This window comes from Nyctibius grandis, chromosome 5 (assembly GCF_013368605.1).
Source record: "Nyctibius grandis isolate bNycGra1 chromosome 5, bNycGra1.pri, whole genome shotgun sequence".
In the NCBI taxonomy this organism is placed as follows: domain Eukaryota; kingdom Metazoa; phylum Chordata; class Aves; order Nyctibiiformes; family Nyctibiidae; genus Nyctibius; species Nyctibius grandis.
The window spans coordinates 84,597,551-84,669,639 of NC_090662.1; the positions used below are offsets into that span (position 1 = coordinate 84,597,551).

General features: G+C 39.4%; 2 protein-coding genes across 3 annotated transcripts in view; both read right to left on the minus strand.

The window, feature by feature from the left end:
* Window positions 1-3,855: 3,855 nt before the first annotated feature.
* GYS2 (glycogen synthase 2) lies at window positions 3,856-48,377 on the minus strand. 2 transcript variants are annotated; one of them, XM_068401613.1, is made up of 16 exons: window positions 48,257-48,377; window positions 38,677-38,858; window positions 35,657-35,848; window positions 34,635-34,808; window positions 24,948-25,092; window positions 20,181-20,298; window positions 19,657-19,777; window positions 17,064-17,170; window positions 13,781-13,840; window positions 13,055-13,133; window positions 12,291-12,404; window positions 10,016-10,142; window positions 8,078-8,173; window positions 6,393-6,556; window positions 5,135-5,215; window positions 3,856-4,077 (listed from the first exon to the last, which is right to left on the minus strand). In XM_068401613.1, exons 1-16 carry the CDS (start codon window positions 48,375-48,377, stop codon window positions 3,856-3,858), a joined length of 2,103 nt encoding a protein of 700 aa, XP_068257714.1. The 2 variants fall into 2 exon arrangements, with proteins under 2 accessions (XP_068257714.1, XP_068257713.1); XM_068401612.1 differs by having other exon boundaries at window positions 34,635-34,820.
* A 12,914-nt stretch (window positions 48,378-61,291) lies between these two features.
* The window catches only part of LDHB (lactate dehydrogenase B), an 11,290-nt gene continuing 492 nt past the window's right edge, over window positions 61,292-72,089 (minus strand). Inside the window, exons 2-8 of the mRNA XM_068401005.1 lie at window positions 71,460-71,591; window positions 67,919-68,036; window positions 67,243-67,416; window positions 64,903-65,076; window positions 63,396-63,513; window positions 62,402-62,525; window positions 61,292-61,635 (exon numbers count right to left, since the gene is read on the minus strand). Of these exons, the coding sequence (XP_068257106.1) occupies window positions 61,468-61,635; window positions 62,402-62,525; window positions 63,396-63,513; window positions 64,903-65,076; window positions 67,243-67,416; window positions 67,919-68,036; window positions 71,460-71,585 (1,002 nt within the window). The 5' untranslated portion in view covers window positions 71,586-71,591 and the 3' untranslated portion in view covers window positions 61,292-61,467. The remainder of the gene's footprint in view (window positions 61,636-62,401; window positions 62,526-63,395; window positions 63,514-64,902; window positions 65,077-67,242; window positions 67,417-67,918; window positions 68,037-71,459; window positions 71,592-72,089) is intronic.

A 72,089-nucleotide genomic window follows, 5' to 3' on the forward strand; every position in this document is an offset into this window, starting at 1 on the left:
ATAGGCAACAGCACTTACATAGACCTCAGTGCTGCCCCAGTTACACGCGTGCAGAAATGTATGCTCTGAACAATCCTACTGAGCAAGTCCCACCACATAAAGACAGTATGGGGATAGGTCTTACAGGATCAGGGCCTCATTAATGACTATGGCATAAAGTCACCACTGTGGTCAGGAGGTGCAGAACCGCTGGAGCTAGTGGTGGTGTACTAGGTATACAACTAGTCTCATGCATGACAACAGGCACACAGAATATTAATTGCATTGTTATTGTACTTTTTTGTTGGCCTGGTTTTGAGTTTCAAAACTGGAATTATACATAAATCAGTTAATTATCATTCCATGCTGATAAGGATATATTTAACATTATTTATGTAGTTTTGTGGTCTAACTGGAAAGCCTGCTGTAGTTCTCATGTAATTAAAAAGTAGCCACACGTTTCTTGTGTCCAAGCAACTATGTTTTATTTTTTTAACCTTTAACCCTAGTAGTGCTCTTCATCTTTTAATGCTACTTTCCTCTGGTCTTTCTCATGACACTGCTGATTAATTTTATTAACTCGCACTAACTATAATGTTGCTTCTCCTCAACACAAAGAAATTCAGCTGAAGCAATAGAGGAATTAATTTCCATCATGGGACTACAGGCACTTTCAGTAATTGTTTATGATCTATATAATTTCATGGAGGAAAATAACTGGAGAAATCAAAATGTCCTTGTTTGTTCATTTGTAAACACTAATACATCTTGAAATAGCAGTATGTGTTGTATGACAGAATGCATTCATGATGAACTTCACCTAAAGACCAAAGGTATCCACCAGAATCTTTTCATTAATTTAATTGCTCTTTGTTTCAAGCGTACTCTGAATATCTCAGATGCATCTAAGTTATTTTTCAGCATATTTTACAGTATGATCTGTCAGTGCTCAGACAAAAGGTAGAAGGTTTATACATCCTTTGGTTTATTAGTATCATGAAATTCATATGCCTCTAAATGTCCCAGAGATACAAAAACTGTACTAATCACATTCCCAGTTGACTGATTTTTGTATATATTCCTGATATATAAGCTCACTAGCTTAAACAATTCTTTACAAATATCATTAAATAGAATAAACATTCTGCCTTGTTGGTGAGCTGTTTGTGAAACCCTAATATTTTCAACCTGGCAGTTAATCGCTTATGTAACAGATAGCTGCTACCAAGCTTGTCAGATGTCAGTAACTGTTAGAAATGTGTGGCATTTAAGTCAGGCAATCTGTCGCCTTGACTGAATGAAAAGCCGTTCCTTCTAACTCTGCAAATTCAAAAGGCAGAAATGTTTTGCTGTAGTTAAATTGCCTTGCTACTGACAGCTAGTCCTAGCATTCAAGGACAACTAAAATAAGCCTAGAGGCATGAGGCAGAGGTCACTTTGGCCACTGTGGGACCGTTTCTGAGAAGAATGGGCATAGTATTGACGTTAGTCATATCTCAAAAGTTGTGCACTTTCTGTCACTGGGCAGGTGCTCAAAGCATGTGAACGTGCTGAAACAAACACAGCTGGATTTGTGCGAGATGTCATGCCAGCTCTCTGCTCTTCCCAGGGAACTCAAACACCGTAAGCACATCTAAGAGAACCTGCAACCTGGATCATAACATGTTGCTTATTTTTCTCCTCTGCGACTTGTCTAGAAAGAGCAAGTGTAGCTGTCTTAATGCAACCCTAGCAAAACCTTTCCACTTTCCATATTGTCCATGCTGTGCCTCCATCATTTAGCAATATTTACAATATGTGTGTAGAGATCTGTGATGCAACTGGGTCTGGAATGATGATAAACAGATGTTCACCAGCCTGTGGCTACTAGAACACTTTTAGGCAACAAGAAGTGCTGGCTCATTCTCAGATGATGCTAATGCAATTTTGATGACAGGGAATTTGGAGTGAAATGCTTTTCTTCAGTACAACAGTGCATTGAAATACAAGCAATAATGTCAGATTTCTTGAAATAAATTTTTTTTAAGAGAACATTAACTTTCAATCAATGTGCCCTTTAAGTGTTCTTTTGTTGGGACTCTCAGCCATTACATTCATTGACTCTGCAAGGGAACTTTGATTATAGCACTTTGGGGAAGAATATACAGTTTTGAACTCACAAAATGCAGTTGTTCTCCACTTAGTAAACTGTATGAAGGAAAACATTTGCAGTATCTTTGCTTTCACCACTTTCATACAAAAAATAACTACTCATTGTTTTAATTACTTTTAAAATTACTAAAAAATAGTGACTCCTTTTAAATCCAATTAAGCTTTTGCCATAAAAGCCTGAACCTGTCTTCTGAGAATAGTTATTCTTTCAGGTATGCAAATCAGTGTAAGAATGAAAGTCCAATTTTAAAACTGATGTTAAGTGGCCAAAAACACAAATTGGCACCTCATTACTTTTATTCTATATGGCATATAGTAAGAAAGAATCACGTCATCAAATTTTGGTTAAGTGTTTGAAAGGTAGGTGTCTAATCAAAGTTGGACATCTAGACTCCCCCTGGGATTGACAATGAAAGTAAATACCTCCAAAGTTTACATTGTCCTACCTGGTGAAGAACAGTCTGAATGAATTCCTGGGAATGTCTTTTCTTGAACAGCATGATAAATTCTTGATGCACAAACTTCTAAAATAAAAGATGAATCTCCTTCCTAATGTCTTCATGACAAGATCTACTTCTGAAGAGCATGTTCAGGTCCTCTCTGCATCTCTAGGAATTGAAATACTTTTGAAAGCTTTCTGTAAGGCAAATGAAATGTCTAGTTCTCGTTGTGAGGTTCAATTATTCCCCAAGCACTTTGAAGTTTCAGGTGCTTTTCAAAATTATGTCTGTGGGGCAGGTGTGTTCTTGGAATATTTCCGGCATTATTTGTTATGATTAGGTCTCTTCTAGAAGAAGTGAAACAGAACGTGGACTAATGGGGCAATTGGAAGAACTAGAGTTACTCATCTTTGAATGTTGTCACGTTGCTCTATGGCACATAGGTTTGTCTGCAGTGGAAGCTGTTACTTAAGGAAATTTTGTCATTCTCTGTAGCCAAGTCACATTAATTTCCTCCCAAACTAGTTTGTTAAAAAACTTAGAATCTAAGACAAGATGAAAACAATAAAAAAAACATACCAGAGGAATCAGAAAATAAACGCTCTGCTGTTTATTGTGGGTCTAAATGACTTCAGAAAGATGACTTAATTTGACTCTAAAATTCAAATGCCCACTGCGTAAGACTATATTGTTCCACAGGAAGTATGTTTTACCGCTGGATCAAGACACTTCTGTGTGCCGTAAAAAAATGTTTTAAATGATGTAAGCTTACAATAAACAGCATAAGGAAAAAGAAAGACCATTTTCTTTTCAGTGTATCTTAATTAACCCTGCCAAGGTTTCCCCAGTGTAACACTTTTTCTCTAATTTTTTGAGCTCTGTCTTAAAGTTCGTGTTAGTTTAGGAGGGGAAAAGGGGGAACATAAATGAAGCAGGAATACATTTGGGACACCCATAATGGAGCTATCAGTATAGACTATGTTTAATATAGATGATTATGTAGACAAAGGTATGATCTGCAGTTTGTATAAGCTCCTGAGGGGATTGTCACATTCTCTAGGTTTATTAAGTTTGATAAATCTCTTCTACCTCAAAAGGGCACAGAAGAATTGTCATTTAAACTACTTTCAAGGTGAAATAATACTAGGCTTTCCAACACTGTAGCTGAAGTAACATTTAAGATTCCTCTATTTATATCACACTGTCCTTAACACAAAATTTGCCAAGCCTACAGGAAAAACTGTTGAATGGATGGAGAGACCCTGCCAGGGTGAGAGCAACCAATTCAGTTCCTGTATTCTCCATGCTGCTTCTTTTTTCGTTGTGGCAATACTCCAAGGGAAAAGGGAGACTTGATGTTTTGCCTATCCCTTTCGGCTTCCTCATCCTCATCATATCTTTCATCCTCATCTTCATCTTCGTCTTCGCTATGGTGAGGGCTGGAATGCTGAGAGACAGAAGGTGATGGTGGCACTGATGAAGGCCTGGGGTACCTGAAACCTTCCGTCTGGCAGAGAGAGAAGCAAGTTGTATATATTATCACAGTGTTCCTCAATGGTTGTATACAGCAATTTACAAATTTAAGGCTATCAACACTTCAAAGGAAACCAATGGTGGGATGTAAGCTAGATCTGCTCTGCACTCTGAAATTATGCACTCTTTAACCCAGATTCCCTCAGTCCTTCTCCACCACTAAGTACATGCTTATATGGCAGTGATCTTTAGCCTGTGCCATAAACAATATGCTGCTCTTCCAGCACTGCTTTTTGCAAAATATGACTATCTTTATTGAGCCTTAAAACCACCAACACAACATGAAATCCTTCTGTATTCTGTAGTTGGAATATGCTTATTGAAATTCAGAATTCAATCTGAAGTTTTAAAACAGTTTTCTAGTTATAATGACAATATTTACAAAACCAGAACCAAGCAAGGGGTTTTGGCCTGAGGCTCCTTTCTCTTTCTTATTTAAAAAAATAAGCTGCTTTCTGGAGGTGTTTGGAGGTTTGGTTTCAAATAACATTGTTCTTACATTGGATCTGGGCAGCCTCCCTTCTCAAATTAGTGCTAATACACACTATGCAAGAACTGTTTGAAGGTGTGCCTTTAAACCGACTCATTGCAGCTCCAGCCACAGCCTCCTCCTCACATACCATGTTTAGATGAAGGCAATACTTTGCATCACTTTCCCTAGAACATCCTTTCCCAGCTCCCCTTCCATTTGGTTTGTGTAGAACATCTCCATGGTATTTATCAGAAGCAGAATTAGAAGCTGCCACTTTTCTAATAGGAATTTCAAGGGCCATTTCCTCAGTTGGTCTTAAGTGACTGCCCACTAGTCCCATCCAGGTCACTCTAAATCACCTGAAGAACTGTTCCTGTATTGCACCTGGTACGCCTAGTGGTTGCATCTGATACCATCACAACTCCTGGCTAGAGCCTGGGTCTATAACTTGCGGGTTTTTAACTATGAGTTCCTCTTCCCTTCAGTTAAAACAAAATTTGCTAACGCTTTGTAAAGTAGCTAAAATGCAGACGAACTCATCTCCAAAAGCAGATGTTACCTTTGGTGGAGCACTTGGTTCCATCTCAAATTTATCTGGGAATGTTCTGCTGAGGGCCAAGTGTCTGGCATGCATGTAATACTGTAACATAAAAGAGAAGCCTTTACAAGTCAAGGAAGTCTTGAGTAGATTTAAGCAGGAAAAAAAGGAACATAAAATGAGTATCTTCTAAAAGATGATGCTGAACAAAGGCTAAACATGTTTTCAGCTAAGGAGAATCTAACTGATATCGCTGCTTGTAATGAACACATTGCTGTGAAGTAGCCATTCATCTTAGATTCACACTGAAGTAGACTCTGGAAGAGAAGCTGAATAAGGTTTCTGTAAGACTAAGATGTACCAAGATGGAAATCAGCACTTGTCTCAGTCAGCATAGTTTTTATTGAGTGATAGGTATTCTTTATCCCTCAAGATATAACTGGCTCTTTTTTAACCAGGAAAATCTGCATCTTTAAGTGTGTGTGTGTGTATACAAATAAACTTTGGACTCATCCTTGCACAGGAAGCATGTGTAACAGTTGCAGAGAAGTAACATTTATGAGTTTACTGACACCTGGTATTTAAGAATTTGGCAAAAATATTTATGGATTCACTATATTCACGTCTCATCACATGCACAGAAAAAATAGCTTGTTGTGTCAGGGTCTTATGCTGTGTTGGGAACCATATAAACAGAAAGGTTCTCACACAGATATCAGAGCAGGACAAGGTCCAAAATAGTTACAAAACTGATATATGTGCAGCCACTTCTTTGCCTCTGTGAACTTGAGAATACTGCTTTGCTACTGTCTTCTTAGTAGGTGGTACTGCAGTGTTTTCTATGTCAAATTAAAAACACTATTTTGCCTCTAAGGCACAGAGGTAGTTTAGGAGGGTTGAGGAGCCCCAAGGCCCAAGAGCATTTTAGGAAAACAAGTACAATTTTTGAAAGAGTCCAGTTGACTTTGTAGCACAAATCCTAGTGTTGGATTGCCAGTGTTGTCAGAGACACAAGCTTTTTCCATTGTCTTTAGCACAAGGAGTACAAAGACCTCAGTGTGACTGGCTTCTGCTCTAACCTACTCAGTTAAGTCATGTCTCTCCTTACCACTGGAGAATGGAAGCATTACACTGAAGTGTAAAGGCAGGCTTTGCCTTTAGCACCAAGGTGCTTTTCAAAACAAGGATGTCTCTTTGCATTGTAGCTTGATGCTGAAGACTGCTAGTTAGACCTATGTGCCTGGAATTTCTAATACCTCTATTACATAGTTTCACACACCCTGCCTAGGTATTTCCAGTCTAACAGATCTGAGAGCCTCTCAGTTCGGTTTCTTTGGATGATCCTCTGGCGACGGGATTGCTGACAAAATCCATACAGGAACTGAGTCAGCTGGTTGCATGATTCATCAGGTGAGCGGAACCGCCTGTCAACTATGTAGATGCCTGAAGGACACAAAAAAGATGAAGATGAGAGGAACTGAATATGGGATCTGACCTCTTACATTTCCATTCTACCTTCTGTCACATAGTCTTACCAACATTACATGTATTATATGTTCTTTTTAATGTTAGAAGGCAGCTATAACTGGAACATTTGTTACTATTCTGATGGAATGAAAAGCTGCAGAAAAAGATGTATTTTTTATTTTAGTTTTCTTTACCGTTCAGGCTGAAAATCAGCAAATTATTCAAAACTCAGGGCTTTATTGTTGTTGTGTGTGTCGAAAAGGATTCAAGAGTTTCTGGATAAAGACATATCATTTTTATCTCCCATAATTTTTGAAATACAGGCTGCTTGAAAAAAAAATCTAGTGCTTTCCTAGTTTGCAGTAGAACTTAGAAGTGTGGATGGTCAGAATCAGCCTGTAGGAGAGAGGCTGTGTTTTCTGTAGAAATACAAGTGTTTCCATAGAGATAGCTAACTCACATACAGTAGTCGATATACAATTCTGGCAGACAGAGGGCCGAGGTAAACTTTACCTCTAAGTAGTTTGTTGAGATTGATACCCTATCCTTGCCACCTTCCTTACACCAAGGTGTTGGGAAGAAGAGTGTGCTAGACCTCAGCTGTCTTAATGGACAAGACAGACACACAACTACCTTAACTGAAGTACCTGGTGTCCCCTAGAAATGTACAGTAAGTTATGCCAAAGCTCACATCTATTTTTTGGCAGAGAAGAGCAAGTGACCTATGGTCTTGGTCTGTGACCTTTCTGAAGGCTCTCAAAGACTTGTCTACCCAGGCAGGCATAGCTATATTTTGCACCTGACTCTACCCCTGCCCCTAGGTCAGGGCATAGTTGGTACTAGTGCGGAGCTGTCACTGCCTGATTGTGCAGACAAGCCAAGATACTTAGAAAGAGGCCCTAGTTTGAGTTTCATTATTGTCTTGACACACCAGGAGTTGGCTACCCTCCTCCTTGCTGCACTCCAATCGTGAACCATTTCTAAACCTTTATGAGCAGATTCTTATTTGTATGAATTTTGTTCCTTTTATTTTCACAGGTTTATTTTTTAGTGCACATGATAATCTACTCATTGTTTGGTGGGTGCAAGTTTCACTGGCCTCAAAGTCCCAGCACATCCTTCTTGGACTATTCAAAGAGAAGCAGATTTTCACTGCTTCTTTTGAAGGGCTCACAGGGTTACACTGTAACCAGAGGCATTAAAGGGAAGTGCTGGGAGACTGCAGAGTAGGTATGAGGAGTGCTGAGTTTGAAAGGATAAAGCAGGCAAAAGGTTAAAGGGAGGCAAAAGAGAGAGAACCTGGAAAGGGTTTGGATAAATATGAAAGCTTGAATGCTTTCTTCGACATAACGAGATATTCAGAGCTCTGAATATATTCCCCCAACGAACTCCATTGCACTAGTGGAAGCACAAAATTGAGGAGTAACAGCATCGTTGCTGTGCTTTTTGCTTTCCTAACTCAGAGGCGGTATTTTGATATGGTGTTAAAAATTCTACCATAAGCCGCTGGGTCAGCAACATGTTCCCGCATGAAACAGCCGAATCCAGAAAGGTTTGTGGTTACACTGGGAATGCCCATCACAGTACATTCAGCTGCCGAAAGAAACAGACAAAAAGAGTTTCAGGGCAATATGCTTTGAATGGTTTCACCTGGAGAGAAAAAAGAAAAAGAAACAGGAAGACAGAAGGTCCCATAACACTAGAGCTGCTCTTAAAAGTCAAGTGAAAACTATTATGCTTTGTTGTGGGTTTGAAGAAAAAGAAAAAAAAAGAAAGAAAAAAGAAATTGTAAAGAGAAAATTTCACACTGTTTTTGTGCACATATATTTGTGTTTCCCAGCAGCTAAACTGAAAAGTTTCTGGGAGTACAGTGTTGAAACAGAGAACCCCAATATATGGTCTGGACTGTCTAATTGGATTTTAAATTGAAGCCTGTTGTACACATATGTTCATTAGTTGTTCACAACTATTTCAAAACCAAATCTCTTAAGTGGAGGAGCATGTTAAACTTTGCATTTTGATATTCATTGTTTGTGAACTGATCCCTATAGCAAGAAACAAAACCAACAAACCGCATCATTAACTCAGGACTGCATTCAAAGTAGATGTGGATCTAGTTTTATAAAATTAGAAAATGTATGCGTCTTTTGTAGTTCTTTCTGTCACCACTGTGAGTAAGGATAACTTTACTCAGGCTTAAAGAGTTTTTGCTGATGAGCTTAAGCCTAACCTAAGACAGCATGCAGATAAAGTAAATACTCTAGTCTTTGAAATGCTGAAAGCTATCTTCACAGCCTTCATTAATATGACAATAAAACTGCTGTCTATAAAATAGAGCTATAAATCTATCTTAAAAAAACACTTTTTGTTTGTGGGAGAATTAAATGGGTATCAACGAAGATAATTACTTTTGCATGAGTAATGGAAAGAGAAACTACCCTTTTAACTAGTGCAAATCACAGCTTTCCTCAAAACTGCTAAGTACCAGTCTAACTTTGTTCTCTCCAGGTTTACTTTAATGTTCACTTCAAAATCATCCCTGGCTGTCACACTTTCTTTATACCTTAGCTGATATTAGAACAGGAAGAGAAATTGCTGGAATGCAAGACAGTTGTCTTACTTGGAATTGAATAGCTCTCTTACTTGGACAGAAATAGATCTGGAGAGTGACTAAATTTGCAAAATTTCTATTCTGATTTGTAAGCATTGGCTTACAAATGCTTTTCAGAGGGGCACCCCAACTTTCAGATGTATATCAAGACTACAGAAGGTATTTTGGAGGACATAAAAACCCAGGCACCTAGGCTTTGATCTTCATACGTATTCAAGTTCATAGTTTGCACTGATTTCATCGCGTGTTAAGTGCCTTTTGTAAATCGGGGCCAATTTTTTAAAGTCAGAAACTTACATGCTCTCTGTATCTTTAGAAATTTCCATTTCATTCTGTGAGATTCTCTACTACTGCATGTATTTGTGGTAAATATCTTAAGATACGGTGTTACATAATTCTATCAAACTTAATTTTAATCTTGAATTAAATCACTGAAGTATGTTGGCTGGTAGCATCAGATTTCTTGCCCTACTTTTTTCAATATGTACATTCCTCTAAATCTTCTTTTAAAATCCTTGAATCAAGTTAAGAATTAAGTTTAAAAAATGATTTTTTGTTCTAAAGCCCCAGAAAATCAAAAGATTACATGTTAGTATGGGAAAGGGTCCAGCGCAGGGACAAATGTGAGTAGTTGTCAGTCAGTAGGTGCCATTTTATACCACCTGGCCCCCAAATTTTGCCAGCAATAAGACCTTTGCACTGCAGAGGAAACAGAGCCAAAAGAGTTTTTTCAGCACTCCAGAAGAAACTGGCTGCAAAGCTATTCTGCATCCACAGTATGGGTATTCACCTTTCCATTTTAGTTGAGTGTACAGATTGCCTACCTGGAGTGTAACCCCAGGGTTCATAGTATGATGGAAATACACCAAGGTGGCAGCCTCTAACAAACTCCTCATAGTCCAAGGGCAGTAATGGGCTTGTCGAAGAAAGAAACTCTGGATGTAGGATCACCTGGATATTCAAAACTTACATTAGAGGTGAAAGAAAACCATCATCAATACATTTTAATTATCAAGAAGTTTAAGCAATTCCTTCCCTCTGGTCTTTTCATAAGTATCTGGACAGCACCTGCTTTGCCCATCTGTAATCTAATTCACTTCCCACACTAAAATGTATCCTGCCTGTGTGCAGTCTTGTCCTGGAAATAGTACTGATAAATGAACCCTTTTTCTGGACAGGTCTTCAGCTTTATCCTTGTTGACCAAGGAAGACCATGTGCATTGAGAATTATGCCTAAGGCTGTGGCATTTAGCAATACTAAATTGGTTCTCTTGGTCTGTTGTACCAAGCCACAGAGTATTGGCATGTCTTGTTCCAGAGGAGGCCTCAGGAGCTTCACAGCATCCAACTGAAATATAGGCATGTTTACGGTACTCAGTGGATCTCTCAAGGACTGAGAGAATTTTGAAACCCGACATATTATAGTCCCATCATCATAATCCTGTGCCTAGGCTAACTAATCTTGCTGAAAGGCAAAGCTTATTGATTTAGGCTAATATCCCGCTTTCAGGACCCAAGCTAATTTATCTGCATGACTCTGCAGAGCTTGGGGTCACTGCCCCATATTCCACTGCTAAGTAAAGAAGTGCCTTGTGTATGCTGTCCAGTCAGCTTTGGGAGGAAGAAATGTGAGGGAAGGGTTTAACCTCTTCTGGGCTTTTTTCCCCACATAAACATACTGCAGCCATTATTCCATGTCAAGGATATGCTTTTATCCTTTCTTAATAATATAGTCATGCTACTCACTTGAGTAAATCAACACATGAATGTATTCAACCAGTAAATGGGCTGTAAACTCATTATGTAAGCTTATTTGATCCCAGTTAATCAAATAAGATTTTCCATTGGCATTGCTGAGGCTATTTTTCACATGCTAACTGTGTCTGCATGGATATGTCATATATCTCTCAAAATGACTTTCCATTTGAAGTTTACACAATTTTTGTCCATGACATTCAGCTCATTAAGTATTAAGCTTGTTTATGCAGCAGGTAATTTTCCACTGGTAATGACAGTTTTGTACAAACTTGACCTATATCTAGCCAATCAAGTCTGCCGAGAAGCAGGAAGATATGTCTGCAGTGTTATATGCTACGTGCTTTGTAAGGACTTCAAGCAGTTAGTTCTGAGGAATTTTTTATTACATTTATATACAGTGCATGCTTCCACCCTACTTTTGTTACGTCTAGTATATTATTACCATGTTATGCTCTCAGAGCTCATTGGAGACACATGCTCAGCAGAGAATGTGTTAAGCCAGGAAGAAGCAACTAGGAAGTTGAGGAAAATGTTTACTCAGTTATTGTCATGAGTTTAAAAGCCAAAACACTGTGAACAAGTGATATGTCATTGTCAGAGATACTATGGATCTGACTTTAAAAAGATGGTTTGGAAGAGGAAGAATTTGCGATTTTAGGTTCTACTTTGAATAGATAGATGATGAGATAGTCATAGTTAACAGAGAGAATGCCAGAGACTGCCAGACCAAAAAAGCTTTGGCAGACTTGTGAAAGCGGGAGCTGACCATTTCTGTGGACTGGCAAGATAGACGTGGAAGTAAGGAAAGGATTTATTGACATACATTTAGCTTCAACAGTTGACGTAAACACGAGCACAGCATGAACAGGAAGTATTTCTGCTCAGGATCAAAACCCTGGTTACCTTCTACAGCAAATGCTGAGTGTCAGGGTGCTGTTCTTAAGAGATGAACCAATACTCCAGAAATGTCTGTGCTCAAACTCTGGACCTCCAGTTTTAAGCAAATGAACCTATCACAGACTTCTACATTTGAGTGCAAACGACCTGTGGCACTTTCTGGATTTCAGGAGTAGTAGCTCCTCATTCAGTGCAGGAGGCAGCAATGAAAACAATTCCCTAACATCAGATTTCTAACTTGAAACTAACTTGGTTAAACAGCAGCTGAGGATATCTGTGAAGTGACTAGTTGTTATTCCTGGAAAGGGAGGAAGAGGGAAGAAGTACTCTATTAGTATAATACTGCCTATCAAGAATTTGACTGCACTCTCCCTGCTAATGACCCAGACTGAGATGTTTAAAGAAATTCCATTTTATATCTAAAATTAAAATGATAGAATGTACCTTTACTCTGTCTGTCCGGTTATTGAAAAGACCAATGCGTCGGATGGTATTGAGGATTGGATCATTGCCGTCATCAGTCATGTTGTGGGTGGTCACTGGAGGCAGACAGTGTCGCTAAAGAGAGAAAAGGCGATCCATAAGCCAGACAAAAGGGCTGGCAAAGAGTCCTGTTACCATTTTCTAAGGTTAGTAGAAGACAGTGGGAGATTTTGTCATTGATGTGGATAGGTTTTTACCCTTTCACTTTAAGGGAAGAAAGGAAAGTTACGATCATATAATGTTGTTTTCTATATAACTAAGGCCACAAATGAGACTATAAAATCTGTCACAGGACTTGTTTCATTTACCTCAAAATAAATGTATTTGTACTAACTTTTAGAAAGGCCTAACATTTAATTTTAAAAGTTTTTAGTCAATACATTATGTCTCCTTAAGAGACTGATTTTACGCATTTAATAAAAATGGAAGAACACAGGCTTCAGGAACAATGAAAAGTTCACACTTAGTGCAGAGAAAAGAATTAGGAATTTTGGTGTCCTGCATGTGACTAGGGGAATATCTATGAATTCCTCAAAAGAATTAGTTTGGGTCATACTCTCATTAAAAACAATCACAGCTGATCTTTAAATGTTACTGAGAGAAGTATATTTCCTGAAAACTTATCTTTCAATGCATGCATATCACTGTATGTCATACACAAGCCTTGTACATAGTCATGTTTATCATTTATACTAGGTGTTTGTGTAAATAACACATTTTCTGACCTGAGTTGAAAAGATGGCTCTTTTCATAATGGTTATATCATCTCGGTCAAGAATCTTGTTCAAGTCTGGAATTTCTCCTCTGCAGAGGCAACACAGAGCCTATTTTACCAAATGACTTATCAGTTGTATAAAGAAAATGAAGAAATGGCAAACAAGGTCTGATCTGAAGTCTGCTGATGTCAACATGAATCTATCCTTTGTTTTCATGGCCCTTCTATACTCCCTACATTTTGTTCTCTCATACACTTGCTGACTTTCCAATTACCTTCCAAAAAAGCTAAAGAATTATTTTTTTCTGTGTTTTAGACACACGTCATTTTTGCTGAAGTTCCAGTCATCTCATCTGTGCTTTGGGTCATTCACTTCCAACTGTCTTTTGAAAGGATATGACTATCCACGAATACATATTACTTTGTCTCTGGTAATTTTTTAAGCTGAGGAAGCTCATTTTTGACAGTGAGTAAGTCTTTGTGTTACTTAGACATCCCCCATGTCTCTTAAGACTCTTTCCACAATGGGGTGCTTGTACCTTTAAATTTTTTCTCTGACATTTGCCTATTGAACAAGTAACCTGTATATGGAACAGAGGGTCCCATATCCTTCTCCTATGCCCTTCCTATGGCTGTCAACATTTCTTACACAAAGAGTAGAAGCACCGAAACACCACAGGTAAGTCAGCTGAATATGTGGCTCTGCAAGGCAGAGCAGAGTAATATATACACTCACTTTAGCAGGGCGTTGTAGAGTTTCTTTCCAAACTTTTCTTTCACAGACTGTGCAGTGTCCCTAGGAAAATAAATAAATATATGTATAAATGAAATTGTGCTTTTGTGTATACTGATGAAATCAAGAATGCAGCAGCAGACAGAGGTCTGGTTCTCAAAGCGTTTTTATCCAGCCAGCAGCCATACTGATGGGTTTCAACACAACTGAGGATTTGACCTGCATCCAAAGATGAATGCACTGTGAAAGCCTGGAGCAGACCTCACTAGTGACTGCTTCTAATATTTTGCTCTGATCAGTAGACCACACTTTCATCTCAGCTATGAAAAAGAAAGCATATATATGACTTTATGTAGAGAAACTTCATCATTAGCATTGGACACTAATCAAGACTTAGAGGTCTCCAATTTAACTTGACCTACTAGAAAGATGTAAGATAAAAGAGTTAAACAAATAGGGATTTTAAAGCAAGCTTCTCACTTCACTTTCTGCCCTATTTCCTAACTCAAAGACTTTTGAAAAGAAGTGTTAGACTAAAAGGTAGTTTGACATAAACTAGTTTGCAAAACAAAAGACTTCCTGGAAAGCTCAGGCCATGTTTTAAGCTAATAATAAAGCCTGTGCCAGACAAATGTTATATTTTAGCTAAGAAAAAACTTCAGTGAACAACTCTTCTAAATGCAAAGAGCCATTTATATTATCATGCCCATAGTTGAAATAACGTGAAAGTACAGCTGGAAGTGCTGTTGTCAAAATAGAAAATGCACTCTCAGTTTGAGTAAAACACCCACTTCATGGAACTCTTCCTGCCTTTCTGATTTCTAAGAATTATACTTTGGGCTAAGACAAAACTTGTTAAGTGAAGTCCTAAACTTTACCAAGCTGAGAATCCACATACCTTCTAGTTGCTCTCTCCCAGCTCACATAGACACAATAGAGGATGAGTTAATATTGGATGAGTTATAAAGCAATTAAATGTCAAACCGAACTGATCCAAATCCCAGAAATCTGATCCCCTCATGACTATATTTTCATAGACTCATGCCATGAACAATATCCAAAACTTAACCCGGGTAGGATAGACCGCTTTTTCAGAAGCAGAGGAAACAAAGGACTTTATATCCCAGCCATCCATCGTCTATTCCTTTATAAGTGCCAACCTCTTCTTCTATTTATTTTCTGTGGCATCCTTAAAATCATCTAATACTATTATGTAATACTGATATCAGGTGGTTTTATCCAGGAGCTCCAGATTATGACCATGATAATGCTGCATATGATGATGCAGAGGGTCTTTTGCTTTTCACAGAGCACAGTGGGAAGAATAGTTGGAAACAGCATTTTTGTGCATGATTGCACATCTTTAGGTTTACCTTTACTGTTACTATTGTGCCTGGATTATTGAGTACCAGAGAAATAACTATGTAGTAGAGCTACAACAGGGAAAAACTTTTGCATATTTAATTTAATTTAAACTTTCCTAATATTCATCTATTATTTATTTAATATGTACCTCTTGTATTATGTTCAAACATTACATACTTTATATCAAAGACAAAGCAGAGGCCAAAAGCGCTTGTTGCAAGTTTGTTTCTCGCTGCACTCACATTATTTTCCTACAGTTCTTGTGTACAGAGTTCTCATTAAAAACTCTGGCTATGTTACCCTGCTTTAGCCATCTGCAGTCTAAGCTAGTTGTGCAGATTCTCCTCACATTCTCAGAGGGTGACAGTCCATTTCAGAGGATGATTCCTTTCACTCATCTTAGACACTTCCTGAAGCGGTATAGAATGAAATATCATTTGGAGCAAACCATCACTCTCCACTGGCAGTGAAGGCAGCTCAGATGCATTACTTTTAGGAAGCCAGAGTTGGACATATAGTTCCAACCTCTACATTTATGGTACCTGTTTCCAGAGTGATAACCAGGTAGAATGTTTCCTGCAAGTCCCAAGAAGTTGCTGTGTGATGACTCCAGAGATAATCTAGAGAGTAGATACATTTCTCATATCTGTCTTCTTTTCCAGATATGGCAAAAGCTAAATTATTTCAATGATCCTTGTTAAACTATTTCTGTCACTGTTTTTGTGCAGGTTTAGTATCCGTTAATCAAAGACTTCAACTTGATTGCTGATATCCAGAAACTGAGCCAGAGATCATCTGCTGGAGGCAGTTAATGAGATAACAAGAAAAATAGTATCCTTCTCTTACACAGTGCCTTTGATCTACAGATCTCTAAGTTGTTTAGATTTCTATAATTTTATAAATATAGAATTGGCATCAGAAAGAGGTTAAAACCAGTGAGACACAGGCATAAAAACAGAAGCTGGGTCTTGTGGGTTTCAATCCCTTAGCTTTAAGACCAGCTTCCTTACTTCTGCAGCAGAGTTTAACCGTTCTAGACACCTGGTAAGAGCCTGATAAGGTGCACATTTCCATTTCCCTGCTTAGAAAATTAATCTGCAAATAGATTAAGTGAAATGGCATTTTTCACTTTTTTAAACAAAATTCATCCTTGATAACCCACCACTGATTTTCTTTATGAATGTGAACCTTCAGTTTTGCCATGTGACTCAGTTTAGAAGTACCTCACAACATGTGTCTTTTCCTATGTAGAATCGCATATCAGTTAAAGTGAGGTGAAGGTTAAGCCTGCTCCTGCTTTGTTTTTTTGTTCAGGAAGCTGTAAAATGAAAACTGCTAAACTGAGAAGGGCTGTGGCAATTTTCCCTTTATAACTGTAAGTCTCACTGCTTGGGTATGGCCATTGCTTATTGTAGGCTATATAGAAAATTACATACAATTGTTATCAACTGTTATTCTGCTGGATTAAACAGTACAATTTTCATATTTCTAAATAAAAGAGGACATGTATTTAATTTCTTTTTCCCACTGGTGTCAGAGAAGCTCACTCTGATAAATTAGCAGGTGGTCCTTATTTTGTGGAAGCTCAATGGCATGTCCAAAGAAGTATTAGAAAGAGTTGGAAGACATCCAGAACACCGGATTTTCTAGAACCTGTTACTTTGTCACTGCAAAACAAGTACTATTTGCTAACTTGTTACAAAGAATGGCAAGGCAAGTTTACTAAAAATAACCTAGGACAAAAAAAAAGAGAAATATTTGCCCTTATTTATCATTGCTACCTCTTTCATCTCCACAAATACATTCCAGTTACCCACAATCCTTGATTTTAGCAGAGAAAAAAAGAGCATTATTCTTGATCAGAAACTTTTGCGTGTCTCCTCAATTCACTGTACAACCCATCAGTGAGAATGGCAATTACCAGAGCTGCTTCCGGACTGCTTGTCCTTTCAGGCTTTCCACATTGAAATTGTTTGTCTTTGCTGGCATGATGAAGAACACAACAACTGTAACATCAGTCTTATGAACCTACATGGACACGAGATGGAGAGAAAAAAAAAATCTCACTACAAGGTATCACAGCCAAATTTAACAGTACAAATTAGTCACAGGAAAAGCCAATGCCCTTTGATTGGTTGTCCAGGAGGGCTCTGATCTTACACCTCTCCCTTTAGCTATGAAGTTTTTGTCAAGTCAGAGATACAGCTGAGGATAGATACAGGTAAACAGATGTCACCCAATTCCAATTCGGGAAACAGAGATCTTCCTGACTTCTCATGGTTTAGAGGCCATGGCTTAGAATGTGAACATAAACTGCAAAAAATAAAACTCCTACACACATTTTTCTCACCTGACACAAACTCTGTTGGCTCAAAGGAATCAGCAGTTAGTTTACTAGCTGGGGTGTGCCCAGGCATGGAGTGAGGGATTCCCTACACCAGCAAGCAGAACTACCTTCTATAGTAATAGTGTCCCAGAGGTATGGGCAGAAAGAGGCATGACAGCAACTACTGTCTACCCGAACCCCTGGCAAAGAACCTGCCAAACACACAAAAAGCTGCAAGTAACTTCTTGCTCATCTCTCACATCCAGCTGCTGCAAAGGCAAAAAGCATTTGCTGTAAAATCTGACCCTTTACTTGTAGATAGTTTTACTTGTTGCTTTCTCCTGTGTACTAAGATTCAGAATACTGGGTCCCTGAGGGATTCCTCACATGGAGCAGAACGAGGTTGTACTCCTGTCAGCAACTATTTAAAGAAAAGCTAAGGGTGAACTCTTCTCAGAGCTGTAAAAATTAAATTCTTTTGTATTGCCTCTGTTCTAAACTTTAGACACACAAACATGCTATTAGCATGCCTTCTCTCAGATTGAGGTATAGGGAAATGTATAGTATAAAATAACCTAAGGGAGTCTATTATTTTACGGTTCTTCCCTTCCTTCTCTTCAAGCCAGGTTCAAAGACCATCATGCTATGATCTCAGTGTGTATTAACAATCTGTCCCAACATTCATATTTTATTTCCAAAACGTTAGTAAGGTTTTCAAGTAGCAAAGGAAAAGGACTCTATAAAATAAAATAATTCCATCCCATGCTATGTATTTTTTTAGGTTCAGGCACACCACTGGGACTTGTTTAAGAAGCACCACCATTTCCCAGATTCACAAGTAGTACAAGTATTCTGCTGTTCCGAATAGAATTACCTCTTGAAATAAATACAGAGCAAGTGTTCTTTGAACAGCAATGCAACAAAGCCAGGCTCAGCTTATGGGAGAAGCAAGTCCCAGTACACTGTTCTAAAGAGCTTTGGAAAACTAGCCTCAGCTTCCTTTGACTTTCCATCAGCCTAGCTTGTCACTGATGTCATATAAATCATTGGATACAATAAGTGATTGCTGCAATCATTGCTGAAGCAATTCTTTCCCTCTTACCTCTAAGACCTTCCACATCATCACCATTTATAGTTAATAGCTACATAAATGCCATTAACAGGCAGCTGATGTTGCATAGCATTGCCAAACAACAAAAGTCAGTTGTTTGGCAAAGTTGTAGAAGACATACTTAAGTTACATGAGGTGACCTGTTGTGTGAGTGAATGGGTTAAGTATTTCCAGAAAGTCCACAGGCTCTAATGGTGTATTAATAGAAGGTGGCAGCAGAACAAGTGTACTTAGGGCTTTGAAAATTAATTTTTTTTCAGCCCTGCTGACAATATAGTATAAAGATTTTTATCAAGATTTTCCATATCATTTAAATGATAAGAGTACAAAAGAGAGAGCCTGGGACAACAGCCAATTGATCCTTGCTAGATGACTGAAAACTGATTAGCTTTTTTTTTTTATTTTTTATTTTAAATGTGTCAGTCTTTGGGACACATATGGAGACATTTTCAATGACCTCATTTGTAGGTGGTAAGTGCTCTGCTCTTTGACCATTACAAGGCCTAGGTCTTATCTTCATTAAAGTACTCCATAAAGGCATTTAGAACATTGCACTCATTTTTTACCTGAGGAAACAGAAGCATGGAGAAGTGAATGGCTTCCCCATGTGTATTCATCAGGCCACTGCCACACTGTGAATTTTAATGCAAGATTCCCATCCAGTGTGATAATAATACTCAAAGATTTAAAAGATCATGGTCAGGTCCTAATGAATTAAGCAGTTTGCTTAAAAAGATATTTTAAAATCACATCATTAAAGGATTATCTTTATTTGCCTTCTAATACGTAAACCTTCAGAGTAAATTCTTAAATCATATTTTTAGTATTTTTCTCTAAAAATAAGGGAGATAACCATGGATTAACTTCTTGAACTATGTAATCAATTATTTTTCAGCAGCCTAAGATCACTATATACTCTTATGATTCAAGGAGAGAGCTTTATGAAAACTCTGAATATCCCATAATTATTTTCCTATAAACGAGAGTATGGCATGGAAATTCTTGCAGGTGACTTCCATAGTATGGTAAATTTCAGCATAAACTCTATGTTATCTACATTTACAGAAGCTTTCTTACCCTCAGCAAAAAGTTTAATCTTGATAAGGCTTCTAGAAACATATCAGCTCCTTTGTTGGAAAACTCGTATCTCCCAGCAATGAAGAAAAATAAGGTCTTCTCAAGACTGAAGTCAAGGTGGCTGAAACCAAGGAAACAGACAAGCACAAAGTACTTCTAAGATATAATCAAACAAAACACACAATAGCTTTCTATTCTGGAGGAATTTATTATCCCAAGAAAATAATGAAAGTGAGGTTTTTCTGGTGTTCTTCAAATTAAGATGACTATCTTAATCTGATATACTGCACCTTGGATAAATAATGAAAAAATCAAGACCTCTGCCTGACCCCACAATCTGTTAAGCAGAGTTAGAACTGGTGTCTAAAATTCCTTTAGCCTGATTGAGAAATTCCAGACAGGTATTTGAATAAGTTGATAACATTTCACCTCCTCTGTGAAGTACTTGTTAGTCTTCCTGCTTTGGTTCTTGCTTTAAATAGTGTTGGACAACCACTGCTAATTTTTGAAAAGTAAAAGCATACCCATAGAAATGACCTCGAATGAACTCCTGGATCCTAGCCTTGTACATGGAATGCAAATTCTGAAACTCATGCATTGCTGAAAATTTCTTAATGTTCAAGCCATTTGGGGTGACAACATCTGGAAAAGCAGAGAAAAGGCAGAGGTAGACATCTTCAGAGTCAGAGAAATCTTTAAGGAAAGAACCAATGTGTCTTTCAGTTGTCAGTATGTGAACAGGTTATATACTCTTATTACTCATGCATAGACAACAGCACTGTCTTAACACAATGGTCTCCATCAGCTTACTCTACAAAGCTATTGCATATGGCACTCAACTGTCTTTAGCATTGAAGTGGCTTTGTACCATTTTTACCTGTACTCAACATTAGCATAGACCCTGCTGAACAGTGAGGTCTCCCCATGCCCTTTGTCCTGTCAAGACTTAAGTAATGTCTCCAGACAGCCATATTTTTTTTGTGCAATATGCCCTTTACCTCTTTATTCTTGATATCACTGCTGCCTGCTTTATCACTATAGATTGAAAGCTCTTGAAAGCCGAAAGTGTGCTGTGCTATGGACTTGTTTACTGCATGGCACAAGAGACGTCTGTTCTGTCAAGACTGCTGAGGATTTACCAGAAAAGGAGGAATATAAGAAACCTTTTTTAAAATACCATCTTTCAGTAATCTGTTGGATCTCTCCTAAAAAAAGCCACAGAACAGTATGTTTTACACTTTTATGTCTGCTCTCTTCAAAGATTCCAAAGCATCTTACAATTAAAATTTGTTAATTTCCAGTGTCTTCTAAGACAGAGTTATAGGATATACATAGAGTTATAAGGATAGACATAGCTTGTTCCAACAAACACTGAAATTCAGTCACTCCTCACCTTTCTGGTACAGCAGAGCAGCTATTTAAAGGCTTGCCCTAAATCTAGTTGAAGTAAATGAAAAGAATGCCATTTTCTTTTGATTTGGCTTATGAAAGCCACGTATGGAAATGAAAGGGGAGGCCAGTTCCTCAGCAGATGTATTTCATAGTAACACAATTGACTTCCGTAAACTTATACTAATTTATGATACTAGAGATTCTTCAAATAAAAGAATCTTCAAAGAAGCAAGAAGTGCTAATTATTAGAGGATACACCGGTGACGATTTCATACTTGTTCTCCTGACAAGTGTCATCAGGTGTCTAGTAACCACAACCATTAACTCAGTAATTTAAAAAGTTTTATCCATCATCCAAAGGACCTTTAGTAAGATACTCCCTACTGCATACCATTCATGCAAACAAAATGGCTTCTCCTTTGATGTCAGTGCACATGGTTAACTCCCTCCCATACATCAGGGTTACCAATTGGAGTACAGTCTCTTGCTTGCCACTGCTAAAGGACTCGAACATTACTTCTATTGTGGTGTTGGAGCGAGTCCAGAGGAGGGCGACCAAGCTGGTGAAGGGTCTGGAGGGTCTGTCATACGAGGAATGGCTGAGGGAGCTGGGGTTGTTTAGCCTGGAGAAGAGGAGGCTCAGAGGTGACCTTATTGCAGTCTACAACTACCTGAAGGGAGGTTGTAGTGAAGTGGGAGTTGGCCTCTTCTCCCGGGCAACTAGCGATAGGACAAGAGGACACAGCCTCAAGCTTCACCAGGGGAGGTTCAGGTTGGACATTAGGAAGAATTTCTTTACAGAAAGGGTTATTAGACATTGGAATGGGCTGCCCAGGGAGGTGGTGGAGTCACCATCTCTGGATGTGTTTAAGAAAAGACTGGACATGGCGGTCTAGTTGACAGGGTGGTGTAAGGGCAACGGTTGGACTCGATGATCCCTGAGGTCTCTTCCAACCTGGTTGATTCTGTGATTCTGTCTTTCAGTCAAGGATGCCTGACATTCAGGGTTTCCCATTCCTTCCCCTAAAAGTAGAGGTTTGTATGTCTAGCATTAAGCAACTGACCTAATACAAAACTGTCTCTTATTTCCAAAGAGACTTAGGGAGACATTTTTAAAGCATCTATGGCTCCTTTGGTTGATTACATATCAAGATGATCTTAAAATAAGTACAATCAGTTCTCCATATGCTACCCAGTATACTTGCTTGACATTTTTCATGCAAATGCCACGCCCATTTTTAATGACTTCCTTGAAATTTACAATCTGCTTTAGCAGTATATGTATTTGCCTGCCAGGTAAGTGATCTCTGATTACTCTTTATCTTGTAAAGTGTTTTGAGACTCTTTAGGTTAAAAATACCATGTAATACCAAAAATTTCGATAGATCTGTCTTGAAATACCACATTTCAAACTGAAGACCAGCCTTTACCAAGAAATCTTTACTTGTTAGGTACTTGGGGTTTGGTTCTCAGTGACAAGAAAGGAGAGTCTTGGTGGGCCTGACAAGAAAACTTGTGTTCTTATCTTCTGCTGCCTAGCACTAGGAGCTGCTCTGAACAAAGCCCTGCGTGGCCTCATATGAGTGTGGGGGTGTCAACGGAGCACAAACACCCTCCGTTTCTCTTTGTCTTTACCAACAACATATAGTCTCCTTCCTCTGACCTGCTTCTTGTTCAGCATGGAAGATCTAGCTCATGCAAGACATAGCTTTGAGACTGCAACCACTTCAAGCTCTTCCCAATAAAGTAAGAATCCTTGACTGAGTATTTCTGTCCAGTTTCCATCCACTCTCTTGCATTTATTTATCAGGGAGTTTTGGACACTCTCACCAATCATCAGCAGTCTGTATTATTTTTAGTTAACAACTTTGTTACAAAGTTTACATCTCAATGAATTCAAATGCAAATAAAAGTTAACTGTGCCAATTCTGCATCCCCCTTCTAAAAGTTTATTTTTAAAGTGGATCAAGAAGTGTACAAATTCTTTCAGTATTCATATTCCTTTGCAGAATTCAAGCTTAATGATCTCCTGAAGGATTGCTGACCTTTCTGAACAGCCAATGTCTATGTTGATTTCACAAGTTCAGAGAGAATAAATAGTATGAGAATAGACTCCTACACAGTTTATTTGTGGTCTAGGAGTCAAATAAACTATTAAAGTACTTATTCCCATCAGAACATATTTTGCATTTATAATTGTCTCCTAGAATTTGGGGTACCAATTCCTATTGAATGTCTTTGTACCTCTGTCAACATGAAGCATGATATGTGTCAACAATATTTTAACCCAAATATTAAATATATTTACTTGGTTTCCTCCAACTTGCAAGAATAATAAAAAAATGTTCAGGCCTGTGAATCTCTGTAAATGGATTCTCTTCAGCTTCAATGGATGTTCTATGTGTGAGTAGTCTGCAGATTTTCTCTCCCAAATTAAACTGGATTCAGACCCATTTCAGCCTCCTAAAATCCCAAAACATAAACTATGATTTTCAAGAGTAGCTGTTGTGGGGAGAAGCCTCATGCCAATATAAAACAGCTTCAAAAAGGTCAAGTGCTCTGCACTTGGTAAAAAACAAGACCTTACAGAAATATCCCAGATAGGATGACTGAACACTTTAAATTACTTTTAAGATACGACTGTCATGTTCAAAATAAAAAGGAAAAATCTCCTAAGTTCATCATCCTATTGATAGTTAGTCAGGAATGAGACAAAGGATCCAATGGACAACTTCTCTTTTATCTCGATGCATAAACCACGATGTGGCTTGAAGCATTGAAGTTAACAGGGATAACAGTCCCAAACTATAATTAGCACTGCAATTCACCTAAAAAAAAAATCTACAAAGAATAAGCAAACCAAAACACTCCAAAGTCATTTGAGCATTGCTATACTTAAAACAACCAAGATGTGAACACATCTGCTAAATAGTCTCGAAATTATTTTGCAGTTTCTCCCCATGATGCTTACCTGCAGGTGGAGTATTGTGGCTTGTCCTTATAAAGCACTGTGCTGATTTAAAGAGAGCTTTAATGACACATCAAACTGGGATCATGACTTTATTCAAACTCCATGCATGGACTATGACAAGGTTTGTTGGTAAGTTCTGTATTTTGTTAGACTAATACAAAGGGGAAAATCAGACAAACTGTTGCGCACATTTCTCGACTATTTTTTCAAAACATCCTGCCTCATCTATTAGAAAATATTATATCCATGAAACTTATCATGAGGTCCTAAGATCATGATGGCCACAACCACACTGCTGCTCCTAGCTGTAAGAGATACAGGGAAATTAACTGTATTGTTTTACGGTTTGTTTTTTGCCTTCTCATCTCTTTCAATATTAAGTAAAGAAAAACAGCATTAGCATTGGAAAGCAAAACTCATCTAATATTCTGTTTTGCACATGAAACTTTTTGCTACATTTCTAAAAGAATATATCACTCACCTCTAGCAAAGCAACAAACCTCACACTGTAAAAGCTCGTTAAATGTATTACAAAGGTTCCAGCTTCTCCTTTCATCAGTTGACCTGAATATATTACCATCACTGGAAACCCTGCTATAGACAGAACTCCTGAAGCTGAGACGTCCTTGCAAAGAAAGCCTAACATCCATGGAGTTAAACTTATGCTCTCCTGAAATGGTACTGAAAGCCGTTATTAAATGGTGCTGAACTTGATTGCTTCTGAATTACATATGCTACTAGAACGTGTTTCAAGTTATATTATCTGCACTTTTCTTTTGAAAATTGGTTATTCTCTGTAGTGTAGCCAGACATACCTATGCATGTGTCCTTGATCTTCATGTTTGTAGACTTGTCTCTATTATTTTCATTCAATCTGAGGAAATACAGGTACTCAAAGGAAATATAGTAAGAACAATTCAGGTCTTACCAGGATTTCTTTTAAGCATATGTTCTGCTTCTATAGCTGTTATCTGTGAGACTGTGGTGAACACATGGGCACAATGTACAGATGCCCGTTCCATACAGTACCGATGGTAAATCTGTCTCTCTCCTGCTTCCTTGTCAATGTCAAACTGTTAAATAATAAAACAAACAAAAAAGACATCTGTGTGATATACTCATCAGACTTATTACCATAAAGAAGGTCTCTCATGTTAAGCTTGATTTCCCCAGGGAACAAGAATCATGTGATCATGTTGTTGGTTTGTCTTTCTGTTTTTTGAACCATTTTATCAACTTTAAGTTTGAAGGAGCAAGAGAGGTCTCAGTTCCTGCATGTTTGTGAAAAAAAAATGGCAGCTCTGCAATGGACGGAGACGTAGATTAATGATCCCATGAAAGGTAAGGACCTGTACTACTTGGCAATATGTCATGCTGCATCTTACCTGGGCTTGCTGGAAAACTTAGGAGAGCAGGGAAGTTGCTGGTAACTGGAGGTATAGGGGAGAGAAGAAAAAAAAGGAATGGGGATGAGGAGAGAACCTGGGGACTGGGTAGAATGGTGGGAATCATGGGTAGGAAAGAGAGAAATGGAATTGTGGTAGAGAGGTAGGATGTAAGAACTCAGTCACAAATCTCAAGGGAACAAAGAAAATAGAAAATGAGATATTTTCTGATACTCAGAGATGTTCTTCCTCCAACTTCACCACTATTATTTGCTGCTCCTTTTACTTCAATTTGAACTCTATTAATTTCTAGAGGCAGGTGTAAGTTAAACTGATAGATAAGACCAAACTATTTCTAAACCACCTTTAAATCTTGCAGCTACCCCTTTTTTTACTGAGCTTATGTTATCCTGATGGGAAGAAAATGTACAATACCTATTGAGCCCACGCTTGAAGGTTCGAATGTTCACTAATGATGCCCACTGAAAAATCACTACAATGTAGTCTAAAAAAGAATAATGCTAATGGGGTGTCAATGATTACAATTAAATTACAATCCTCTTAGTCTTACACGATGTTTCACTTCTGGAAACAGAATTGTTGACCTCCTAAGGTCAACAGCATGGGCACCAAATAGACTGTGTGAGTTACATGAGAGTGACAATGACTCTCAATGAGCTCTGTCATTATCACCACCTAATGCTAGGTGCACTGTCTGATTTTGATTGCATTTGACTCTGTAACTTCATTGACCATAACAGATTTAACCATTATTGTAGGCTGGGCAGACAGCACTTGCTATAGTTAGGACTATCTGATCTTTGCCACGGCTAGTTGCTTTTAGTACTTCAGAACTCAGCCAGAAGTAAAGCTATTTAGACCATGACTTTTCATGCTGAGTACACGCTTAAGGTTCATACAGAACATATTTTAAGAAATTTCAGCAAATGTGAACCATTTCAGGGAACAAGATTTAAGAAAATAATTTTTTTTTTTTCTTAGGTATAGATATTAGATATAGATCTTAGATGTAGACGCAGATGTAGATAAAGATATCTTACAACTCTTTTGCTAAAAATCTTAACTGCTTTTGTCCACTGAGCTCTCTAATTTTGCAGTGGTGCTACACTGCTGGTGGCAAAGTGGCTTCTGCTATATCAGTTGAAAATGCCACCTTAATGTGACGAAAAAAGGAGTCTTGAAAAATTTCAGCTGAAAAGTTCTAGAAAAACTAGGGTATTGACGAACCTGTATGTCAAGAGTTTCTAAGCTTGACAAAGAGATTTTTAGAAAAGCTAGGAAATATGCTTTACCACCTAATATGCTATACATTATGATACCATTTTTCAGTTGTGTCATCATATATCGTATTTTCTGCATTCACCATGAGAATTTTGGTGTATGAAATACAGCCATGTCACAAAATAAGGTCTTTTCTCTAGAACATACATCTCATTTGTCACAGAAGTTGAATGGTAGAAAAAACACAGGGCAGGAGAGCAGAGGAGAAGAAAAATAAAGGTGAATTAATTTGACTCCTTAGAGTGCCATAGATTTCTGTCATGATGTTTTGCCCCTAAACCAAATCTTTCACATGCAGTTCTTAACAGCGTGTTCTTCCTTTTCTGGGAGACTACCCTAGTATCTTTGTGTCTGATCTGTAGAAGTGTTGAGCATTCACATCTACATCTGAAATCCACTGGACCTATGTTCTGAGGCTATAAAGTAGTTGGTACTGATAACTCCAATAAAAGCTTCCCTAAGAAAACGTGAATGATGTAGCTACCTCCCTCATATGGGTGTGGTAAACTAACTAATGTTTCTGGAGCATTCAGATACCACTGATGTAATGCTGCAAAACAGCTCTTAAGAAAAATCACTGATATGTTCTTCAGAGCAGAAATCTTAATTACACATCGTAAATAAGGTAGGAAGCTGCATATTGAACAATAACAAAACCAAAAATCATTATGATTGTTCAACCATTCTGTGTACCAAAGTCACAAATTGGGACAGTTCTTTAGCATGCTGGGCAAACACACAAATGGGATGGGGTACCACTGCACAGTCAAAACTATGCAAGTTTTTTCAAGTAAGTCTGTCTTTGTATTAAAAATAATTTTTAAATTACTAGTAAACAAATAGCTGTCCAAATTTTACAAGATTTTTGTTCTCTTTTCCCTTTCTCACCAAGAATGGGTTCTTTACAAAACGTAATTAAAAACTAAATTTGGGTCATATTCACTAACTGTAGATAAACACTCCCTCCAACACTACGGGGAGAAAGGTTCATAAAAGAATTGTTCAAAGCGCTATGGCTTATTTCTTGGTAGCTTTTATTTCTTTGATTGCATGAAAGCATTTAACACATATACATATTGATGTTTATTTCTTTATTGCTGCTCATTTTTTCATCTTCTGGAAGTGGGAAATATTTTGGTTTGCACATGTTTGCATGACTTTTGACACACTTTTTCAAAAGTACACACTTCCACATCTCTTAGCAAGTATAAACTGAGGTCACAGAGTTCTCACATTTCATTTGCTCCTACTCTCCAGCAGTTTCCTCCACTGATCGGTAAAGCAAGATCTTGACCTTTGACTTCACTTACAGTGTGGAGTAAGAAACCTCATTATGCACCTCTGAGCAGGCTAGACAAGTGACTTCAGAAAATAAGCCTTAGACAAGTTGAAGGGCAGTTTAAGTGGAACTTAATTGATGAGGCATTGCAGTTAAGTCCCATTTTAGTCCACACAGTACTGTGCAAAGACAGCTGAGCTTGCTGTGACCGTATTAGCTCCAGAATTAGAGGCAACATGGGGCATGGCACTGTATTGAGCCAATACGCTGAAATTAAGCAGAACTTCAGTGCAGCTAGTTTGCTCTTCACCCCCAAACCAATGTTTCTGCTCAGCAATTGGCTCTGCTGTCTGAATGCTTGTCTGCCCTAGCTCAGGCACCTGTGAACTATGTTCCAGAGCATTCACGTTCAGCAAGGGCAAAACAAAATATCTGTGAAGTGCGTCATGCTTACTTTTGTTTGTTTGCTGTTATCAGCAAATGGGAACACTAGCAAAGCCACAAACAAAAGCTGTATCAAGAGAAAAACAGATCTAAGCCAGATTAACTGTTTATAGAATCATCTAGGTTGGAAAACACCCTTAAAATCATCAAGTCCAACCGTTTCTTCCCTCAGTGACTTTTAAAGACTAACTACTTCAATATCCACTTCCCTGTAAATACTCCACTGTTCCCAGTGAGGATCCCCTCCTACTCTGACTGCTAAAAAACAAGCAGATTATTAGAATTTACATGATGGCAAGCATTAGAGGGGAAAATCTAGTTTATGAATAATTTGACTCCCACTGATTGTTATCTTGTGCGAATAGAACTTTCATTCTGGTATAGCTCTGCCATGCAAAATAAGAATGAAATTTACACTTCCTGGCTTAAGTCAGATTTCAATTAGCTGCTCTACTAACAAAACAGGTCAGCTTTGCATAACAAGGAGTGCAGTGACAGCCATGACAGAACTCTACTAAGTGGAATGAGAGCTTGTGCTCCTATATTGTCAGCATAAAAGCTCATGACTATTCATTTTCATTGGGTTTTTCAGTACTTTTCCTTTTAGACCTTTTGGGATAGAATTCATCACTTTGCAAACTAGATTCAGCTGCACTTCTGTGAGCATAATGTAAAATGCTGCTAAGTCTAAATAAAAGTATTACACATTGGCAGGGCAACCTTATATAAGGAAAAAGGCAATGAGAAATGAGACTTTTTTTTTTTCTTCTCCTTACAGCACTTTTTCCATTATAACTCAATGTGGTTTTTTAGTAAGAAGCATCAGAGGCTGAAGCCTACAAACTTCTCCATTATGCTAGGCCAGTGGTCCACAAAACCATTTCAGATGATCACCTCTCAGGTGAAATTCCAGATTAGATCATTTGCCAAAAAGATTGTTCCCGATACAGCTGTCTATTCAGCTATGAACTGGCCTGGATCATCAGTGTCTCTCAGTCAATTTATGAAAGGTGTTGGTCTATTTAAAAAGCCAGAGGGGTGAAATGAGACCAAAAAAACTGCCAACCAACCAAAAAAAACCCTAAATAAGCCAGTCCCCTTAAACAATGGGGAAAGCAATAAAAGATTAACACACTTGATCTTCAGCTGAGAAGTCAGGTCCTCCTGAAGAGAAAAAAAGCTCCACAGGCTCAGAACTTTTTTTACGGAACTTCCTATCTTCTGGATTAGCTATTTTGATTCAGTTTATCTTAGCAACAAACATAACCTTACTTTCAGCAGTGTAAAAGCTACACTGGACATGGGGACAATGGGAAAAAACGCATTGCTGGTTGGACTATTTAGATCTGCAACACTTCCTAAGCATAGTTAAATCTAGGATAATATCTCTGTTGGTAATTAAGCTCATAACAAACCCTGCTTGTTATTGAAATTAGAAAGTGTTGACTTTGGAATAGTTCAAGCCAGTAACCTGTATGTAGGGTTAGCAGTCCCTGACCCAGCCATTTACCCAGAGTTCTTCAGATGCTTAAAAGTAAATAAAAATATCACACACTACCAGTTACCGTGCAAGTCACCTTCTGTTTTGTTCTTTTTGTTTTTCCTCCCTTCCTTCCTCCGTAATCAGAGTGATTTAAATGTGAATCTAGGAACTAAAGGGTACACTGAATAGCTGCTACATGGTTATTGCCTCAGGGTTCCTTAGCTCAGACATAGCCCATCTGCTGTTTGTTACATGTGGCTGAGGACACAACAGTGTTACTTCTGGTGTTCACTATGCTCCTGTGCATGCTGTTAAGGGTTTTTAACACCCAGGTTTCCACTGGAGCCGAGGCAGTTAATTTCTCCCAGTCCAGATGAACTAAGACTGCAAGAACATAAAAATTGCATAATCTCATACAGTAATGCTGTATAAGAACCAGGATCCTGTCTCTGACTGAAGCAAAGAGCAGATGGCTCAGGAAGAGGTCAGGAGTCATACAACATTACAGTCATTACATTCATAGTGTACCCTCCTATCTTCCAGCAATCTACAGCTCTAATCTACTAGGTTGACTAGGTGTTCAGTCCCCCAGAAAATGTCCTCTTACAGCTCTCAGGCTGATGCGTGCCCTCAGCTCACAAAACAGTTTTGGTAGCCTGCAGTTCAGGCCTCTACATATTTTAGGGAGTCCGTAAAGAATCACGCATCACAGTGTGGTAACCCTTCACTAAGTCATTCTTAACTTTCCCCCAAAAGACTAGTAAGGCTGAAGGGTCAAGTTTTCACAGGTCCAGTGTTTGTGAGGGCTATCAGAAGACCACATGGAGCCTTCCCTTCCAGTTTTATCACCTGACAGGGGCTGGTGACTTGAGCTCTTTGTTCATAGAAGTGCTAGAGAAAATGTCAGCCACCCTGCACTGCACAGCCCTTTGCCTGATTATTTATATCAACATTCACGCCAAACAGGTTGGGACTTGGGCCAAAGTCTTCTCTGGTCTAAAGCTATTGACCTCACTGGCTTACATCAGAGAATACATTTGTACTTTCTATACTTGTGCCACCTGGCACCTATTGAGCTTTGCTAGGAAGGTGAATTAAAGTGGTATTTTCCACTGTGGAATCCTGAGAAAGAAAGAAAATCTCGGTAGAGATCTTTCAACTCATCTTGTATCTTCTGGTCCTGCTTATCTCCAGGGGTAGTTTAACACTGAAGTGGAATAGTGCTGCACTATGTGGGCATGTGCACATGCATGCGTGTGTATGTGTAGAGCAGACAGGGCTGATGGACGGTGGAGGACAAACAGAGAGTGTGTTACAGTGTCAGGGCTAACAAGAAATACTACGGTGAGGAAAAACACACTGGTCGCACACACCCAGAGCACTGTGAAAGGAGAGAGAGAAAAGACTGTGAAGATGCCCTGTCAATATCTTTTATCAGTCATCAAACAATCATGTCATGGTTTGTCATGGATCGCACTGTTAAATCCTTCAACATTACAGAAAAGCTCTTGGCCTCAGAGGGCTGAGTAGAGCTCTCTCTAGCAAGCATTCTAAGCCAGCTTTTTGTGGACTGTGTTGGGGACTAGAAAAGGGAACATGAGGTTTCCTCTTTTCTCTCTGGGACCTGTGCGTACCTGATGGTCTCTAGGCACAATTAAACTATACCCTTTCCTTTTGCTCTGAAACCATTTTTCTGTGATATTTGGCACAGCACATACTACAGCTGCATCTTTCCCACCCATCTCAGCTGCTGTGCTTAAAGCTGGTGGAAATTGTGTTCTAACCATGAAATGCTGATCAAAAGTGTCAATTATTATAATGCTTTAAAGGAAGAAAATTATGCAATAGCACTGAAACGGGAAAAACAGCTATTCTACCTTGTGGTGGGAGGGGATGACAAGCCTTAAAAATATATTGTCTCATCCAAAGATTAAACATTAGGAAGCCCTGAAGAATCTTCTCCACTGGACAAATTGCTTGGTTCACCTTATTAGTTTACTACTAGAAGACATCAACAAAACAGCCTCTGAAGACCTAGCTATCTGTATCATTTAATTACTGTACTCCAGATCAACGTCTCATGTTTCTCAAATGACTTTTGGGCCAGGCTGACCTTTTTACAGCCAAAGGAGCCCTCATTAAGGTATCTGATATCTTACTAAAAGTTAACTTTATTAAGAAGAACTTTAGCATGCTATAGCATGTTAAACAGTAGTATAACAGCTTGGCATCATTTCCTCTACTATTACCTTTAAATGTCAATCTCTCCTCAGAGGGCATAAAGCATTAAGGTCCAGAAATCCACAAGTTTCCTCCCTTAAATATTATTTACAGCAGTTTATAATCATCCTTTAAACTGATACATATGTTTCATTCCATATATTTTTAGAATAAAATCTGAATAGAAATTTCTGTATTTATCATTTAGCTGACAGTTACCAATGGGATTTGTGAAGCTTTGCAGAAGGATGGACAGTACCTTATCATATGAAGTTGGCCATGTCATGTATGAACAGTAAAAATGATATTAATACTGGGACTGAGAAAAACAGACTATTTTGCCAGACTACTTGTAGCTCACCAAATTAACCAGAATACAAAACAAACCAAAATTTTTTTAGAATTTCCTTTACAAAAGAAAGGCAAGGCTCTGACAGTATTTTTAGCATCACTTTGTAAACCAATCAGCATTCTCATTTTTTTAAAACTCTAATTTCTCATTTTAAATGCCCCTTCCCCCCTTTTTTCTTCCCTTTTTTTCTTTCCTTTTTTTTTTCTCTTTTTTCTTTTTTTTTTTTTTTTTTACTATGGCTTCCTTACTAACAAGTTATGTGTAAGAATGCAAGGCTGAATGAATAAAGTTACTGCTGAGAAGTCCCCACTTTCACAAGTGTTAAACCTGAAACTGCATGGTTTTAGTTCTTTCAATCTAGCTCTGTCCAGAGAAAAATAATTTAACGTGACTTTAAAGATAGATTTTGCATAAATATACACATAAGGAAAATATGAGGAAGTAGGAATATGTAGACTCCTGAAACTTGGGCCTGACAGCATGACTGGGTTATTCATGCTGCCTCATTAATGCACCTAACAATTCAGGTAATTTAGGAGACTATTTTTCCTAGGTGATAGATGGAGACAGATCTTTCAGATAGTAACTGAGGATGTTTGCCTCACACTGTGAAGAGGCTGGTGTAATTCCACTGATGACATGGGGAGCCTAGGAGGAGTAACCACCTATGTTAGGTACCTCATTTGGGCAGAGAGAATTCCCCCTAAACGCTACCATGCTGCAGCCTTTATGCATATGAGTAAACGAGTGGAGACAGTCTTTTAGTGTGTTCAGTAGATTCGGTAGTTGCCTTTGGTGGGAGAGGAAAAAAAAAAGGAAAAAAAAAAAAAGAGGATTAAGGTGAATGGCTGTTTCCTTGGAGTACAAGGGAATGTCAGTGTATTCTGTGCTTCCGAATAAGGCCAGTAGCATGCTACTTCTTGGGCCTTGTCTTTGGAAGACACTGTTCCACAGTGTGTCAAGCTTCAAACATCCAACTGAGAATTGCCAACTGAGTAATTTTCTTCATTGATTTTAGCCAAGGAAATGCATGGACAGTGAATAAGGCAGTTGTTTTAGCCTTTTATCTACCTCTACCCTCAGTGAGTGCCGGAATGCAAAAATCTCTTGAACTCAGTTTGTCTGTAAGCATATCGGAAATCCTAGATCATGTAATGTACCTCTGCTGAAGGCAGTTTTAAAGACATCTGGGTCCTTGAAGTGTTGGTTTGTGTTATGCTTTGAGTGGAAAAAGAACAGTGAAAACCAAAACCACTACACAGTTTACAGAAATTCCAAGAAACAGAGGTAGGTCTTTTGAACTCAGAAAATACTTCCTACATTTGCCAGTTACAAATTAAGCCTAACCTGAAAAGCTTGAAAATAGAAGGATTTATTATGACTTGCAAGAATTGAGAAGTAGGCTGGGGAAAGAAAAATAAAACCACCACATTTCATGGAACTCCAGGGTAATTTCAGCAAGAGGAGGGCTACTGGATGTTTTTTTTACTGCCTTTCATTAAGAAAGAGTGCTGTGAGTCTGCACCTGAAGTGTCAGATGATGACTATACCTGAATAGGTTTTACGTTCACTGGTTACTCATGATGGTAACAGTAACTCCCAAACCATAGCAATCAACTCAAGCAACGGATGCCTTTCCCAAACACAAAGGGCAAGATTCTCAAGGACACTTGACTTGCAGTGATGTCTGGGCCTGTCACTCTCCCCTTGCTTTTGAAAAATGTCCCAAATCATTGAAAAGAAGGTTAAGAATATCTGTTGGCAGTCATGCGTGCTGTAATATTACTCCGTGTATGAATGGATTGGACTAATGCACTGACTTGACTGGAGGCTGAATGAGTTTCAGTACTCTGCAGTACAAATCTGGTAAATCAAAGTTCACTAAATGTAGTGCAAGTATTCTAGACTCCACTGTGCTTTAAGACCTGTCAGATGACACAGAGACAAAGGCACTCATGCCTAGACACCTCATGGTCTTACAAATACCATTTCTTGTGCTCTGGAACTGACATCCTACCACGCAGCTCTGGGTCAATCATAAGTGATTGCACAAGACAGAAAACTCAATATATGGTGTACCACAGTAAACAGAAAAGAAGCCAGGAGGTGATTAGCTGATAAACAGAAAGAACGAAAAAAGTGTCTCTTACCTGGTCAAGATTGTTGTAAAAATCTATACTGGCTGCACATAGGTATCTTCCAAGCAGAGTTGCATGTGTAGTAAAAATTGTGGCAACAGGAAGTTTCTGAGCTCGAGACAGTATTAAACCCACTCCTGCCTGCCACTCATGGAAGTGAGCAATTATGTTGGGCTTGTCGTTAAACTGACAGGAAAGCTGAAAATAATTAGAAAGAACATACATGGAATACACATTATCCTGCTCATCATCTGAGCCCCAGAAACCTCTCTTTTTCATGCCTTCTTCTGTGTGCTTGCTTATGACAAAGCAGTAGAGCATTTTAAGTGGTCATGTGTCTTGATTCCCATCAGCCCTAATCCTTAGCCCAAGAAGCACATGTGCCTCACTAGTGCCTCAGAACGTTATCCTTCCTAGAATGTTGGGGAGCTCTGGCAAACACAGTCACTCTTCTTGCTTTTAACTTGCTCTTCTGCTGCTGAAACTCTTGTTTGGATAAGAAAAACATGGCCACCTATGACAGACAGATGATTCTGCAGATTAATAAAGCTTCCTCTGTTCAGGTAGTCTGTGGTAGACTGACATGAGAAGTCACAGTGCTATCATTAATTCTTTCTGTCTGTCTATATTCCCTGTGCAAGGTAGTGTCTAATTGCTGAGATACGGCTTGATCGGCTTCAAGGAGTTTGTGAGTGTGGCCACTTGACTACCCCAGGAGAGAAAAAGGGAGTTTGAGATCCTACTTGTAAGAGCATCCAGTGACAAATAAGGGTGTTGAGAAGAAACAGCAGGGGAAGTGACAGTAAAGACACAGCAGAATTCACATGGGCAGCCCCCCTCCCCTGATTCTCCTGGAAAAATACAGTTAAACGACCACTTAAGATTCAAGTTTTAAATACAAATTTGATCTACGTCAGGCATCAACTTCCTTAAAATCATAGTTTTCAAACTGGAGAATAGGAACCATATTCCAAAGCTTTTTTGCCCTGCTGACAAGGCAGAGGTTTGAAAATCTCTAGATTTAAAAACTGTACCTCTTTTAAAAACCAGGCTGTTAACGATCCAAAAATCACAGCATCATTGGCTTCTCGGTCCTGAAAAGGGATCCCTATGTTGCTGACGTCCCAAAATTCACCTTTCCACCTGTCCAGATTCCAAGCTGCTGATCCTATATCGAACAGTAAGACATATGGGCTGCCCTCTATCAGCCATCTTCCAAAAACGACCTATGGGAAAGAGGCAAGGATATAAGCAGAAAATGTTAAAGTGAATGTAAAGGCCAGTGAGAATAACTATCTTCATCCATCAAATCTTCAGTATTTTACATAAGGAATATATGATCATAGTCCTACATACCCAGGATTTGTGGTTTTTCGTGCAAAATACATGGAGTAATACTGGACCAAATGCAGCGGTAAAAGGAAACTACAATCTTTAAGAACATTTTGTTTTTAAAACTTTCATTTTAGATTTTCATTGCAATGTTAACTTTTTTTGATGAAAAAAGGTTAGGAAGACTATACTTGGTTGAATAATGAGGTCTTGTGTTCTTATTGAAGTATCTACGCCATTTTTGTTCTTATTTCAAAATTATTATTTTATTTCAGTCAGATTTGTCACCAATCTTTTGCCATTTATGCTAGATTACTGGTGATAGATTTTGTAAGACCTTGGGACCTGTATCTACCATGACATTTCCTCATTCTGCCCAAGCAGTGCAGTTGATGCCCTTTGGCAGAGTGGAAGGATCAATCAGAAGGTGTAATAATAATACCTAAAACCACATCAGCCTAAAAATACACCCTTCCTGCTTTACTTGCATCAGTATAGTTAAACATCTCTAAGAGTATTTAGAACTCCACTGATATAATCTACCTGCCCAACCAGGAGAGCAGGCTGAACTGTCATAAGGCAACACAACACAGCTGGGCCCACACTACAGATTGTACCAGTCTGCACAGTCAAATTGTTTCACATTTCACATAATTCTACCACCAAAATGGCTATAGCAGCAGAGTCATGTTAACCGGGAAGAATGAGGTACTACAGGGAGGCTAGTGCAGTTTATACCCCATGCAGAAGAATCTTTTATGCCACTGTTCAATCTCTTTTCATTCACCAACCCCTGGGACCTCAGGGGTTGAACCCAGCCCTGACGCTAAAATGGGCTGAATAGAGGTCAAGTCTTGAAAACAATGAGATGAAAGCTCTTAGACCTGTTTGCACAAAAAATACAGGGTGTAACAAAGACAGGTGTGTAAAGGAGGGTCAGCTCCTTATGTACTTATTTCAGGCTATCCAGGTTTTTTGTCCAGGAAAATAAGGTTAAAAAGCAGGGAGTTTGTGTGAACCCAGACCTTCATCTAAATATGGAGTCAGGCTGTGGCAAAGAACACACCTGACCCGAGAAGTTTAGAAGCGTTCCTAGATCCCCTGGTTTAAAGGGATCCATTGTGATGCATAAGCAAAATCCAGACATAAATGTTAATAGGGTAAGTGTAGCTCCTGGAAACTAGAGCGTCATTATTAAAGATCAAAGCTAGACTTGACGTACCTGGGACAGATTTGCTGTTATGTATGAATACTCCAGCAGCACAATGCACACATTAGGCTGGCAGAGTTGGCTGATTCAATTGAATGTATTGCTGGAAAGAGCATGAAGTGCATGGATATAGCATTGCAATTAATCTGCCCCACAAATCTTTAGCTGTTTTACAAACAAAGAAGTGTTACACAGCTTGCAGAGACATCTCTGTAAGCAACAGAGGCAACATGGAAAACTTGATCAATCACTTATGAAAATCTGATTAGAAATAAGAAATGGCAGTTGGATTAGACCTTTTAGTTTGAACCTCAGCCTGAAAAATGCAAGCATCACACAATGCTATTGTCCCCAATAGATACTTTCCCAAGCTGTGGCACACATACATCCAACAATAAACTTCTACATAATATGCAACAGGGCATTAGATCCTAATAACAGCAGAAGTGCTGTTACAAAGGGAGATAGCACATCCCCAGTGGCACAGCTGGTGGCAGCCCAAGAAGTTTATGGATTTCTGCATTAAAGTGTGTCATGCCCCTCAGCAACAGAAACTTGTAAGAATGCTTCCTTGCTGCTGCCTCTCAATGCTTTTCACATCTGTTCGGCACACATAAGCAGACAAGTTTTCCTCCTGCCAGCTAGCATGTCTGAGGGGCTCCATACTGAATTACACTGAAGGTGAGCTCTAGATCTCTGACGAGAACTTTCAAGAAAGGAGGTCAGATTTAGCATGCGTAATCTTCTACCCTTTTGCAGGTAATCAGTTGTCCTCAAGGCTGCACCTGTTTGCAGCTTAGTAGCTTGCCCATCAACATAGCAGATTCTATTCCTTTCAGCAGATCACCTTTAAAGGAAGAAGTTTATTCCTAGGTTATTGTTGGAGAAATTGAGTCATAGAGAGCCTATGAGGTTTGACTGAGATCACACAGAAAACACTGGTTAAAAATTGTGTAGGAAACACAGATGAACTCACTCCTTGTGCTGTGGTTTAACCTCTCTTCCTGGGGAACAGACAGGTAATTGCATTGATCTGAGGAAGCAGATTCTTTGTCAGTTGCATGCTTTCTTGAAGTCCACTTGTGGTTTGTCCTTTTCTGGCTTTCAACTCAATATACTGCTACATAAGAGAAATTGTGAGCTAGTGGAATGCTTTTCTCTTTCTAGCACAAGAACACCAAATGCAATGTACGGGTTCAGTCAAAGTAAGGTCATATGATATCTACTAAAATCTTACTGTATTTAGAGACTGGATAAATAACTCATTAATCCGATTAAGTAGTCTTGCAGATAAATGACTGTTAAAACCTGTAATGGGATAAACTGGTTCTTCCTCATAAATAACCTTTAATGAATTGACTCTGCTGTTCTAACAGTGGATTCTGAGCCTTTCCCATTGTGGCATTGAGCAGGACTGCTGTGTCAAGTGGAATGGCAAGAGCATTAACCAAAACTGTAATCTCCTCAGAGTCAGCTTTGTTGCCCTGGGAAGCAGCAGCACATCTTATTTACCTGACACCCTTGGCTTTTCATGGTGTCCATTGCCTTCTTAACTGCAGGGTTTGGAGGCTCACATGCTTCCACCTGAGTCTTCACATTGTGCTCAAAATAGGGACCAACCAGAAAATAGTTTTCACCCCATTCATCTGCTGTAATTTTGGCTTTTGTCTGGATCACGGTGTAAATGCCTCCCACTGCAAAAGAAGATCATAAAGAACAAAAAGTAGAAAGGGACACAGGCTACAAAGCTCTGGAATAAGCTCCAACCCACTGGTGGATCAGATACGCCTCTAGTTAAATCATTTTACATATTCAGATTTTAAATGAAACCCAGACTCTATCAAGTAAATAGAAGTTCAGTCTTTTAAATGGGATCAGAGCTTCACTGTTCAATTTAGGAGTATGCACTGATAGCAGACCGTGTGTAATTCTTATAATGACAATTTAACACTTTGCCTACTCCTGGGTCACTGCATACTGCTTCCCTCAATTTCTCCTCTAATCTCAAATGGATGCTTTCTAACCTTAACTGTTATTTTTACCTAGTTTGTTGTTTTATAAAATTTCTTCTAGGTGTTCAAAGACACACCACAAATGTTCAACCAATATATTATTTCATTTTTATGTTATTCCCCCCTTTTTAGAACTTGAAATCTTTATATTCAGGTTCTGGGATCCAAATCCTGGGGCTCATGCTTCCACTCTCCCACGACTAATCTTGATTCTACTACATCCCAAATATAGCCTTCTGCTTTTTTATTGCAGCAGTTATAATTTTCAAACATATTTTTTGTGATGTGGAAATACATGTGGTGAGAACTGAGCTGGCACTTGCAGCCAGTTTTACACAAATCACTGAAAGAAGTTGAGGGACTGATGCATTTCATTGACTACTGACTATAAAAATGGATCTAAACAAATAGCCTCAAAGCAAAAGGTGTTGTTCCATCACCATTTTAAAGAGTTGTTAAAATTGGAAGGAATGTAGCCTACACTGCCAATATAAATGTCTGCAGCACCTTCCACCAAAATATTGCCCATTTTAAATATAAACACAATATAAAATGTATAAGCGCATGTGACAACATCCCCTGATGAGTCAGCACAGATCTATCTAGTCTTGCACACAGTATGCTAGATTCGCTTGGTTGCTCTTCCTCAGTTTTTCATAGCCAGTCCCATCATTCATGCATTGGCAGGGCAGCCTTGTGAAGCCCCCTTTGCCACAGGACCCCTGGTGACAGGCAGTGTGCATTCCACCACCACAAATTCAGAACAACAACACATGCTTGAATCCAGCAAGTGTAAGGGAAGGCAAGGGAAAAGAAAAACAGAGGCTAGGTAGCTGCTGTACATCAGAGACAAGTTTAGCATAGCTCCAGTGATTTTAAAGCAAGGTAAGATAAATGAAGCTCAACAGGTACAAGCAAACAACAAAGGAAGCAACAGGAAGGGAATTAGTGCTCCTATTTAAAAATTTCATCCTCCACTGAATTTGAAAACATTCAGTAATACTCCAGGTGAGACAGCTGTGCTGTCTATGCCTTTCAGCAGTGACACCAAAATTACCTAAAAAGTCAGCACTGCAAGTTGCCAGTGATTGATAGCAGATACTTCAGACTTACTTTTTAAAAGGTACTAGGGCATCCAGAGGTGCCAATGCACTGCAACCTACTATATACGGCAAGAATCTTCAGAGGTGACCAGGTTCTCCTTAAAAAGCTGCAGCAAATGACCACCATTTACAGCAGAGCAGCTGAAGTTGCTCAGCATTTTGGGAGATTAGTTCCCAGATTAAACTGTATCACCTGACAACTGCAAAATGCCTTCTGCCAAGCCTGATACCTTGCAGCTCTGAGGAACTAAACGACAGAGTTATGTTTTTAATTGTGCTCCTAGGAAAGAAATTGTGCACTTAAAATCCTTTTCTTTAGAAATACCCCATTTGTTTTGAATGCTTGAAGAGTACCCTAGCCCTACTATTTTTATGTCATGATGTCTCAGGATTCTAGGTATTTTACAAAGAAAAACAAATGCAGTTCCAATCTCCCAGCTTGCTAAGTGGAATTATTAAAATAAATTATTACCCTACATAGTAATTCAAGACCTAAGAAGACAAGAGTCTTACAGGTATATGTTCCTAAATCAAGCTCACAGTTCAAGAGTTTCACGTCATATAGACATGGAACTGCAGAAGGAAATCTATGCATAAGACTATTCTCCACTTCATTAGGACCAGAAAGCTAAGAAACTAACTTATAGTCATGATACTCTACCATGGCTGCTCTGGACAGGGATTTAGAGAAATCTTAGGTAAGTGACACTATATATTCCCTCCAAGTTCCTCTGCTCACAAGCTGAGACACACTACTTGAATAGCTTGGATTCAGATAAATATATAATTTTAATTATATGAGACATGTCAGAATGTTCAGCCCATAAAGTGATGCAGTAATGATGACATGTCTGTTCTTATGGGGTGGTTAAGTACGTCACGTGAGCATAAGGCACTGCAATCCAACATGGATAAATAAGGGGCTTGGTAGAAATCTTAGTCATGAAACTAGTTGATTTTAACTGGCAGATATACTGAGCTTACAATAAGGAAAGATTTTTGTGCAAAGCAGCCTGGTGACCCCAGAAAAAGAAAAAATATCTACTTGCAAGATGAAAGATACTGAATAACATGATAAAGCTATATATGACTAGAGTGGTGCAAAGCTCTTTCCCCACTATCACAAGAGAGATCAGCGTCTTTCACAATGCAAGGCATTCAACATTGGGATCAGCAAGGTAGCTGAGTTTCCACAGCTATTAATTTTAAGATTGATAAGAAAGCTGCAGCTCAGCAGCTGAATAGAGGCTGGAACTTTGTTTTGTATAGCCAGCTGCCGAGTGTTTCTTTTCACAAGGCTTTGCTTAGGATCACTGTGTGTCCTAAAGCATGCCCTGCCAAAGATATATGGAAGGCCTGTTCTGAGGGAAAGAGTAGAGAGTATGCTGTGCTCTGCCACCATAATCTGTTGCACAGCAAGGTAAAAAACATTTCGGGGCACTGATTTGCCTGAAATGCAATGAAAAGTACTTAGGATAAAAACAAAAGAGTATGTTTTACAGACTGTGAAAAATCTTCAGAGAATAGCTGAGAAAAAAGCTCTGGGTTACCTGGTCCCAAAACTTGGTTTTGTCTTCTCCGTTACTGTAGCAATATGACTCACAAAGCACATCTTTACATAAGCTTTAATTGACAGGGGAGGGAAAGTGTGCAAGTGAAACTATATATGTGGAAAGTGTTGGGCATAACTTTAAAAAGACATCTGGAGAAGAACAGAGCAATGTCTAGAATAATGTATTGGCTTTAGAAATTACACTTTTCCATAGTAAGTTCAAGGAACACATGATATATCATTAAGAGAGAGCTTATATCTGCTCAGTTACTTTGAATTCCCTGGAAATACCTGTGCCAATAAGCAATGCATTGTATACCCACTGAGTAATAGAGTAAGGGTTTACATATTCACTTGGAGTAATTCTAAAATTACTTCCAACAATTTGGTAAACCTCCTTATTCTTCTCTAATATGTTTTAAGGTCATATTATAACCAGAAAACCTTTCCAAACAACAGGGGTGTACCAAAATCCCATGATGTTGCAAGTTCCTGCATGCAGCCTCTGAAGTTTTGTACTTTCAAAGTTTTAAAACAAACAATAAAAGACAAAATCAGAAATAGATGCAGAATCAGGAGAGATGAGATCCAAAGAATTGGTTCAGATCATCACAAACATGGGGAATTAGCAGTAAAATGTGGATAGAGGGCTAGTTTAGTGTTCTGATATCCACCAAAACGCTTTATTCAAATATTTCAAGTTTTAATAATTTTAAAATGTCCTTGAGATAAAAATATTTCTATTATTTCTTTTTAAAACGTGTTTTTAACTTTTTCACCAGAATAAAGGAAATCAAGTTAAAAAGGAAATAAACAACAATTTTTTTTCCCCATTTATTTCCTTTCCGTTCTTCCTCATTTTCCAGGGAAAAATAAGCTGGCATGGAAAAGGAAACTAAAATGTTTGGGAAAGAAGGATTTTGTTCATTTAATAGAATTTTGACTTTTTTTAATGACCTCTTTAGAAAATAGAAGATGAAAAAAAAATATTTTCCCAGAAAATATTTTCCTAGAAAATATTTCATAGAATTATTTTTAAAAGTTTGAATGTTTTCATATATGTTACCACTACTATGAATTTGTCTAAAGGAATTATCTGCATCACTCCAGCCTTTTTCTTCTTTCCTCATTTCAAGTCCTGGTGCATTATTTCTCTTGTATATTTAAAATCCAAGCAGCAATTAGAGCTCTCCAGGACAGATATCAGAACTATCTAAATAAATAAAAAGTCTGTGGGCCAAGAACAGTCTCCCGACATCATATCACTACTGAGGACAACATTAGGCAGAAGTGGAGATCTAACTATGCAACTGGAGATCTTTGCGCAAGATCTGATATGTGGATCTGCTCTTTCTGGCGCAAGCTGTTATACGGAAAGATTCATTGCCAATGCTTTTTGTCACCTGCTGAGGAAGGGTCCGCAACTTCCAGGATTACCCAGGAATTGTGCTAACAAAAAACGTCTTCTGAAGGTGTGACCCTTTGAGCATGGAATTGCCAAAACTTCTCAAAACTGCCAGAGATACCCACCGTTCATTTTACTTGCTCTCCCACCCAGCCCACGTTGCAGAAGGACAGAGGGAAGGAGCAGCAGAAACCACAAAGGAAGAAGAGCGATAGGAAGCAAAGCTATGCAGATGAGACATAGATAAGTGGAGACTGTCACTGATCGGTGCAGGAACCCTTCCACACACACCTTTGCCACACAGAGACAGAGGATCAGGGTGCTCGCAGGGCTCTTCAGCTTCTTTGCTATGACCTGACCAGGCCACTCTGAAAGCACTAAAGCTTTCCTGAGGACCATGGCTGCTGTGGAATCCAAGAGAGCAGAGGGACCCCAGGTTCAGGATTCAAATTGACTTCACTGCCACAATTACTAGTTACATCAACTATCCTTTCACCCCCTCCCCTCAGAATGTATCTCTGATCTATAGAGATGTGCAAAAATTTGCCTTGAACTTATTTTTTTCTAATGTTTGGTTGGAATTTTATGTATTGATTGCCTGTTGAGATATCTGGGGACTATTTTTAGAGTAAGGTTGCAAAATGTGTCAGGTGAAAAAAACCCAGCATCTTCAGATAGCAGATGTTTTTCGTGTATTTTTGGCTATGTTTGTGGCCAGGACTTATCAGAAGACAGAAGTTCTCTAAATTCTGTGAAATTCTGGCATTCCAAACATATTCTGAAATAATGCTGAAATATTGAAATTTATGACAGATGTCCACAATACAGAAGCTATTTCTGTGTGCATCACCCCCAGTGCACAAGATTTCATTTGAGATTGATTTGACGTTGACATACCACCCCACTCTAGAAATGCACAGCGCTTTGATGCTGTGCTTATGCCAAGTTTATGCCAATACATCCCCACTCCCCAAAGTGTGTTAGTTCAGGTGTGTCACAGATTACATCATTCACCTTCTCCCAAGGAGCTTTCATCATGGAAGGACGTTTAATGCAGAGGGGGGTGAAATGCTGGTCTTACAGACTTCAGCGGATTCAAGATTTAATTTCCAAGAGTCCAGATTTTCACCAGAGAAACTGTACATAGAGTTCTGCTCCATGGAGAACCGAACCAAGGTTTGTTTTTAGCAGACTCTTCATTCCAATAGGGGTGGAAAAATATTTAGGATTTATCTACCAGTGACTCTTGAGCTAATCTGTTCACAGCTGAATGATGATACAAACTGGCTGTTTGCCCAGCATTTTTAAGTATTCTTCTATTTTCTATCTAAAAGCTGTTAGTATTACAGCAGGAGATGATACTAATCTAAATATTACTGGAAAGATTTTAAAGACATCTTTATAGAGCACAGATCAGATCTTGAACATTCTCAGCCCTTCTCATTAATGTATCAGAAACCCCACTAAACTACAGCTAACTGTTATTGTAACTTACAGAATTAGACTTCTCCCCCATACCCAGATTAAATATTTAAATTTTCAGTGGGAAAAATGTCCAGGACTGCTGCCATTACTCCTGCAATGACCTTTGGCTGCTCCCTGTAGAAAATTTCCATCTGCGGGGCTTCTGACACAACATCTACATAGCTTGTAGCCACATGGTTTGTGCTCCTGTCCTTAAAGCTTTTATTGGTCTTCATGTTATGGGGGAAAGAAAACCAGTCTTCCTTTCCAACATGCACAGAGATGTGATCAGACCTGGCTTTATTGGAGCACAGTGGCCAGGAGAGAAGGGGAAAGGTGAAAAAAGCTGAGCTTCCCCAAGATTACCACCAGATCATGTGGCCCTGCAGTGCACTGGGGCCCTTGCCTGCCTGCTTTGTTCCTCCTCTGCCACAGAAACACAGTAGGTTCTCTTCACAGTATGGGTCTTGCCCATCAGTGAAGAGTCAAATAAAGTGAAGAAAATCTTGCAAAACAAACTACATTTTTCTCATTTCTTTGGCAGGGGACTTTCAATGCAAGATTATTTCAATGTTGTGCTCGGTTTAGGTGGCAAGTTCCTTTTCACAAGGAGAGTGACACTGGCAAATGAGCCTATTTTATTTCTCATTCTCTCCTTCAGCTATCATGTCTTTCCTTGCTCCAGGCAGAGACAAGGAGAGAGCAGAGTTGCCTGTGCTTTCCAACATATATGTCAGAGATTGCCACTTAGCACAGGCAGTGGCCAGGACAGAGAATATAAAAAGAAGTAGAAAGCTCTGCCTAGTTAGAGCATGTGTCAAAATTACCTAGATTTTTTTAAAAAAAGAGAGAGACACCTCCACTGTGCCAGCTGCTGAAAAAGAACTGATGAAACTCTGGAAATAATGGATACTTGTAGATCTCTCAGCAGTGAATTCATACAACTGATTTGTCCTTCCCCACAGCTGCATCTCATGCCTCAGTACCAACCAGCACCATCTCCTGCTTAGGGAAATCACAGTAAATGCTCACTCCCCATGGGCAGCCTGGCACATGAAGATCCTCTCACAATATGTAATCAGATGTGCTCCAATTTGCAGGACTCCTTCATCATCCTCAGCCTCTGAAGAAGAAAATATTTGAGAGGTTCAGAAATCAGCTCAGCACCTATAAAGTGCACTGTTCACAGGTGTGGGAATACAGAGCCATCTGTGAGCTACTACGTTCCTCACAGGCAAGAGGACATTCAGCCTTATTGTCACTGTCACAGAGAAATGTAGAAACCACTAAGAAGCAGCACGGGTCAAGGAGGAAATAAACCCATAGCCAAGCACCTAGTGATGCACACAAAGTTAATACAAAGACTTGAACGCTCTCCTGTAGGCAACAGCAGCTTTGCACCACTTTAGCAGCACAAGGAAGCTTCATGCTGAACTGCACTGGCACAGCTTTGCATTGCCAGAAAGGAAGAAAGAAACCTTCACATTAAATGCTCAAAATCATCTTGTCAGACAATAAACCCAGCTAATGCTTATCTTTCCCTCTATATTGGGAATATATATCTAGCAACATTAAAACTAAAACACTAAAACATGTAGCAGTACTAAATCTATGTGGGGTCAGCCTACCTAGTCAAATAAACAGTTCTCCTTTCTGCTAAAGGCAGGAAAAATACAGTGTAAGCTATTACTTCCTAAGCCTGTGTATCTTCTGTGATGACGCTCCCCGTATTTTGTTGGTTGCTCTCCTAAGAAACACAGTGCCCTAATATTTTCCAAGAACTGTTTATAAAAGTTACGTCACCAGGGAACAGTATCTCACCATGTGACTTAGACATTCAATTGCCTGGAAGATACAGAAAAAACACTTCAGTATCAAAAATTTACCAGAAAAGTAAGCTGAAATAGGCTTATTAAAGAGTTTTTGCACAAATTCAGTCAAGGTTGGTTAATGGAAACTTTGCACAGCGATCTGGTTCTAATGAAGAAATTGTTTTCCATGCTGGTTCAGTCAACCCTGTTTGAATATATGGGTTTGGCGAGTGGTGTAATTAACAGCACCTTATTTTTAAACTAACCAAATAAATATTCACTCTCATAAATATTAATTCTCTCATAAAATGTGAGAATAGTAAATTTCGTCTGTGTCAGTTGATTTGGCTTTAGTGATGTCAACAAGAGATATACGGATGATTAAATGATTCACTGCATTTTGTAGATACACAGAAAGACAGATAAATCTAATTGTGTTTTACTTTTTCTTAAACATATTGTGTGACATCTATAACCCATGGGTCCAGCAGACTCAGAAAATATATATACTATGGAGTTCAGAGATGTTAGCGAGAACACCTGAATTTGCTAGATTTCTGCTGCCATCTGCTTGCCAGTACCTTACTTAATCATGCACACTGCAAAACTAAATGCTGCATGCTCCAAGTTCTGACAACAGAAAATTCACTCCAAAAGCTTAACTGAAGCTACTGAAAAATAAGCCCACGGCTATTCAAAGTGCAAAAGCTACCCTATTCTACCTCTGTGTATTGATACTCCTCACCACCCTAAAAAGAGCAGTGTAAAATTACACTGCAGTGCAGATTAAGTACCAGAAGCTATCACAGAATAGCAATTACAGTTTCATCATAGAGATAAACCCTAGCACTGTCTGTTCCTCTAACACATATTTTCCTTTTAGAGTTGAAATCTTAACAGATTACAGATCCCTTCTCCTGACTGATCTGTTTCTCTGCCAGGACAATAAGACACATGAGGTCAATCATTTACTCATACTAACTCACTTTTGTGGCAAAAATGGAGGCTGTTCCCCCTTGGTGAACTACATCTAGCTGAAAGGAGATGATCTGATGAGTGAATTAGAAATGGAGGCAGAAAGATCTGTGCATAACAAGCAGCATGCACTTTGCATGACAAGCTGCGTGCTGTGAACAGATTTTCAATCTGCACACATGCACAAAGCATGAAGTCCCTGTCTGGCACCACCTGTGTTTGCAAAGATCAGTCCGAAAGGGTTTCAGCTGGCATAAAGACTGCTGGTCATTGACATTTGGTTTTTGTTCAGTGGCTTCAATGCAGCTATGTTTATTTATACCTGTTTCAGATTTGGCCTCTTCTCCGCACTGCTCTAGAAGGCTGAGGGAGACTGCTAAACTACTCTGATTCTGATGTCTGTCTTACAGCTCATTTTCATGGAAGGTAAAATATAAACATGTACAAAGCAACATCTATGTATCCATACGTCTGCACACCCAGGGGTAACACTTAGATGTTTGTTTAAACAACCGATCCCTGGTGGTAAAACAGGTAAAGACACACAGACATCCTGACTATATGCTCATCCCACACAAGCACAGGCAGATGCAGCCCACGGACAGCATGCACTATTACACACGGATGCCACATGCACTCCTTCCAACACAACAGCTCTGCAGCCCACTTTTCCCCAATCTCCCCTTAATACCTTTCTTGTCCAAGCCCTTCCCGCTTCCCTCCACTCCTGTGAAAACAGCGATATTAACTCCTAAGAGTGTTCTACAAACCTTTGTTGGTAACTTCCCAAGAAACTTCAAAGAGCAGCAAATCCTCCACTGGTATGTCTTCATCCTCCCACTGAGGAAGATCATTAAGAGAAGTCATGGACAGTGATCTAGCCAGTGGCATTTTCTTCAGCCCTTAAATGCTCACCACGCAGGCCACAACAGTTAGCAGATGTCCAGTTAATGTGGCAGTTCTCCACAGTTCTGGGTAGAGCAGTCCGCTGGTGTGCTGGGCTCCAAGGAGAAAATTATTCAGATAGCTGGGAGCTAATGGGTTTAAACGACCACCAGCATTAAATTGACTCAGTGCAATCCTCAGGGTTTCAGAAGCAGCTGCAGGTAACAATTTAAGACTGACCTGAGAAAGGCCTTGACTGTTTTGGGGCCAGGGCACTTTCTTTTCCTTCTCTTAGAGGGAAGTAAAAAATGGTTTTGTGCTCCTCACACACAGCATTCAGTATGTACCACCTCAGGGACAACTGAAAAAGGACGGTTGTAAATTCAGCACTGCCCTGAGCAAATTCCAGCAGGGAGGACACTGAGTTCACCGCCTGATTTGAGCCCAGCCCCTGAGTCCTCCCCTCAAGATCCACCCTCCCATTAACACCCATGGACCTACCTGGAGTAGGTAGGAAAGCATATCATAGAATCGTCTTGGTTGGAAAGGACCTTTAAGACCATCAAGTCCAACCATCAACCTAGCACTGCCAAGTCTACCACCAAACCATGTCCCTAAGCACCACATCTACATGGCTTTTAAATACCTCCAGGGATGGTGACTCCACCACTTCCCTGGGCAGCCTGTTTCAATGCTTGATAACCCTTTCAGTGAAGAAATTTTTCCTGATATCCAGGCTAAACCTCCCTGGGCACAACTTGAGGCTGTTTCCTCTTGTCCTATCACTTGTTACCTAGGGGAAGAGACCAACAACCTCCTTTCCTATAGGTTAAAAATTGTGTTACTTAAAAGAAAAATCAGTACTATTTTAAGGCTCGCTTCATTTCTGAACCATCAAATCTGCCCGAGTCACATTTTCACACTTCTCCCTTGAAGCCCTGAGGGCAAGGCTGGAAGCTGCCAGTCTCACAAGGGCAATCTCAGGTGGAGAAGATAAGAACAAAGCAGCCCACAGGCCTGTCCTCATCCCAGAGGCTTTCGGCAGCCCTGTGTCAACCAATACATGCCAAAACCAGACATTTTACACGCGAGAGCAGGGGCGGTTAGCCCACAGCCCGCCTCACTGTGGCCTATGAAGCCAGTCCCACAGTGCAGCACCTGGGGGCCGCTTCCTGCCCCGCCGACCCCGGCGCTAGGCCCCTCCGCTGCCGTCCTGCCTGCGGGCCGCCATGCCAGGCCACACCGTCCCCACGGCCCGCTGCAGCAGCTCGGGTGATGGCGGGCTAAGGCATGGGGGTCACTTACTAGCGGAGCTGTCGGTGGGTTTGCTTGTAGTGTTAGGTGGTACACATGAACTCTTATTTAGGAAAAATGAGCACAAATGAGTTCCCGTGCCAGAGGAACTCATGCCTGCTCGCTCTCATAACAAGTAACTACCTCAAGCTGCAGCTTCCCAGAGGGAAACTAGACGGGTTTGCGGGTGCATGGGCCCCATCATCACTGCTGGCTGGGTACTGCTGTCCTCTACAGTCCTTTGAACCTCATTCAAGTTGCTGAAGTCAAACTGCCCACTGCAGTTACCTCTCCAGGGATGACAAGCAAACCTCTAGCAGTGATGCCAGATAAACCGTGGCACTGGCTCACTGACGTATCATCACTGTCCTTAAGCATTCAAAAGCCTAAAAACCACAGAAATAATTTTAGAACAATGAACTGAAGTTGTAAGAATAAAATTTTTGAGCTTTTTATATAGTCTGTGGTTTTCAGGTTCTTGGATGTCACGTTTTTCCAGCTTTTGTGATAAGAGGATACTTCTCTTCATTTTTGAACTTGTCACAAGACCATATAACCCCTTAAACCTTGGAGAATAGGTTTGAAAGAATAATCAGATACCACAAGATAATATTACAAGCACAGGCAACACCATCATTGGGTGAAACTGGGGAACTCATCTAATTCATCTTTTGCAGATTAGAGATAATACTCATGGGTTTTTTTAAACATTTCTGATCTGATAAAAAATTCTCAATAGCACTATGAATATTAGTATTCCTTCATATTCAGAATACATTTCAATGTATCCAATCTGCGTGTCTTAAAGAATCTTATTTTTACACAGTGCCATCCCAGGTTCCTGCTTTTTTGTTATTAGTGAGGGAAAAGCATATGAAGTGCCTAGGAAAGGTTAGACCCAACAGACAGTCCAAAAACTCTCATCCCTGCAAATGCTCTTAACTGCTAGATGGCAAAGGGCCCTATTCATTATATTTATGGCCTGCCAGCATTAAGTGTGGGATCCCTGTGATGCACATGGAGGTGTCCATGTTTACTGCAATAAAGGAGGTAATGCCAGTGGCTGTGCACCTACAGCAAAATGAGCTCTCCAGGAGAAAAGCTGTATTCTGACAGCAAGAATAGGCAAACTTAGCACACACGGTGGAAGTGCAGTCACCAAGAGCAGAAAGGAACCAAAAGGCAGCCACTAGCTATCCTCCATGTGAAGAGCAAGTGGTGAAAGGGACACTCTGCTAACACTAGAACATATCATTTTTGTTGTAGAGACATGGAAAGGTTGTGACTATGATTGTACAGTTTGTTCCTTTTTAGCGAAACAGAGGACAACTGCTGAAGTGGGAAGATGGAAACCTACCCAAAATGGTATGTTTTAAAATATAATATTGATTAAAATATTTTCCAGAAATCTGGAAACCAGTAAAACTGGTTTTGAGTCTGGCCTATCTAGGTTCCCATATTGCTCTTATCACCAAAGTATACAAATGCCCCCTGGTGATGCATTATTCAATGTGACTCAGTTCTGCCAGACATCTTTTGTTATCCCACCAAATTCTTTTTCAGCCCACAGAAGTGAAATAATGTCACTTTCAAGGATACTGGACAATAAGAAGGCTGAGTCTGCAAGGTCTTTGAAGAGAAATCATACAAAGTGTGTATTGTTTTTCCCAAATTTCCTACAGTTCTCTGGAGATAGCAATGCAGGGACAATGCCGTGCATTCTGCCCTACCTAAAACTCTTTTTGAAACTGTTACCTCCCAGGATGTTGTCTTCTCTGCAAGCTTTGATCCAACTCAATCTGTTTGGGTAGAGCAAAGTTTTCTGCAAACACTAACTCAGCACATCACCCCAGGAAGTAAGTCGTGGATGTTGTCTTCACACCACAGTCCCTCCAGAAGAACCATTTCAGACAATCTTTTTTGTTGGAAAATCAACTTTGGCCTCTCTGGCTGCAAGTAAGAAAGCACGTGGTAGGGGAAGAAACATTCTCAATGTGTGGGAGTTTATAATGAGATAACTGTCTAGGTCTGGCTTTTTCTAAACATAACTGCGGTTTCAAGGTGTGCCTACGTTAACTGTAGGGGAAAAAATAAGCCATAGATGTTAAAAATGCTCATACACATTGAGTCATATTTTATAGGAGGAAGCTACGATGGTTTGTAGCAATTACCAAGGTACACACAGTGTACTTTACAAATAGAGCAGTAGGTGGCACTGATGGTATTAACATAAGTTCTCCAGCGTGTCTATTGTTTTGTTTGACCAAAAAGCTGTTTTATCCCTCTCACTAAATCCTGGTTCATGACAAGCCTTAATTTTACGAAGCCCATGGAAACAGAATCACAACCCAATCAGCAAAATGGGCGATCTTCATCTGGAAGAAAAGCCCTTGCCTCAGGCTGAGACACACAGGGAAGAGAGGAAAAGAAGAGCAAAGATGGGATCCTTAATAAAATGAGCTCTTAGTACTCAGCAGTGTGGGCTGCCAAGGCTAGAGCAACCCTTATGAAGAAACTTAAGGAACTTAAAGATAGAGGCTGAGCTTTATTTTGTACCCCTACAAGTAATATCCACTCTTCTAAAGGGACACATTACAGACATTTTTTTGCCGAGGATGCTATTGACTTAAAAAAAGCAGTATGATAACATTATATTTCTTTTTTTTTTTCCTCTGCACCCCAGGTTTTTGTTGCTTTCTTTCTTTTCCCCTTTTGCACTTCATTGTGGAATTTTCTGTCTTCAGTTATCCAACTTTTAAAGGCATTCCTTTGATGTTCATGTGATGTAGGTGTCTTTTTGACCCCACTGGAAGACCTCACTGCTTATTACCTTTGCAATTTAGGTGTACAGATGGACCTCCATAGAAATATTTTAGAAAAAACCCCAGATTTTTACTTAATTGAAAACAAAATTTTCCAGAATTTTAAGGCAGAAATGTCTTATTTTCTGTGGTTTAGTTTTGTGTTATACAACTACAGTAAGATGTCAGCTGTACTTGTTCTTAACCCTTCTAAAGAAAAAAAGGGTAAAGCCTTGCTATGTTTTGCTTCAGAATCTAGTAAACCTCATTATAAATCCCAAAAGTGGTAGAGAAAATTAGAATAATAAAGCAAACCTGCCTAAGTGATGTGTCTAAATTGCTCACCAGCATCCTCCTCCTTTTTTAAAGGGGCTTTCTGATCAGGCACCTTAGCTCTGCTGGCCAGCTGCCAAGCTGTCCTGTGGTCTGAAACCCAGTGGGAGAGCTGGATTATGATGGATGGACAGGTGCGCATAAGGCTGAGATATTGAGGTACTTTAGTTACCCTTAAAGCATTTGGCACTCAGCGTATTGTCAAATTCTAGTCAAACTTATCGGAAAAGCATCTGGGAAAAAATTCTGGGAGCTTTATCTCCAGGTCCTAGTAGCTGATAAAATCAGGACCTGTTCTAAGGAGGTGAGGGACCCATGTCTGTTAGCTCACCTACCCTTCTCTCTTTCTCTAGTAGAGCCATACCTATGATTTTTCTCCATTCAATATGCATGGTAAATTGCTTACCAAAGGGAACTCTAGAAAAATCTGTCAGTGGGGATGTATATCCCCGTATCAATTAGTTGATTTTTCATGGTTTGAGGGATCATAAGTGTTTATCAGCCTGATCTCACTTTCCTAATACTGTAGGCTAGAAAATTATGTATTATTAGGAACTCTAACCTTGGTAGAAGATTTGAGCTTCAAACTCAGCCTTAGACCCCTGCATTCTACAGTAAATGATTGTTGAGAAATTCCTGGCTAAGGACACTCCCAAATTGGGAGAGACTTCTTCAATTCTGAATCCCAAACATATTAAGAATAATTGTATACGCTTATAAGCCCTTTAAAGCCACAGACTGACAGACATCAGTTTATATCAGCACTACAAACTATTTTGTATATATCTGTTAAAATAGGAATAAAAAATATCCAGGTCTTCATGTATTTAGGTTGCCATGAAAGCAATAATTTAGTTTTAGGGAGAAAACTGCCTGTTCAAAACTGTAATTACTGATCAGAGGATAGTAGCAGCTGCGTGGCATGACAAATATCTAAACAATTTTATTTTCCTACCACAGAAGAATACCTATGAAAGTAAAAGGAATTCATGCTTCAGAACAGCATATGAACTCTTAGGAGTGTTGCTGACTGCTCTTTTTGCAATGGCTGCCATCTTCAGACCTCATCATAGGGCCTCAGCTGTTGGGGAATCAGACCCCATCAGCTAGACTGTTCCTTTTTGCTGCCATTTACCTGTTTACTGCGTGGGCTTTCCTGAGCTGCTAGCTTTGCTGTCCAAACATCATGAGAAGTGAGGCTGCCTGTGCGGTCAGCTGAGGGCTCCCCAGCATTCTTAGCAACATACCAGAAAGTTGTTGGAGGACAAAGCTGTTTGCAGAGAGAATAGCTCATTGAGAGAATAGCTCATTTACAAGCACATTGGTCATTTAGGGTCACTGCATAGTTTAGGGAAGATCAGGGAGTTGTTCAGAAATGCTCTAGGGCCAGCCCTAGTTGCCTGCCTGGACTCAGCAAGTTCAGATCATTCCAGCTGTGAAGCGATGGCCTTCACCCCTGCTTTGTGCAAGTCCAAAAAATGTTCCAAATCTCACACGAGTGCAGAATTGTTCCTTCCAGTTAGAAGATGGCTGTACAGTGACTCTGTGAAATGGCCAGTAGGGAGAAGAGGCTATGAAATATTTTAAGTTTTGGGGACTGATGTGACACAATGAGGTTTTCCCAGTGACATCTGGTATATGTTTTGTCCCAAATAGGCATGGAGCGTGTGGACTTGATGACACACTGGTCTGAGAGGCTGACATTCCCAGCTCAGCAGAGAACTGTGGCCTCTGCTGCTTCATCCAGGAGAGTGAGAATGAGAGTTAGCCATCCTGCAGATACCAGTTCGCCAGGGACAAGTTTAATATTAATCCTTTTGGACTTAGCTTTGGAAAAGGATGCCAGGGTAGCTTGGCCACTAAGCTGGATCCTGCAGCTTGGATAAGCATCCGAATGCTACCATCCTATGTAAAGTTTAAAATAAATGCTGCGATGACCAAGTATCCCTCTGAGGGACAGTTCTGTTAAATGCATAAAAGCTATGCTACAAATTATGTATGCCATTTTCCCATGTGAGTAGAGATTTGGGAATGTTCCCATTTTTAAGTCATCTCACCCCAGGCACCTAAAGTGATCTCTTCACAAAGGATGGACATACAGCCCATGTTCTCTGAGAGAGCAGTCTCTCTTTCTGTATCTCCAGCCAGGCACTAAGAATTAGAGACTCAAAAAAACCCACTAGTTCTTTTGGGAAATAAATGCACAGGCACATGCAAAGACAATTTCTGAGAAACATCAAGATTTTCTGTGTGATGTCTGAGATGGCTGTAACTTGTAAAAGTAAAATGCAAGACTAATGTACTTTTTTGCCTGTCTTTCCTACTGTACAGTGCTCGTGTACACAAACACTTTCATAGATATACACACACATATTTGCTTTGATATTTATTTGTTTTCTGTGGTCAGCACAGTGTTTGTATCATATTTAGCATGAGGATTCGTCAGTGTGTTGGTGTAACTTGTGGTATTTTCTCCTTAACTGGAAGTGGTAATCACAGAGAGACTGAAACCTCACTTGCCTAGTATTCTGGGAGTTTCCCTTGTTCTCATGATTCCTTTTCTCCTAACAGTTGTTCTTCCTTTCTGTTACATCAAAGGAGACTCTTTTAGGTTTGTTTTGTTGTTGTTGTTAGAAATGTTAAAAAGGCTAGGTATGAATTCTCTTTTATCTTGTATGACCTTGGAGGAATTGTTATCAGGGCTGGCAGCTCAGCTTCACAGAGCTTATCTGCATCTCCTCAAGTAGCCAGGACTGCATCATTTTACTTCTCTGGCTGCAAAGGTTTCTATTCTTTGAAAGACTATGCTGCAAACTCAAAGGTGTAGCGCTGAGAGAGGCATTTCCATTCATTCAGCTATGTACAGAATCACAGAATCACAGAATGTTAGGGATTGGAAGGGACCTTGAAAGATCATCTAGTCCAATCCCCCTGACGGAGCAGGAATACCTAGACCATATCACACAGGAACGCATCCAGGCGGGTTTTGAATGTCTCCAGAGAAGGAGACTCCACAACCTCTCTGGGCAGCCTGTTCCAGTGTTCGGTCACCCTCACCGTAAAGAAGTTTTTCCTCATATTTATGTGGAACCTCCTGTGTTCCAGCTTGCACCCATTGCCCCTTGTCCTGTCCAGGGATGTCACTGAGAAGAGCCTGGCTCCATCCTCATGACACTTGCCCTTTACATATTTATAAACATTAATGAGGTCACCCCTCAGTCTCCTCTTCTCTAAGCTAAAGAGACCCAGCTCCCTCAGCCTCTCCTCATAAGGGAGATGTTCGTATAGTAAGGACTTTCAGTAGACTAAGAACTTAATAAAAACCAGGTTATCCCATTATCCGCATTAAGATTGAAATTTAACGTGTTGAAATTTAACCCAATTCAACAAACCATTTAAGCATAATTCCTACTCAGTGGAAAGTAGGCACTTGATTTAAGGTGATTGTGGTCTTAGCTTCTTTTCTGTCTGTTTGAGAACCCCTCTACTGACTTTGAATGTCCTTGAAGTATGTCAAAAGAGATGTTTCTGTTTATTCTTCTCCAGACTTTTATCTTTAAAAAAAAAAATCCTGCAGCATTACTAATCAGCCCATTACAGAAGTAATTTAAAAAAATATTTCTTTCCTTTTACCTGCCCAACAATTTGCTGTGGGAAAAACAAACTCAGTAAAATGAACAGATGGTCAACAAATACTCTTCTAGACTGATCTTCAGTCTGAGAGTATCAGGGACTACGCTATTGTCACATGTGAGCAGGAAAATTAATTTGATGTGATTCATCTTAGATATGGTAATGATTCCCGATTCCCAGTGATACTGGGAGAGTATTCCAGTATCTGCTACTGGTGGAGACTGCTAAATGAACAGAGACTTTGGAAATCATCGCATTTCTGTCTTATTGTCTGAAATACATAATGAGCAGCACAGAGAAACCTGTATCTCAAGCAAAATGTCTTTTTTCTTCCCTTTATATTTTCATTTAGCGCATCTCATACAGAAAGAATTATGAATATTCCCTTCCAGAAATCAGTGCTGGTAGTAATCCACTTTCATGCTATTTTGACAAATTTTCTGGTTTTTTTTTAACCTCAGATATTGAATGTGTAAACACAGCTAAATAATGTTGAAGAGCTATTAAAGAGGAGAGCATAAGAGAGAATATATTTACTCAGAAATCTTACTTTGCATAGCCACTGCCTGGACCAGACTGTGCTTTGTTGCTTATGTTTGCAGGTAAATTATTCATTTCAGACACTGCGCAAATCCAGCCCTCCTGAGTCTGACCTCTCCAATAGACCAATCTAAGTTAATTATTTGCACGACTCCTTTGCTTGCACAGAATAATAACTCACATAGCAATGTTATCTCAGCAACAGTTTATAAAAATGTAATATATCACAGTGATTGGTGTGGATTTTAGGAAGACCCTGGCTACTGTAGTCTCTGAAAAGCTTTGAAAGTTTTGACTTATGTAAGGCTGGATTCACAGATGTGCATTAGAGAAGAACTGTTCATAGAAGAAAGAAATACACAAAATTAGACATTGCCCTGGGAGGCCATTATGCTCTGGCGTTGTGTCAGTCTGGAGAACAATATAAGGATTTGACTCTTAAATGTCTTTGGGCTCCTGGTCACGCTGACATCAGAGACAGTTCAGCACCTACATTCCACTGAGAATTTGTGGCTTAATTCAGGGTGGTGTAAGGGCAACGGTTGGACTCTATGATCCCTGAGGTCTCTTCCAACCTGGTTGATTCTGTGATTCTGTGATTTATATCTGTAAATCAGGGATAACAGCATTTCTTTGTAGCACAAGTCTGACATGAAGTGCCTAAACACAGTGATAACAGGAACTCTGTGAGCAACTTGAGATACAAGTCACCTACTCATAAAACAGTTCTAAGTTAGCCCGTATGAAAGTCATATAAGCACTACTACTCTAGCAAAATGCATATATAAAACATTTCCATAGCTCTACACGTACATGTTCTTTTTAACAGTATCTCACTGTTTAAACCTGCCTTCAATTCTCTGCCCCATTTTTATCCTTTGACTACTAAAAAAGCAGCTGATTCAACACTACACCTGAGCTCTGAACAAGCCCACCTCTTGCTTGGGTGATGGCTGATTACCACTAACAGCACTGTTGTTTTACTAAGCTTGCAGACAGTTGCTATGCAGACTGATAATAAAGCAAAGGATGCTACTCATTTATCTCAACGTTCTGGATGTGCAGGTGGAAAACTCAAGCTCTCTCTCCTTCACATACATTTCTTTGGAGAGCCATGATACAAATACAATAATAATAGCATATATACGAGGCTGAGTTCCAGTGCTCTGGCACAACCATGCCAGTAGTACCCCTCCTGTCTCTCTTGTCTGTCAGTATCTGCTTGTCTCTTCTCTGACATTTGCAGGGTAGTCAGACTGACTTTCTATTCTGTAGCCAGTATCTATATACCTGCAAATGCAAGGAGGTCTAGGTCCTTACAGCAGCTAAAGTAACATTACTGGTCTTACCTCATGTGAGTCGAGCAATTTGTCCTCAGTTCTTTCTGAAGTGTTCTGCTGTGCTGCTTCTTACTGGCTGTACTACTCTGTCCAGCAGCACCACAATGTTTTCTGTTAGACCAAGGAGTGACAAAGGTATCTCTTGACACATAGGAATGTGGTTAAAAACCTGTATTGCCTTTCATGGGATAAAATGAGAACAAAGTTCATGTATCAATGAGCTGTACAAACAAAGCATATTCAAGATAAACATGAGTCTATTATGTTCAGAAAAAAACCCACAGATATCTTTTAGAGATAAAGTAAAGTACTATGGCAATATAGTTATTAAGGAATTTATATGGTTGATATAAGACTGTATTATGGACAGAGTCCAAGTAACAGAAGGTGATAGTTTGGCGTTGTGTAAGAGCACATAGGGAAGCTATTCTACAGCCATGCCATTGCAATGAAGTTAAGATACAAGATTGTGTGATAAGACTCCTAACAAAAAATAATTACAATTAGTGTACTTGCATAGGTCTTACAAGCATCAGTGAACGCAAAAAATAATCTGAAAAGGCTATTTACAAAAACTCAAAATGCCCTAGCCTGAGATACTCATTCCTATTTAACAATTTTGAACCAATCCCTAACACCCACAAGGCCACTTCATTGTTGTTTAAATTTCTTAGAATTTTCCTTCATTATGTCATCTCCTCAAAAGTAGAAGTTGCTAAGAAAAGTGCTCGTCATGCAAACCAATGTGTTTTCCTCATTCCTTCAGTTTCCTGCTTCATCTGTATCCACTCACTCTTTTTTATAACAGACCACACTTTTTGTGGCAGATTGTCATTAGCTCTCTGCTTGCTTAACGTCTAGGCACAAAAGATCTTGTACTGTTGTTAAGTCTACGATCACTAACAACAAAAAAACCCCTTTGTGCACTCAGAAGGGATTGAAGGAGTAGCTGACAGACACTAGGTGACAGTAGCTTCCCAGATCAAGCACTGATTACCATGTTCCTTTCAAGATGTCCCAGCCTACTTTGGGTCTCAGTTTGCTGACCACAGAACAAGGTACAACCCTACACTTTAATGAGTGAGGAATCCACACTGATGCAATCAGGGACAAAAACCAGTTTTATTGTAGCTGAGTGATCTTTAAAAATCAAGATTCACTACTAGAAGGGAAAAGGGCCCACTCCCTGTCCTCTAAGACAACTGATGCCTCTTCATACACATCAGTCTCAAGAATCCTGCAAGATAGTGTCCCACAACATAGCTTTGAATTCTTTCATTAATTGAGAACAGTGTAAGAAAGAACAAAGCCAAGAAGGATCTGTGCAAGGTAGCCAACTAAATGTGCTCAGGTGAAAATTGCTAATGGATGTGCTCTGCAAAGAGCAGCAGCTTATTTGATTTACTTCATGACAGCTGGACATGAACAGTTCTTAGCAGGAAGTTAAGCTGATCTATGCAGCTGTGGAAAGCCTTCCAGTAACACTGAGTTACTAAAGCAGATACTGTAATTTTTCCTCTCCTATAAGTCAGTCTGCAACTGAGAATAAAACATCTCCTAAGGTCTCCTGGGGATACCCTTTGTAAACAATGCTGTCACCAGCATCCCATGCATGATATTTCACTAACTAAATGATACTTACTAAATCACAGGATAGGAGTTATCTTGCAATATCACAGGACTTGCATGGTCTTTTAAAAGGAGCTACAAAAGTTAAGCTACCTGCTTGTGAAAGTGTTTTAGTCCACTGCTTAGAGCATTTTAATGGAGCTAGAAAAGGCCTTTAAATTGCTCCAACTTAGTCTCAGACCATTCATTATGAAAGAAGACTTGCAAGCCCCTGAATTATGATACAAGATAAATGGATTTGATACCATTTGTCCCCTGGGCATTTAGATTGAGGAGTTCTAGGCATGCCAAGCAAGTACTGGCTCTTTTATAGTTAAAATCTACATCATAATTGTAAGTGATTAAGAAATAAAACTTTGGGATTTTTTTAAAATCTGTTCTCCACCTGCAAGTATATAAGCACTTGTGAAACAATTACAGTGAAAGTTAAGGATTAAAGGCCTAATTTGACTTGTTCTATAAACAAGATTACCATGGGACTCCAGTCTTTAACTCTAAAAAAGAATAGATTTTGGTAATCAAATAGAAAAGAATCTTGTTTTAAACCTTATGAAAACTAGACATCAGTAACAGGCAAAGAACTGAATCCAGAGAAGAGAAGGATCTACAGGACCCTTTTTCTAGGCCAGTGGCATACAGAATCTTAATGTTGGCACATTATTGGCAGGTGGCCCAGAGGCAAGTCCCCATTCAATTTCTTCTGACCATCAGTAAAAAATGAGAAGTACTTGTTGACACGGAAGTTACAGGACACTGCTACACAACCAATATGATCAAGCAAATGCTGTTTATTAGTCGATACACCTGGATTAATATAGAAATTCTATTTCCTTATCACACGCCTACTTTATTATGATTGGTGCTTAATAGCAACCCACTTATGATATGTTAAGTCTTTTTGTTCACCCTCCCCTCTGTGCTGTAAGATGATCCTGCAGGTGCCAAGTCCAGCACTGTTCACAGTGATGTTTACTGTCAAGTATGCAGAGGCTACGGGGGAAGCACACAGGAGATTGGCCTGTGGCCTTGCTTAGAGAGCTTGTTGACTTCAGCTCTTGATTCTTTCCATTAGCTGCCACAATATCCTCCAACAAGTACTGACTCAGAAACAAGTCTGGGAATGAACTAGTGAGCATCTGGACTAAAACAAAGTACAGTAAAGACTTCCAAGTAAGGTTGTATTAGTGAAATCCCATCACAGGTGATTACTAGATTGTTTCTAACCTTTTAAAAGGACATGTGTGTCTACACTTCCATGTAGTCTGTGGCAAACACTGAAGGAGAATGCTAGAGTAAGCTAGATAATTTAAATACTGAAAATAAGTCACTAGGACAACAAAACATGCCTGAAAGTTGCTTTATTTGTTCATAAGGTCTGTGCGTTACAGCAAGCGTAAGTTTAGCTACCGTGGACAAAGCTCAGTCTGGAAGAGCATTCAATGTTAACCATAGAGATGTCTAGTGAGCAGAGCCCACATTTGCACACAACACGCTGTTTTTCTATTGCTGGAATCTAACATTTATGAGTTACAGATCTTTCAGATCTTTCTGGATGTTCCACAATGTCTCTGCGCTCTTCTTCAGCTGAGCCACCTCCTCATCCTTCAGCTTTTGGTTGATGACACTTGTCAATCCAGAGGTACTTAGGACAGAAGGCAGGCTCATGAAGACATCATTCTCAATGCCATACATGCCCTGCCACAAACAAAAAGAGATCACTCAGACATGAACCCATCACTCCAGATCTGCTTTTAGTTTATATAGCAGAAAGTCTTCTGAGAGCAGAGCTTGAGACTTTTATCAGTTTGCAGCCTGCAGAAAATCCAATTTTCAGTCACAATGTATTTGAGGAAAACAAAAGCGCAGAGTTGCTCTAGACCAAGTGATTGGCAATACTGAGATGGGTCCCCACCTCCAAAACCCTCACTTATGTACAGCAAGTAGCTGACAAAATTTAGAGACACAAGATTAGGGCAGGTCTTTTTTCCAGCTACAGAGGGAGAATAAGTTCAGCCTGCTCAGAGTCCTTGCTGCACCAGAGGTCATACAGCTGGTGCAGACTAGATACTGGCAGTTACACTAGCTATAAAAGGACACAGCTTTCTTCCCTAGCACCTTTGCTAGGCAGTGGCTCATGGAATTGCTGCTGGGCCTCCATGAAGTTTTCCATTTTTGCACTAAACCTTCCTGTTAATGAGTCTGCACACCACACATGGCAAACTTTACAGAAGGGTAGTACAACATTGGTTAGAGTACAGAGAACTTAGTTTCAGCTCCATATTTGTGAGAAGGGTAGGCCAAGAGGTCAGACTAGAAAAAAATGCAATAGTAAGCTCCCATTTTAAATTCAAATTAGTGCTTTACAAAGCTTCCTTTGTTCAGCACCTTGCTAATTGAGACTATTTAGCTTTTCCATAACAACAAAATGAACTAGAGCATCCAAATAGCCACCACTTCTTACCTTTACCAGTGTTGTGACTGAATGAACCCGGCATAAGTTCTTCAGCATGGTCTCACAGAGGTCAGCAACACTAAGTCCAATAGCCCAGTTTGTGTATCCCTTAAGTCTGATTACCTCATAGGCACTAAGGAAATATTGAAATACAGGTGCATTAAGATGTCTTCAAGACACTATGTGAATGATAAGTCTAAGATGAGTGAATATTTCCCATTTAAAAAAAATCTGAAACTCCTGTGACACATTGTAAGTTTTGGAATTAAAATGTCAAAATAAGAGTTATGTGTTTCAGCATTAGAAGATAAAGTCTACATTATCTCATATGTATAATAAAGAAGCCCTATTGTTCTCACAGGATTAGCTAAAAATAGCTTCCATCTATGAAGAGTTCTTAGTGTTAAGTAGAAAAACAGATACCTACAAATGAACAAGTTCTCTACTCAAGTCAGTGGCACAGTCATCTCTATTTGGAATAGGTAAACATTTAGAGTCAAAGCCATGCACTACCTACACACACAGCCTCATTTTTTTAACCAACATCTGCACACACTTTATAGCAGTATAGTCCTTATTTTACAAGTGAGACAAGTGATTTAGCAACATGCACAGTTACCTCTAGACAAATTTCCCCAAATGAACAAATTTTCCCACATCAACTCCAATGCTCTGCTCACCAAAGCACACTACCTCTTCTTAGACTCTTGTTCCCTTTGAACAAAGTTAACCATTTAAGAAGCTACTTGTGAGAGAACAAGTGCACACAGCTCTAAGTGCTGCAGTACTAAAGTGGATATGTTATGCAATAGCTTGTCTTTTTGCAGGATAATAAAGCTTACCAACTGAAATCCTGCATTTCTCTGTTTAAACTAGTAGTTCCACTTACTCATGCAACCCTTTAAATAAAAGGGCATGAAAGCTGCAGCAGAATGGAGAGGCACCGTACAGACTAGCTACTTTCAGCGTCACATATATCATGTTATTCCTCAAGTTACTGTACCTTTCAACCACTTGTTTGTGGAGATCCTTCCAGTTCTCACCATCTTTGTCAGTTCCCATGGCAGGATTCAGCTCCTGGAGAGCAATGCCTGCCACATTAACCCCGCTCCAAACAGGCACTGTAACAGAGAGAGGACATAAGTTTCAATAGCACTTAGCAACTCCCCCATCCACTTTTCCTAAGATAACTGGAAACAAAGTAGTAGCTGCCAGAACCACAATAATCTTTGAGGCAGATTTTAAGTTTTCATTTGACTACAGTTAATTCTGAGAACTCTGGGAGTCAAATATGAGACTATTTTAGTACTGACACTTTAGCAAGTCAATTGCAATACACGATCAACAGAACTTCCGCTCCTTGAAAGGTGTAGACAGCTACTTTTGAAGTCAGAAACCTCAAATTCTAGCAAAAAGGCACATCTTAGGTGTTCAGGCTTTTAAAACTAGTTTTACTCAAAAATTGCAGCAAGTACATATTTGCTGTCCTACTAAACAGTATTAGGGTTAGCCTTCAAGAATTCTACTCTTATTTCCCTGAATAACAGGGTAGCAATATGCAAACTTAGAATACCAAGAGAGGAATTTGCACATCTCCCTGCATACTGGAAGCTTACAGGCAAGCTCATTCTCTATTCCTGTGAAGTAACTAGGAAATTTCTTAGTTACTTCAAAGCAAAAGCAGCTATAACACTGAAGCAAGATGATGCTCAGCCAAGCTCTGCTTTCATTACAGTATAGGGCTGGCTTCAGTAAATACTGTTGTTGATCAGATGCTGTACTTTGATCAAATGCAACGCAATATTGAAGAGGTGGCTCCCTTAGAAATACACAGCACTACATAGATGTTCTGGTACATCATTTCAGACTTGAAATACATTAACTGAATTAAGACAAATAAGCTGCTTTGACTTCACATGGTTTTAAAACCATCTTCTCTTTTAAACAGCATGTAGATAAGTCACAAAACAAGGTAAGGGAGAGTTTTGTTAGCCTCAATCTCGATTACTAGCTTTTTCTACTACTTGCAACAAGCTCTGCCACTGACCTAACAAGAGCTAATAATGCTTTCAGAGGAGAGCTGTGCTACAGGCTATGTTATGATACTCCAAAAACTGAGGATAGACAGAAGTATAAGCTGTAGCCTTTAGGACACCACTGTAGTTAACAGAATCAGAATCAACCAGATTGGAAGAGACCTCTGGGATCATCGAGTCCAACCATTGCCCTGACACCACCATGTCAACTAGACCATGGCACTAAGTGCCATGTCCAGTAACAAAATTGGCCTTTTCAGTTCAGAGTTTAATCGTACAGTCACAAACATTTTTATTAAAAAAAAGTGTAGCTAGATTTCCTGGACTTGTCTCAACTAATCTTCATAAAAATACAGCAAAGGGCTAGTTACTCAAGCTCAGCTCCAGCTGGTTTTAGAATTTCATAACACCTCTTAAGCCTCAACCTCTAACATTGTACTGCTTATTCCCAAGGAGGTCAGAACTGCTCCTTACCACTAGAATCACCGTACTCTCCCAAGATCCAGCCATGGCAGTTAATTGGGTTGATACCAAGTCTCTCAGCCAACAGATAGCGAAATCTAGCCGTGTCTAGATTGCAGCCACTTCCAATCACACGGTGTTTTGGCAGGCCACTCAGTTTCCATGTGACATAGGTTAATATGTCCACTGAAAAGAAAAATATGCACAGTAAATGAAACCATTCACTCACACCAAGAATGCTCCAACAATTACTTTACTGCAAGTAGGAGGGCAATCAGGAGGACTCAACAGGGTTGTGCTCATTGGTCAAAGTATTTTTAGGTCTGACTATCTGGGGGATTAAAATGAATGCACTGCTTGAAGTTTAGGACCCATCAAGCTACTGTTCAAAGAAAATTGAGGAAGGTCTTTTGAGATTAGTATCCTACCAGCTAAAGTTGAAAGCACTTTTTTTGGTCACAGCCAAACCCCTAGGGCATCCAGAATCAGGACTGAACTCATATGGCTAAAACACTGGAGCAATTTCCTGAATTAATATTACCTTCCACTTCATCATCCCAATAAGAGGTAAAGCAATTTACAGTGAAACACGTTTGAGATTTACATACTCAAACTGAAGTAGTTACCAACTAGAAATAAATTTCTTGAACAGATTTATACATTAAGCAGTTTCTGCACTGATTACCTCTGTAGCATGAAAAGCCAGAGGAGCAATACGCTTTAGCTGCATGTGGCTCTAAAAATACAGTTTTAGGAAAAAAACAAACCTAGGTTGGAGCAGACAGAGAGAGGGATGCAAGCACAGAGAAAAACCTCTAATCCACAGCTCAAAGCAACAATAAAACATGCTGCAATAATTAATTATGACTCCAAAACTCTCAAAAGCCAGCCACTTCTCAGGAGGGAATATATTTGTGTATATAGATCTGAAATACATCATTTTTTCTGCTCATGCACCAAAAGCATGTCATATCAATACAGTTCATACCTTGCTGTTACAAGTGGCATGCTCATCAGGCATAGCTTCCCTACAGCTTCAGTTGGAGTAGTTCCTGCCAGGATCACAATCTGTACAGACTACAGAGCAGCTCCCTATCAAACAGCTACAATTGCTCCGGACAGCCTGGCTTTCAAGTCAGGTGCCAAGACAGGCACCCAGACTTTTCTGAGTGCTGCTTTGTGATCTCATCATTTGCCTACAGCAGGGCTTTCCACTCAGGACAGGCTGCAGACAGTGCTATCCTGAGCTAGAGCCCAGACAGATCTGGGGAAGTTAAAGAGGGAAGGACATCAAGGACACACACCAACACACATGCAGTGGACACCCCCAATGTCCCTTCTAATGGGCTCACAATAACTTCCACTATGCAAGACTAGCAGATAAAACTCCATGCTTTGCTTTTTCAGAATTTTTATAATGCTTTGTTTTTTCAATGTGCAACTCTCCTCCTGCAGCTGCTCTACCAGAGAGGAGTCTACAGTTTGATTTCACCCTTGCCAGAAAAAGAACAATTTGATCTTTGCCTCAGTTTGATTTTTAGATAAGTGTTTAAAATTGCCATAAGTTATTGTACTTGCACAGTAGCATTCATTAGTACTAACTGTACACCAGCTAATTACTTAACCATCAGCTGAGCTACTAGCTTTACATGCACATCTTGACTCTGCCAATTTATCCTTAAAAGCAGTGTCACTTCATTGCCAGGGCTCTGTAGTACTGGCTTCACTTGGATGTTGAATCAAGCAGACAGCCCTACAGAGACACCCTACAAGGCATATCAGAATGTTTACACTCAGCTTTAGACATCCAAATATCCAAGCCATCCCAGTGCAATGAGATGCTTGCAAGTGAGCACACAAATGTGTAATCAGTTACAACTCTTTTCTAATCTAACTGAACTATGTGGTGCAGTTAGTCTTTCCTTCACAACAGGCTTCAGCATGCAAATTTTTTCCTGAAAATATAGCCAAGACTATAGTGTAAGTTCTTCATCCTGAAAAATAGCCATATATCCAGACACAAAAGAAAGTTACGATTTATAAACAATGCAAAATGGATGCCTCCTTTAGAGATTAAAATTTTAAACTACTGCTTAAGCCAAAGTATGTAAAGAACTGAAGTATTTACCATGAGGCATAATTTTAAAATACAGACACCATAAGAAGTTCTGAACAAAGAGAGCATCAGAAAGTACAGAATACTTATTTGTATTCTGGTGTTAGCAACTACATGGCAGATGTCCACACAAAGCTATTAATTTTCAACATCCAATTTGTATTTGAGAAGACTGATAGAACACTAGTTCTCTGATAAATAGAATTTGTAAATGTTCTAGGAAAAGATCGCCTTACCTGGGTTGGAAACCACCAGGATGGTACAGTTGGGGCTGTATTTCATGACCTGAGGGATGACAAATTTGAAGACACTCAGATTCCTCTGAACCAGGTTGAGACGACTCTCTCCCTCTTGCTGACGAACTGCTGCAGTTACTATCACAATCTTGGAGTTGGCTGTGACAGCATAGTCTACAACAGAGCATGGGGGAGAAGACATAGAATGTGTTAAATAGACTTATGACTAATTTCAATAGCATTGTGTTCATACAGGTAGCTTCTTCACTGTGCATACATTTGAACCCCAAAAACATGAGACATCGGTATTAAAGCCAGCACTATCTCTTACATTGTCCTGCAATACGTGGGTCTTCAGAGTATATTCAACCCCTCTGAATCTCATTTCCACTATCCAAATAAAAACACTTTCTTCTACATCAAAGAGCTACTAGAGTTTCACTAAAATCAATTTTGCTCAACAATCCCAAAACTGTAAGGTAGCCATTGGAGATGTAAAAGAAAGCCCAGATTAAGAGCCGCTCCCATTGTTACGGTGTTCATCTGAACTCTCAGCCCAATTCATACACTTTTCAATGCCAAATCCTTAGAGTTCTTTAAGATTACACAACTAGTGCTCCACTATTGAGTAAATTCACAAGAATATCAGTATTAAATAAAAGAAACTGAGGTTCACCTTTGTCTGCCACAATCTTATGAGTTTGAAGGAACAAGCTCCCGTGCTGTAGATCCATCATTTCTCCTTTCAGTTTGTCTTCCAAAACATCAACCAGAGCAAGCTCATCACAAAGACCCTGAAAACAGTAAAATTTGAAGGAGACAATGAAGCAGTCAGCCTGCATTTTAAGGTTACCCCTGAGTTGAGCTGTATTACATTTTAAAGTAACATGTTACACATCTGAAAGCATCTCTTCTCCAAAGGTAAAACCAGTAAGACAGCCCTATCTTGGTGTTCTGATGTCTCTCACAGTAACGAAGTCAGAGGCTACTACAGCACAGGTTCATAAAACTCATTCAGACTTTCCAAAAAAGGTATTATTTGTGGGTAGTCTGAGTGGACAGCTAACCCTTTGCTAGTAAGGCACTTCATGATTCAGTTATTGTCTCAGGAAAAAAGTTGCATCTTTCAGAGTTGTAGCAAACTCTCCGAATCTATCCAGGGAATAGGCCTATTTTAAATATCTAAATACCTAATACAACACACCACATAATTATCAAATAAGTATTCTCTTATAACAGTCCTTCAACCAATTCATTTTACAAAACAGAATGGGACAGACTTATTTTCCTCAATACTAAAATAGTATCAAGAGAAAACAGACTCTTTACCTAATTTTTCTCTACTAGAGCTACTACATTATATTTACTTTGCAGAACAGATTTAGCCACCTATGCTTGTTGTCCAGCCAGGTTAAGTAGGGAGATAATGTCATATAGTCTCAGAATAGGAAAACAGTGAAATATGGGGGTGGAGGAAAAAGGCATTCTGCTGTAATGCAAAGATTTACTGCCTTACAGAAGTGTTTACTACCCTTGTAAATTCTACTACACTTAAAGGCATATCATCCAGTAAATTATACTGAGATTCAAATTACTACTACTTTCTATTTTCCTAGGTACCTACACCCCATCTGAAAGCACTTAAACCATTTTTATGCTATCGAAAATATTACTGCAAGCAAGCTTCATTTACTTTTATATAAAAAGGTAACACTCATTACTCCACATGGAAATATTAGCATCAACTAAACTACTTAAAACATGCAGCAACAATATGCACTGTTTTTCCTGTGGAAAAATATATTTTAGCAGGCATATTTAAGTTTTTCATTTCATGCTTTAAAATTACATTAGAGTTCTTTGCTTTTCTGCATTGTTTCCTTTCACAGCTGATTTGACCAACTGCTGAAGGAAAACCAAAAGAATCTATATCAGCACTTGCTCTGTTTTCAAAATAGTCTGCGTGGTAAATTAAAGTCTATTATTTAAACATTATGAAAAAGCATCCTTAACTAAAGTCACTGCTGTTAAACTGAAGAAGTTAGCATAATCAGAATTTGAAAAAGAATGTGTGCACATGTGTGATTATGTATAGATTTTACACACACACAGTCTAGCAATACAGGACTTTCAGTCTCAACCTTGCAACCAATATTCACCAGGCTCCGCAGGTTCAAGGAGCCAGTTCCCACTGAAATAGAAGAGCACCTGGAATAACTCTAATGACTAATTTCATGAATTTGCATCACTGTTGCCTAGAGAAGAATTCAGTTCATTATTAGCACACACAGCAATAAAGTCTATACAATCACCAAATGCAGCTTAAAATATTCTCATTGAAAACAGCTGACTTGCAACTGTGGAGATATTTCCATTTCTAAAATGGTACAGCAATATCAGTGGTGTTTTAACAGAGGGAACTAAAAATAACCGACATGGAAGTTTTAGTTTCATTCAAATTTATGTTAAATACAACACCAGTGAACTGAAATTAGTATTATCACACTGTTTAATTTTATAAAATTCAAAGCCATTAAAACTCAACTGCATCTACATATTAAAGTATAGAAAATTCAGTACAAAATTTTATGCCATGGTTTAACAAAAAGACATCTTGGAGAGCCAACCACCCTGTGCAAGTCAAAGCCACATCCAATTCAGTGACAAGAATCAGATGGTTTTGTTATAAAAATGTTTTATACTGCAGCTTGTACTTGCGAGACAGCAAGAGAGAGCCTGGCTGAAATAAACTTCATGCCATAATCCAAGCTTGAAAAATTTAAAACCAGTTTTTACTCTGTGTTTGGTGCATACAACTCATTAACAGCAAAACTTTGTGCCTACACTCCTGAAAACACAATTTCACCCTTCTTAGAAGAGTGTATTAAACACTGATGAATGCTGGATTGTAGTAAAGTTTGTGGTAACTTCACCTGGCTCCCTCACTGCCAATCTTACAGGTTACAGTACTCCTTCAATAACAAATCAGTTCAGACCACAAGGGGCAAACATTTGCTTAAAAAAATATAAAAACCCAAAATGAACTGTCATTGTTTTTCCATTAAATTTCTCCTTTAGTTATATAGTTTTAAAAATTGTTACTTTCACATCAGTATTTAGTTTTACTGTGGCCTTTTTTTACTATCAGTTTTTCTTGCTCACAAGGCTCTTGAACATCAGCAAGTGAAAACCGTTAACATTTTTTTTAATTATTAAAAACACAGTACTTTAAAACACATATCCTCAAGGCAGCAAGTAGAGGAAGGATCATCTCCAAATAAAATACAGCTGGTTTAGTAGTACATGCAAGATTTTTGATCTCACTGTGAGCTACTTGATTTAAGATATGTCTCTGCAATTGGGTAAGGCGTATCTGTTTATGCCTTTTTTATTTTTTTAAAAAAAGATCTGCAGCTCCCATTCATCTTTTCAAAAACAGCATGATAGGAATCAAATTCAACTCATTCACAATATTCTCTAAAAAAAAAAAAAAATCAAAGTACAAGAGATCCTTACTGCATAATAAGCCTTTGCTTTGCTCAAAGACTGCAACATGAGATTTGCTAAAAAAACACAGAAACCAGTAACAGGAAAAGTCAGAATAACCTCTAAGTCCAGCCCTCTATTTTTAGATTTTGGAAAACTAGCTAAAACCTTTCTGGAAACAATGAAGTCCTATAACCAAGCAATAAGGGCTTAAGAGAAATAAAGAAGCCTACTGAAGGAGATAGCAGTATTTTCAGTTATTATGGCACATATGCATTAGAAGAGTAAAAAGCAAACACACATAGTGCTGATTCCTATCCCATATTTCACATGGATTTTTGCGCTGACTGCATTCTATGCCCAGCGGAGCTCTCCCACCAAGCAAACTCCAGCTTTGTTGTGGAAGAATAAAAAAATTTAAAAAAGAAATAGAAGTTTTGCAGGGACTTCAGAGCCATTGCCTACTACATTTTCCCAGCAGCCTGCAAAATAACTCTGCCTAATGAGAGATTTATTGCTAAGCACAGGTGGAAAGGTGAGAGAACAAGGAGAAACTGAGTGGGGACATCAACCTTTCATGAAGGGTGCAGGTCACTGCTTGCTTACACAAACTGCAAATGATTCGTTCCTGTACTAACCTACCAAATTTCCCACCATTTGCTAAGACAAACAGGCAGTGCAAACCATTACAGCACTGGGAACCCAAACATCATGTTGTCCTTGAGACGTACCCTTCCAAGGATGCTGATAGCACAGGCCATCCCAACCTGTCCAACTCCCACAATAGTTATCTTGTTGTTCGGGACCACAGGCCCTGGAGCAATGGGGGTCAGCAGCTTTTCCTTGAGAGTAGCCATGGTGTTCTGCAAGGAGAGACAGGAAGATTTGGTTCAAAGCAAACCAGAGGGGACTGAAACTCATGCTGTGAATTGAAGAGGTCATCTGCCACAGACAGAAACTTGATGATGGAAGTGCTGCGAGTGGCTCCTGATGGTGGTTTACATAAGGCAGCACAGGGGCACGTTGCCCTTGCTCACAGGGCTCCTTCCACCCGAGCTACCAACCCACCCACCCCTCCTTGGCCACTGGGCTCTGGCTCCCATCCCTCCCTGAATTCACTGGTGCCCAGCAAGGGGCTGAAGCGGGACAGAGGCTACTTTGGCAGCACATAACAGACCATCCTTCTGTTCGCAGTTTCCAGAGCCTCCCAGCAGAAATACCTTCTGCGTTAATGGCTCTTTGACATTCACCTCCCTTCGAAGCGCACATCAGGGCTCCGGGCTGTGGGACTGGTAATAAAACCACGAACCAGTTTGTGAGCAGTAAACCTGCTGGGATTTCCTCAGCTCGTTTCCATTCGG

Coding starts and splice junctions, on each gene's coding strand:
- GYS2 (XM_068401612.1), bottom strand. CDS start 48,377: ATGCCACTGGCTAGATCACTGTCCATGACTTCTCTTAATGATCTTCCT. Junction 20,299..24,947: donor TATGCTTAAAAGAAATCCTG/GTAAGACCTGAA, acceptor CTGCTTTTCCAG/ATGTTGTCACCCCAAATGGC. Junction 5,216..6,392: donor ACTGGAAATACCTAGGCAGG/GTGTGTGAAACT, acceptor TTTATGTTACAG/TATTACATGCATGCCAGACA.